Genomic DNA, 72,089 nt, shown 5'->3' with positions numbered 1-72,089 from the left:
ACTGGAGTTTTTCGTAACTGGTGTGGGGGATAAATTGCCCCCGCGTGCTATTCCTCGAATTTGGTACTGCATACCCGCGCATTCCCCCACCATCATACATCCCCGGATGCAAGTTAAGAGACATCATAGAAAATATATTACCAGCCATTTGTTTATTGTTACTGCAATTTTGGTATTTTAACCCCAACTTCCTCGTCCTTTTTGTGCGGAGGAGTATATCTTCCTTCCCTGGCAGATTCAGGAATCAATGCTTCTCCCAAGCAGCGATTTTCACCTACTTGAGAAATCTCCGATCCTTGGCCTTGATCTTTAAACAATTTGGTGTCAGCTTCTTTAAGTTTATCATTTTCTGGTGTAATAATCTCGCCTTTTGCAGACTTTCTCAATTCCATTTCTTCTGCACAAATTCCATCATGACAGTAGGGAAATATTTGGTCATTTCTTTGAGATCACTGCGGATATTTCTCTCCATGGTCAACATGAAGTTTGTTGAAGCCCCATCGCCACCAGAAACGGCAACTCCTTCCTTCATAGCCTCTTCTTCGAACTGGTGTATGAGTCTTTCAACTGTTTTTCCATCGGCATTAGTATCTTCTTCTTGTGAGTGATGACCTTTCCCCTGTGATGGAGGAATTCATTCATCCTTCTCAGTATGCTTTGGAGGCATTGGGTCTCACCGGGCGTGCCAATTTGTTTGTCACGAAAATTGCAGGGCATGCCAGGCACGTTTTCGTGTCAAATGTGAATGATCCGACTTCGTTTACCAAACGTTGCGAGTCCCGATTCAACCGTTAGGTATAGTTCCCTTGATATAGGTTCAAAGCTAAACGTATAAATTGAGGAAAATAAAGAAATTATAGAGAGAATCCATAAACAACATCAAACTTAAATATGCTATTATAAATTTTGATCGACATTCTACAATAAATTTGAAAGAACGAGAAAATAGACTGCTTGGAAATGGAAAATGAGCGAACAATTAATGATAGAATTCTGCAGAAGTTTGTTGTAGATTTTTTGTTGGATATGTTTGTTGCCCTATTCTGATTCTTCTTTCTGTTTTTGTTACACTCCGCGGAGCAGTTCCACCCATATTCTACGATCGTCCATGATGCGTCGTGGATCAACTCCTCCATCGTGGTCTTCAACTGACACTTTCTTGGGCTCGTCCATTGGACATCTCCCACATTCTACAGACTTCTTATAGTTATTGGGCTTTCAAGCTTTGGGCTAAACACATTATTTATATTTTCAATTTTAAAGAGATAAAATGTAAAACACATTTAGATAAAAGATTTATATAAAATGAACACTTGTTTTTATATGGGATTTGAAATAATTGATACTTCATATATGTGTACTATATGTTCAATGTTTTTACTTATTTTTCACATGGGAAAAGACATGCTCCAATGAGTGCAAATATATTTTTTAATTGATAAAGGAGCGAATGAAATTTTTATCTCAAGTGCGGAACTATAAATGCTTGCAACAAATAATTATAGAAAGGATTATTTGTCTTCCTATTATTCGACATAACAGGGATGGAGAAAATTCTCTTTGTTGTGTCGAAAGAGTAATGATTTTTGATCATATTTGTAAAAGTTTCTTATTCTTGGTGTCTGTATTCAGTTGTATCAAAACTTTTTATTTATTTATTACGGACGATAAAAATATAGTGGAAAATAAAAATTATTCAACGAACTTATAAAAATTGAAATCCTTATGATATAAGAAAATAAAATATAAACAATTTACCTTGTGACGTGTTGAGATTAAAAATTTAGACATCTGAGTTTAAATCATTTTTTTGTCAAAAATTTGTCGATTTATTGTGCAGGATTGTTGAAAAGTAATGAAAATTTTCTCATTATTAGTTTTGATTTATGTACTTCGTGCCGTGCTGTGTGTTTATTAGATTTTTACTAATAAATTCGATTGTGGCGGATGTTGTGATGTAATATTTCATTCCCAGAGAATATTTCACTCCCAATTTATCTTCTTGGTTTTCGTTCGGAGGTTTAATTAGGCTAGCTATGCAAATCTTCCACGGCTGTTTCGCTTTCATTTGGTGCACAAGAAAGCTAGCTCTGTTTAATCAAGCACGGCTTGACCTATCATACGGCACATCTCCGTACCGAATGTATGCACATTCTAAAACTCATTCCAACACAAAATATACAGCAAGAATAGCTACAACAGACTCCAATGAGGGATGAGCCCATATTAATTAGTGGTCATGAATCTTTTTCACCGGTCAAAACAGATAAGATTATGAGCATGCACGCTTGTTGCAAACAGTAACGTCATCTAAGACGAGAATGCGGTATCAATCACTTGAAATATCGGACCTGTATCAAACTGAAAGTTTCTGAAGCTTCTTCCAGGTCGTGAATCAGAAGGATTCATGTCTGCTACTGCTTTATTTGGCTGGTTCTCCACTGTAGAACTGCCTTTTGCTTTCCAAACCGTAATTCCTGCACCATGGAGATAAAATTGTCGCAGAACCAAGAAAAGGCTGTTTTAGTCATATCAGAGCTCCAAGGGACATTCAAGTAAGGACACAGTCAAAGGAGGGTAGGATTCTCTAAACAGTAGCACATTTGTTTCCCAGAATCTATTTAGAAGTTGCGGCCTCACAGATAATTAATATTACGAGAGAGAAATTGAATTGCAGAAGAGAGGACCTTTTATAGATCTATCTGATCTAGGTGCTATAGGAGGTGGATGCAAAGAGATCCATGACTTCAAAGATCTGCAAAATAATCGTACATTATTATAAAATTCACAATGTCATTGGATTGTTCAAATATTAATAGCGTATGCCAATGTACTTACGCCAAAAAAGGAGCAACCATGTATAGCTTCAGGCCGGTTATCCCACGAGATATGACATCTTCATTTGCTGGTTGAAGATCATCAAGCCGCTGCCATGCAATTTCCTGTAAAACATCATAAAAGGACATAACATGGCTAGCCTTGAACAGTTTTGTTGCACATTCAGAAACATGAGAATTCAAGAATATATAAGTGCAAAAAGGGCAACGGGCTTGCTCATAACATAGAATGTTGATTTTGCTGCCTGATGGAATTGAATTATCCTAAAAATTAAGGTCAGCGGAGCAATCATGAAGACAGCCAAAGAAAATAAATAATCTGTTCTAAAAACCACATTGACAATTCATATTCCCAAAATGATGACCGAATGCAAAAGTTTAGTTTCTCGAGTAGGGAGAATGACATACACTTATCTCTTTTTTAGTGAGAGGAGCGAAAGATGTATCATCTTTCACCCCAGTCACTATGTACAGCCGCACTCTTTGTTGTCCAAAGATCATTTCAATATAGTCGTCTTTGTTTAAAAGTTTGGAGACATCAAAACCTGTTTCCTCTAGGACCTGCATATCAGAAATGATAAAGTAAGATTTGAAATATTAAAATAACGATGATTCTTGACAATGCAAGGGGAAAAAATAGTGACACCATCACTTGCTCCTTCGCGACATTATATGCAATTGAACAGGGAAACATGGCGCTCTTAACCATAATGAGGATATTACATACATGCCTACAATGTAATCACAATTAAATTCCTAGAGCACTGGTGTAAAATATAACTATTACCAATAATCCAAGACCATATAATATACATGAGAAGATGAGCGTACTTCTCTAATGGCACAGTTGTGATCTTCTTCATCTTTGTTCTTTTTCCCACGGGGAAAGCTCCAACTAGTCCCTTTCCATCCTTTCACCAGTATGCACTGTGATATGAAAATATACCAAAAGCTAAAACAAGTTATACGCTGCGGGTGGGGGGATAACAAATAATACTATTAGAAGTATCCAATTGCCCAATTAGTAACACTGCAAAAATCTCGTTTTCAGTCCTTATACGAAGACTAGAAAATAGAATTCCAGGAATTAGTTCTTAATCGGCCACTTAATTCTTTAGGTTAACAGAGCAAATAAACGTAAATAAAGAAAATTTGAACAAAATGGTGAACGCATCACAATATGAACATTCAACTAAGAAAGATCGCAGCGAAAGAAGGGGAAACGATCGACATGAAAAAAGCTCAAACATATTCACCAAATTCACCTTCTCAAGGACTAAATAATGAATAGTAATTACGAGCAAAAGACCAAACCCTTTCATAAGTTTCATCCAGAATGATGGCTCCCGTTACTGGAACTCGAACTTTGTATGATGTGAAATCTTTAAATATGTCATCTATATGAACAACATATGGTTTCAGAACTTCACAATTGTTGAACACTGCAACTTATTAAGGAGCACGGAAATCATCAAATATAAACCATCTTCACATTACAACTGATCCTCCATTCAAGATGAAAAGATAAAAGCACAATCTAACAGAAGAACTCTCTATGATAACTATAAATATATCAAACACAGATCTGATTTTTTCAACTTTGCAGCAAAAATTACCCAACCAGAGGAAAGAATGAAAATGTCTAATAGCTCATGAACAGTTGAGCAAGATTAGGAGCTTAAATTTTTTAGGACTACGATTCTTGACACAATTTATATTCCAGGACTAAAAACAGGTAAAACAGGAAAAGTGAATTTGCAAAGTGATAACAACGCAATCCACTCACACGGATTAAACAAGAACACAAAAATGTTCAACTAAATAGACAAGGTTTAAGGATACACAAAGAAGTAAATTCCTTCAATGTTAAAGACTTCAAAGATGGATTATTTTCAACTGAGTTATCTTCATAGAACCAGTGAGCATACTCCACAAGAAACAGAATCCTCTCAAAAGACTGCTGGTCTTCCTTAGGGACGTTGAGAACAAAACGACTGCAAACAAATGGAAAATGTTTAAACATAAGAAAATACAAATTAAATATTCAAAAATTAGTACAAATTGGGCAAGGACAAAGTATAATGAATTATGAGATTGTTAAGTTGATCTTATAAGCTCCTAAAAATATCTGTGATCCATAGGAATAAAATACTGTTCAAATTGAGCCAATAATTTTCTGTATGCTCAAGAAAATGGAAGAGGGTTTTTGCAACAAGTTTCTTTTACCAGGATGATCGTTTGCCAAGAGAAAACTATAAGCTTTTTAATTTGCACAAACTATCCAATTTGGCAGCCAACAGCTTGAACATCCATCTACACAATTTCTTTTATCATTACCAACTATCAACGAAATTGTCCACGTGAAGAGGAAAAGGTAACACATTTCTTGTGGTTTCCAATCTTCTTGTGGTTTCCAATCCCCATTGGAAAACAAAAACTATAAAATCTTTCAACCTACTTTCCCAGATGATGATTCCCCAAAAAAGATCTTTGGCACTGTAGAAATATCGCCTAAAATTACAAAAAGTAAGCCAACAATTGTAACGAACCGAACAACCCACAAATACTTCAAGACAACAATTTTGCTTGAATTCTTTGAAGGTATCACTTTCTTCCTCGTTGACCCTCAATATTAAGAGCAATTACTTCTTTGAGAGAGAATGCAGAAAATCAACTGACCTAAAACTGTAAATTTGAACACGAACCAATTAAAGCCTCGGAGTACATTAACACATAAAAATAAATACCTGCAGAGATCGTCAAGAAGTTCTTGAGGAGGGAGAGCGTTCTTGTAAGGAGCGCTAGAAGATCGATTCAGCCCACCTGACATTCTTTGTTCATCAGTCTTGTCTTAACCCTTAAGCTCCCTCTCGGCTTGTTTCAGGTTAAATTTCTTTTATTTATATATATAATATTATATATTTTCTTTTAATCGTTAAATGTGATAATTTAATAAAATATATACAAATTATACATAACCAAAATCAAATAATGACGTCATATAAGCTTAATGATATTTCCACACTTAAATTAGATATATTGGTTAATTATAATCTATAATCTATAATAATATTTAAAATATTAATAAAACAAGAGGATAAAATACTAATTAATTTTGATGAAACCTTTTTTTTAATATCAAAATCGTCCATTTACATATTTAACGCTAATGCATATTTAAAATTTCATAATTTATAATCGTAAAAAAAAAATCAATTTACTAGATCATTTGATATTTAACTTTGTAAAATATCATAATTAAATCAAATATTTCAATTTAAAATTTTGTTAACTATGTGTGTGCATCTGGTCATTAATATACATTAGTTATTCTGCACACGAGATGTGTGTTTAGTCTTTTTTATAATTATCGAGATATTAAAATAAAATTTGACAAATTATCGACGACTAAAGTGATATTTGAATTGTTGAAATTAAAAATAAAAAATAAAAACAAAAATGTAATATTAATATCACATAAAATCAAAATTCGAAGAAAAAATCGGTGTCCATTTTTGTTTGTATTAGGCCTAACCTTATATATGGTATAGATTTATTATATTACATGTAGTTAACAAAAATTTTATCTTCACGCAACTTTCGACTTTGAATTTCACATTACTATATTCTGCTTTTGTCTCTTATGAGTGTAACGCAAATTTTTTTATTTAGTAAAATCGCAAAAGAAATACCGATACAAATCGAATTTTTTGAAATTAAATGAAGTTTTGTGTATACAATCTCTAAATGATCCCTTGATTATTCTCTTCAGTGACGATTTCTTGTAGAATTTGAATTTCTTGAGTATTTGATTTTCGTAGAAGATGGTTTGATTCTTCAATAACGTTAATTCAATGGGTCAAAACCTTGGTATTGAATTAACCTTCGAAATTTAAGAAGAAGGTGATGAGCGCCTTGAATCGTACCTTGAATTTGTTGATCTTCAATTTGATTAAGAACAAGATCCTTCTGAATCTGATGAATTTGAGTAAGAACACGATGAACGCCTTGAATCACGTCTTGAACTTTGCTGATCTTCTTAAGTTTGAAGAGCTTGAGTTGAGAGAATTTATGTTGAATTCTTCTCTACTTCTTTGCCTTCTGTGTTGTGTTTTTCTTGACCCTCCGCCTCTCTATTTATAGTCGAAGGATGCAAATTCTTTCCATTTTCATTTGATGAGGTGTCGTAATTTGATTGGCCCCTCATGATTGATTTAGTGATTTACTAAAATGATAGTATTCTCTTCTCTTTAGTACAAGATTTGCAACCTTGATTTAAAATCTTAATTTTCTCATAAAATATATTAAAATATCAATTAACTATTTATTTTTTTTAGGAATCTAATATCCCAATAAATAGATTTTTTTTATATTTAATATTATTTTGTACTTGCCATAATTTTATGATCAACAAATTTATATGTCTACAAATGCCCCTTCAGGACTTATTCACGAAATGATTTTTTTTTGAGTGAACAAGTCACGAGAATTTCTTTGTTGAAGTTGGATTTTTTTTTTTTTGCATAAGTTTGGATATCTGATATAAATATGACCACTTTTTCTTGCTTGACTTTATTTCCACAGTTCTCTTCCCCATCCTTTTTTTTTCTCGATTTCCTTCCTCCTTTCTTTTTTTGACTTGTGTTATTTTCTTCTTCCTTTCTTTTTTTTTTATTTCTATATTAGTAAATAAATTTCATCCTTCTTCGTACAAATTCTTATTCCAAATTTGCAACTTTTCCCATAATTTTTGTCACCTAGATTTTTTTTTCCTTACTCAAACAAGCGAACGATGGGAATTTTTTTTTTCCTATTTGCATGCACCATCTTCAACTATAAAAGATAGAAGCACTAATACATAAATCTCCTTCTCTCGATCAAAGCACAGGTACGTATGCTTTCTCAACCTTTTCGATTATTCATGCCTTCGATTTTTTTTTTTTTTGTTGCACTGCCGCTTCTTTTCTTTTCACGAATAGCATGGGTATTGCCTCTAGTTTGCAAGCCATCGGTTTTAAACAAAGTGCAGTGTTCAAATATTAAATAAGATGTGAACTGATTTTACACCGCACTTGACACGTACACCATGGTGGTGGAGGCTTACTTGGTCTCATGTATTTTGCCACATGCTTTTGTTTTTGAATGGCACGTAAGTTTACTTGCATGTAATCTTATTTCAAAAAAGTTGCCTTGCATTAACCTTTAATCATAGCTTGATTAACATAAGTATCCAGAAGATTTGGAAAACTAGGAGAAATATTTAATCGTGCTTATGAATGACAAGTAGTTGTTGTATAGGCACTTGGTTCTTTCATACCTCAAATCGTGAGTTCGGGTTTCGGCACATTAAAGGTTGGTGAAGAATGTAATTAACAACAATTGTTTACTCAGATTTTTCTTTCTTGTTCGAAAACATTTGTTGCATACCGTAAGAAATACATTGCATGAATTAGCATTTTTCTTGGTTTCTTGTTTCCGAACAGATTTCCTTGTCAGCATTTGATTTTTCTTTGATTGCTGGTTCTTCTTGTATTATGCAGCACAATGGTCTTCTTCAAAGATATATCATCTTCTTCCGACATTCAACGCTTGGTGATATTTGACGACGATAGTCAATCCGAAGAAAAGGGCACTATCTTGGTCGTTGATGAGCCCGTAGCCGGTCATTACACAAAGTCATGGCCACAGTTGACAAACCCATTTTACACCGATGAGTGATCCATCGAGACTCCCTTCAACAAAACTTCTAAAGTTTGGACTTTACGAGCAACTCACCATCAACAATCAAAAGAGCATATTTCTTTACCGTCATTGGGGCGTCGGATCATTGAAGGCAAGGCGACGTGGGATGATACACATCGATTCATTGGCGAGTTTTATTATATTAAAGGCGATTGGGAGTGGACTGAAGACGTTCTTAGTCGGTGTGATCACAGGCTTCGAGCGGCACAAATATATGATCCAGTGTATGCTTCATTGTTCACGTATGATCGAAACACAAATATCATGAAGGCATTTTGTGAGGCATGGTGTCCAGTAAACAACACTATGTTGACTTCACTTGGAGAGCTTTCTATATCTTTGTGGGATTTACATTCTTTATCGGGTCTCCCTATCACCGGGCATTTGTATGACGAAGTTGTTCCTAGTGCCAAAGAGCTTACCGGCGTTGATGAAGCGGGCAGTAGATTTTTTCCTCGTTATTGCAACTACTTGTTTCATGCTTATCACCTACTTCGCGGGAGTTCAAAAGGCGAACCGCATCCTTATGTGACCATCGACCAGTGGGTTAGATTTTGGTTCAAAAATTCTTTACGGTATCATTCTCCCCCTCCACGTAAAGATAAAAAGACAGTGCGCCCTAAGTCTACATATAACCCCCTTGGTGACCTCAATGTGCATGAAGGCTGGTCCATCACAGAGAAGGCTATATTTTCGAAGCTTGGTATCAAAGATAACTCAATAGATGAGACCTACTTGGTAGCATATTTATCTTGTTGGTTATGTGCATTCATTCTTCCCCTTGATGATGCTAACACAATCTGTCCGAGTACTTTCAAAATAGCAAGCATTATGGCCAATGGTCGTAAGCGAGCTTTTCTGGAGAATGGGGTGCAAAATACTATGATCCAAGTGAAGCTCGCAAGAAAATTCACAAAGGAGATTTTGTTTCTTGGACCTGCACCATGATCCCTAGAGGTAAAGACTTTTTGTATCTCGATAATGGAAACGCGGAGGAATTTGAGCAGATTTATTTTATTACTATCCGTTCCAGTTATCTGTCTTTGCGTCAAGGAGGTCATTTCAGTCGTCAGTTCGGATTTTATCAAACAATACCCGGGTTCTTACTCGAGATATTCGCAGAGCTTCTTTGGAGGATGGACTTCTTTATTGGCGTTTGTGTGTTTTATCCAACTCCATGTCTAAGGTGCGATTTCCTTCTATACCCCCAAATGCGAAGAAATTTTGCTCTGATGAGTACAAGAAATGGTGGGCTGCAGTCCATAGAAATTACTTGAAGAAAATATTATGTCTCTCACTGTGTCATCATATGAAAACTCGCAAGAAGGCAAAGCGTGTGATAATGGGGATGACTTTCTTGGGGAGGATCCTCTACATATGCCATCAAATACTTTTCTTAAAGAACACAATGTTCGTGCCATTGAGCTTCCTGCTTCTAACAAGAGAAAAAAATCTTGAAGACAGTGAGAGTAGCAATGCAGACTACCATTGGAAAAGAACCAAAAAGGACTCTGACCCCTCAAATCAAAAAGTCATTGATATTGACTGTGCAACTGGCGATCCGCAACACATGGGAAGCTTTGTGGGAGAGGTGGGCTCCATTTCTTATCTTATTTTAGCATAATAGTCTTCATAAAATATTTTCTAACTCCGCATTTTTTTCTTTTAGTTGGAGCACGAATTGTTGAACGATGATATTCGAGGTTCGCAAGATAGTCAAAGATCAGTTGCAATCCTTTCAGATGGTGACACAATATCAAAGAAGAGTTCTATTTCAACAATGCCCAACGTTGTTCCTAAACCTGTTGCACTTGCTGTGTTTGACGGAGGAAAATTTTTATTTGATCATCAAAAAGGACTTCCTTCAGAGATTGTGGATGGACCTTTGTGAGAAGATAACAAACACATCAATTGATTGCATTTCTTCTCTCAAAGATGATGTGTTCCTGGTGCTTGGTACAATGAAGAGCCTCAATGGTTTTGATTTTTCTGGTTTGGAAGAGTTGTTAGGATCCCTTTTTGACAAAGCTGCTGCTTTTGGTGAAGCTTGGTCGAGATCTTCCGAAGAGGCTGCTAAGGAGGCTCTTGCACAACAATTAAGTGAAGCAAAAGATCGTCTTGATAAAGCCAAGACAAAAGAGATCAAAGAGGCAAGCCAAGCCAAATCCACTCAGGAGGGTTTGGAGCACATTGTTAAGGAGCTTGGTGATTTAAAGAAGCGAAAAAAACTCTTATCTTCTTCCTTGAAGAGACAACAACGATTGTTTTCCAGTGCTCAAGAAGATGTTCATATGATTGAAGCAGAGATCATTGGGATTGGAGATATCTCTCCATTGGATGACGAAGCTATTGAGAATTTGAATGCGTCGAAGACCCGTCTAGAAGCTGCCAAAGAAGATTTGAAGAAGTTCAATCTTTTTGTTTAGCATTTGATTAGGACATTCTATTTTCTTGCTGCTTTATGTGATGAGCATTATTTTGAAAACACTTAGAAATTTATTTGTCTCTGTTTTTTTTGGTCGTGCTTACTTTTCACTGAATATATTAAATAAATTTGTTATTCCATGTGAAAAGAAAACAACAAATTAATGAGACTATACTTAGAAAATATCTAAGTTGTCTACGTACCCAACAGAGGGATCCAGTCATAACGTAGTTCGAAAAATATGGTAATTTGTTTTGAGGGGGGTGCCGTGCACAGTTTATACTCATGCGAGCCAGGAGTTGTTTTTTTGGTTTTTTTTTTTTGTTTTTTTTATGCATAGTAGCGCTTCAAGAATTTCCTGTTTATTGGACCGATTCTTAAACCATCTTCAGCCACTAGCTTGTATGCACCATTGGTATATATTTCTTTGACAACATACGGGCCATCTCATTTGGATATGAATTTGTTCCCAGTTCGATGGGTGGTGATGATAGGCCTTCTCATTGCGAGCACCAAATCACCAACTTGGAATGAGCGTGATCGTACCTTCTTGTTGAATGCCTGAGAAAGACGGGCTTGATAACACTCAAGTCTTTGTTGCGCTTCAAGTCTTTTCTCATCGAGAGCTTCCAATTCCTCAAGGCGCAAACGTGCATTCTCTTCCTCTGTCAAGCTTTCTTGCACGGCCATTCTCAGTGACGGAATTTGTTGTTCAAGGGGGACGACAGCTTCCACACCATACACTAATGCATAAGGCGTCGCTTGAGTAGGCATTATGTAAGTAGTCCTGTATGCCCATAAAGCCTCTCCAATTCTCTCATGTCAGGTCCTTTTTTGATTTAGAAGTTATCTTTTTCAACAGATTGCATAATGTCTTGTTGAAAGCTTCAGCTAGGCCATTAGCAGCAGCGTAATACATGGAAGACTTTCTTTGATTAAAACCGAACTTCTCACAGAGTTTGTCAATTAAACTATTGCAAAAGGGCTTTCCATTATCTGTAATCATATATCGAGGAATCCCGTAGCGGTAGATAATGTGGGTGCGGATAAAATTGGCTACGTTTTTTTTTCACTTCTTTGAGAGGCACTGCTTCCGCCCATTTGGAAAAGTAGTCTATTGTCGCTAAGATATACAAATGTCCATCAGATGACTTAGTCATGGGCCCTACTACGTCTAAGCCCCATGCATCAAACGGCCAAGAGGCTACTGTAGGATGTAGTGGCTCAGGCGGCTGGTGAATGAAATTTGCATGGTACTGACAGGCTTGGAATCTTTGTACATAATCCATGCAATCTCTCACCATTGTTGGCCAGTAGTAACCCACTTCTTTTTATCCAAAATGTAACTTTGGGCCTGACTGATGAGCACCGCAAATTCCGGAATGGAATTCCTCGACGGCTTGGGTGGCTTCTTCATCTCCTAAACAACGTAAGAATACTCCATCAAACGAACGTCTATACAAGGTACCCTTGAAGTAGATAAAACGAGCTGCACATCGTCGAATGTCTATCCTTTGACGTGGGTCTTTTGGTAGCTTTTCGTACTTCAGGTAATCAACAAACGTCTGACGCCAATCTTTATCCTCAATCTCGAGCACTTCGACAATATAACTATCACCTTCCATTTCTTCATCGCTTTCATCGTCAAATAATGGTGGTATGACCCAACTCTTACAAATTGGTACACAAGCCTCATCAATTGGCATGGCAAGTGTGGAAGCAAGTTTGGCAAGCACATCGGCTTGCTTATTATTATTTCTTGGAATGTGCTCGATTTCTACGTCACCAAGTCATCGCATAAGCTTCTTAGCATAATTGCAATATGGGAGTAATTCGGGCTTCTTGACTTCATATGATCCAAGTAATTGATTGACCATTAGCTGGGAATCTCCGTACACTTGAAGACGTAGTTGTTTCATGTTGACCGCATTTCAAGTCCAAGGATTAGAGCTTGATATTCAGCAACATTATTTGAGCAGTTTTGAGTCAAAGAAAATGAGTACGACAACACCTCCCCTTCAGATGTGACAAATACAATTCCAGCACCTGGCCCCTTCTTTATGCGCAGCTCCGTCAAAGTACATCTTCCAAGGGGGAGCAACTTCTATCACAAGAACATCTTCGTCTGGAAAGTCAATAGACAACTCCCAATTGGCAGGGATTGGTTGATCTGCTAGGAAGTCAGCTAAGGCTTGCCCCTTCACAACCTTCTGAGGAATATATATAATTTCGAATTGCTGCAATTGAAGATACCACCTTGCGAGCCTGTCAGAAAGAACTGGTCTTGACATAACATATTTTAATGGGTTCGCTTTTGAGACAAGACGAACAATGTGGGCTTGAAAGTAGTGTTTTAGCTTTTGAATGACGAATATAGGGGCTAAGCATAACTTTTCTATTGGCGAGTAGTTCAATTCATTTGACGTCATCATTCTACTCAAATAATATAATACACTTTCCTTCCCGTCGTCATTATCTTGGGCCATTAAAGTTCCAACAGAACATTTCTGAGCAGTGATATAGAGAGTTAATGGACGTCCGGGAATTGGAGCAGCCAGCACAAGAGGTTTCATCAAGTAAGACTTGATGTTTTCGAAAGCACTTTTGCAAGATTCATCCCACTTGAATGGAACTCCCTTTTTCATGAGGTGACTAAATGGTTGACATTGACCGGCCAGATTTGATATGAACCTCCGGATATACGCTAATTTCCCTTGTAAGCTTTTTAGCTCGTGGATATTTCGGGGTTCAGGCATTTTTAAGATCGCATGAATTTTGCCTTGCTCAATTTCGATCCCTCGCTGTCAAACAATAAATCCTAGGAATTTTCCTGATGTGACACCGAATGCACATTTCAGTGGGTTCATCTTAAGTTGGTACTTCCTCATACGCTCAAAAATTTCCTTTAAGTCTTTGAGATGTCTTTTCCTATTTATTGACTTGACAACCACATCATCAACATAACATTCAACGCTTTTGTGGAGCATGTCATCAAAAATCCTTTGCATTGCTCTTTGATAAGTAGCACCGGCATTCTATAATCCAAATGGCATCACTTTGTAACAGTATATACCTTTCGGAGTGCGAAATGCAATTAGCTCTTCATCTTCCGGCGCCATGCAAATTTGATTATATACGGATGATCCGTCCATGAAAGACAGTGCTTCGTGACCCATGGTAGCGTCAATCATGAGTTCGGTTATGGGCAATGGGAAGTCATCTTTAGGGCATGCTTCATTGAGATCTCTAAATTCAACACAAATTCGGAGTTGTCCATTCTTTTTCCTTACAGGGACTATGCTAGATATCCACGTGGGGTATTTGACTTCACTGATGAATCCAACTTCGATGAGCTTGTTGACATCATTTTCAATAACTGGGATTAACTCAGGACGAAACCTCCGTTGTGCCTGTTTAATAGGTCGAGTTCCTCACTTGATAGCAAAATGATGGACCACCATCTTCGGATCTAGTCCGGGAATTTCTTTATATGACCATGCAAATATGTCCTCATATTCGTGTAGTAGCTTGACATATGCTTCTTTTTCATCAATAGACAATGAGGCGCTGAGGTAGATTGGTCGAGGGCCATCAAGACTACCCAAGTTGATTTCTTTTAACTCGTCTATTGTGGCTTTAACTCCTCTTTCAAGCTCAGGAAGGGCGGTTTCAGCATCTTCCTCCAATGGAGCCTCTCCTTCCTTTGAGGTGATATGGCATGTTGTCGCCAAGTCTTCGTATAAGTGCTCAATATTCATAAGAGTTTCATATTTCTTCATCACATTTTCCACATTGTTGATTTGTGCAATATCGAGCATTATTCTGAGTGTTTGTTTGAGTGGTTGAACTTCGATCTTTTGGGAGATGTCATGGTGAATGTTGCAGTCCATGTTAATACATGAAGCTACACTCTGTATATCATCTTCGTTTTTTCGGACTCGTGTGTAAACCACGGTCTTTATCTTAGCCTTCAGAAATTTATCGCGTGATATAATCGAGGTGGTGTGTCGCTTCATACGGGATGGAATCAGACTCCGCAATCTTCCTAGGTCTTGTTGTTTATTTGCTTCCCTCAAATGATTAGATGTGTTTAATTTTTTATGATTGTTGCTCTTACCTTTCCACCTTTTACATCGGCCTAGCCTATCGAAGACAGACACCCGTTGTTTTTCGTAACAGGCATTGTTCGTTGAAGAGAATCCATCTTCGGCAGTATAGTTTATACCGACTCTTTTTATGGCGATGCGAACAGGGCTTGGTGGGACGAACCCAAGGCCTGTTCGGTTTTTTTGAACGAGATATCCATTTTCTTTCAGCATCTTCGGGGTAGTAGTCAGTCCATGCCTCTGTTTGTCAGAAACTACCGAGGGAAGTTTACCCAATGCAAGATTCTCCTTTGGATTATAGCCAGCCTTAACGAGAAGTTTGTAAGCTTTTGGATCAAAACCCTTGACACTTTGTAGTTCTGAGTAGTCCCCATGTTCTACTTCGATACCTTGGGTTGGGCAAATGAAGCTGTCAAGCTTTGTAAGGGGGAGGATTAAGGGATCCATCTTTTGGAGGGGTAATTCGCATTTTGACTGGCTTTTAGGGACCACCGAAGTTTCATCTTCCTGTTTTTTGGGTTCTTGACTTGGTACATCTTCTTCGATTTTTGTCTTTTTGATTTCAAAGTAATATTTGGCATCAGCAAAATGTGATTCAGCTTCAGTAAATGGTCTCTCATCTCCAAGAACCTTCTTCACCACTCCGTCTCGGGAGTATTTAAAACATTGATGCCATGTAGATGGAACAACCCCATTTTCATGAAGCCATGGTCTACCGAGAAGCATGGACGTTTTGGCATCTATGACATGAAATAATGCACTTGAGGTCATATTGTCCATTACTAATTCTAGTCTTATAGCCCCAAAAGCCCTTTGCCCCCCCTTGATTGAATCCTTGAATCATAAGACGATTGTTTGCAAGTTCTTCCATGGAAATGTTCAATTCTTTCATCGTGCGCAAAGGCATAATGTTGACTGCTGAACCTCCATCAATCAATATTCTATTCACTTTTTTCTCACGACTATAGCATGTGATGAATAGTGGCAGATTGTGAAATCCAAAACCGAATGATAGATCTTCGTCAGTAAATGCCAAGGTTGTCACACAATCCTTTTCTGTTTCAGACTGACAAACTTCATCGAAGGAACTCCCTTGTAAATTTGTCATGTAGCAAGACACATCATCATGGTTATGTACTTCATCGTTATTCCATTGGATTTTGACTCTATTCGCGGTTGCATTATCTTATTCAAGTGTGATTTTCCCTTGGCGAGCCAACTGCATGACTTTATCCTTGAATATAAAGCAATCATGAATAGGATGTCCGACCAATTGGTGGTATTTGCAGTATTTTGGGTCATGCACTTGCTCAGATTCTCAGGACGCTTCATTTCTAGGCAAGTCGATCAAGTTTGCTTTAACCAAATCATCGAATATTCCAGAAACATCAGAATCAAGAAAAGGATATTGCTTTGCTTGCATCTCTTTTAAAGTCAATCTTTTCCACTCAATTTCTTGCGAGATTTCTTTCTTTGGGTTGTTCTTGTCACTTGTGCTTCCTTTTACCTTGACCGGGGTTGCATTAACTGGCATAGATTCTTTGATCGGGGTCCTAGCGAAAGACTTGCCTCCTTCCTTGGAACGTTCTTTTTCTTTAGTTTTATGATGTTCTTGAGTCGGAGGCCCATCTGTCCCACTTGCACTCATGCTTAGCTCCATATCATGAGCTCTTGTAGCCAATTCTTCAAATGTCTTTGGTTGGATTCCTTGAAGAATATATCGAAGTCCCCAGTGCATGCCTTGGATGCACATTTCGATGGCAGAGGATTCAGACAATCGGTCTTTGCAGTTAAGGCTCAAGTTTCTCCAACGATTAATATAGTCAATGACAGGTTCTTCTTTCCATTGTCGTGAGTTTGTTAGCTCAATCATACTGACTACTCGTCGGGTGCTGTAGAAACGATTGAGAAATTCTTGTTCTAATTGGTTCCAACTATCAATCGAGTATGGCTCCAAATCAGTGTACCAATCAAATGTGTTTCCCTTTAGTGAACAGACAAATTGCTTTACCAGATGGTCTCCATACGTGCCAGCTTTATTACATGTTTCAATAAAGTGAGCTACGTGTTGCTTCGGGTTCCCTTTACCGTAATTTTGCTGAAATTTTGGAGGTTGATAGCCCATCGGCATTCTTAGATTATCAATTCTTTGCGAATATGGTTTGGCATAAGCTAGGGAAGACTTTGAGCATCCATCAAATTTATCCTTGATAGTCCCCATAATGAACTCTTTTAGCTGGTCGATGGGGATTGTTCCATTGGATGAGACATGAAATTTATTTGCTGGAACCTTTTCTCTTTCTTCTGATGATGATTCAATGTCATCGTTAGTTTCATGATGTTTTCCTTTCATGTTGCTTCTGTCGGCATGATCTATCTTGTTCATCAATTTTGTAATTTGAGAGTCTTGTTCTTGAACATGTCTCACGAGTCCTTCGATGGCTTTCGTCAGATACGCTACTTGATCTTCCAAAGTTGTGGCACTCGTCACCATCACGGGTGCCATATGTGAGGTGCACAAGAAGTTTGATGATGATCGAGGAATGGATTATGAATATTCACCTTCATCCATTTTTAAGGTTCCATTGAAGTGAGCTACTCCAGAGGATACTTGCATCCTTTTGGACATACTCCTTGTGACGACTCCAAGGCTTCCTATTGACTTTTGGAAATGTTGTCTCTGATGTTTTTTTTTGCTGAAGAGAAGAGATGAAGGGTAGAGATGTCCCACTGGGCGTGCCAGAAATTTGTAACGCAAATTTCTTTATTTAGTAAAATCGCTAAAGAAATAACGATACAAATCGAATTTTTTGAAATTAAATGAAGTTTTGTGGATACAATCTCTAAATGATCCCTTGATTATTCTCTTCAGTGACGATTTCTTGTAGAATTTGAATTTATTGAGTATTTGATTTTCGTGGAAGATGGTTTGATTCTTCAATAACATTAATTTAATGGGTCAAAACCTTGGTATTGAATTAACATTCGAAATTTGAGAAAAAGGTGATGAGTGCCTTAAATCGTGCCTTGAATTTGTTGATCTTCAATTTGATGAAGAACAAGATCCTTCTGAATTTGGATGAATTTGAGGAAGAACACGATGAACGCCTTGAATCACGCCTTGAACTTCGCTGATCTTCTTAAGTTTGAAGAGCTTGAGTTGAGAGAATTTATGTTGAAATTCTTCTGAATTCTTCTCTACTTCTTTGCCTTCTGTGTTGTGTTTTTCTTGACCCTCCACCTCTCTATTTATAGTCGAAGGATGCAAATTCGTTCCATTTTCATTTGATGAGGTGTCGTAATTTGATTGGCCTCTCATGATTGATTTGGTGATTTCTTTCCATTAACCATAATATTTGATTTCAAATACTAAAAATATTAGTATTCTTTTCCATCTTATGCAAGATTGGATTTTAATACTAAAATGATAGTATTCTCTTCTCTTTAGTACAAGATTTGCAACCTTGATTTAAAATCTTAATTTGCTCACAAAATACTATTAAAATATCAATTAACTATTTATTTTTTTTAAGAAGTCTAATATCCCAATAAATAGAATTTTTTTATTTAATATTATTTTGTATTTGCCATAATTTTATGGTCAACAAATTTAATTGTCTACAATGAGCTATGTCTATTGGAAGTGAGCTAATTTCCAAAATCCTGCTACACAATAATTGTAGCGATTTTCCAACTATCTCTCTTCCCACTCTGAATATCATCCACTTACCTCAATTGTTTCAAATTATTTGTTCAGATTTGTAATTTAATTGTTTTAGGTGGTGAGATTTGTGCAGAGATGAAGAAAACTCCTATTTATGAGAAATGCTCGAGGTAAAATTTTAGATGCTAATTTGGAAGATGGCAAAGATTAAATTTTGTTGCGCGTGAACTTAACGAGTAGAGTTTTGAATTTTTGGCTTTGATTTTCAATATACATTCAGAAATTGAGTTGCCTTTCAGTTTGTTGAGAATAAGTTGTATGTATGATGGTCAATATTTATTTGGAATGTTGAGATGTACAGCAGCATTCAAAAATTGACATATAATGTACCTTAGTTTTGTTGGTATAAAATTTTGGATTACGGATATTCAAAGAATGCAATGAACAACAATAAAATGTTGAAGTTATTGTTGAAAGAGAGTGTCAAGAATTTGTCCCGTTCTTGGTGTTTCGGTAGTTGACAATCTTCTCCCAAGATATAATAGCTTTATTTGTGATATCAACATAGAAAATCGCAAGTTCTATAACCAGAAAATTGTATAAACTCTCTTTATTTATGATAGAAGAAGTGCAGACAAAATGAATTCAAATATGTATTCATAAAAATTCATAAGAAACATTTTCAGAATGATATTTTAACATCTATTTAATGTTATTAACATGTAGGAACATATTGTTTCATCATTTTGGTGTCTTTTGGTCAAAAAGTCAGATGAAAAACATTAAAACACACAATTTGAAATACATTGATCCATGAAAACTCGCATCAGTTGCTAAACAGCACTTCAGGCACTTAAGCGCCACTTTTTGGGCGCATAGGCTCCTCTCTTTTCTGTCATGAATAATTCCTTGAAGCCTTCCCAAGTCAGGATCTGCAGATTGACCGACACAGATGCTCCTTCCCACCATAATCGAGTATCATCCTTCAGCAAGTAAGTAGTGCACCTAACTCTGTCAGTATCATGCAGTTCCATAAAGGTAAAGATTACCTCTATGGATTTAATCCATCCCCCTCAGCCATAGGATCATATCTACCCCCAAAATCCTTAGGGTCCATCTTATGGAATCACTTATACACTGCCTCAAGCCTCGTCCTCCTATCCACCTCAGCATTTTTCCTTGCAATATGCACAAATAAGTCATGCCCGCAAGCATCTGAACCTGAAGGTCTGGTGCTAGACGTGGAGGGGAAGCTCTCTGCTCATCACAAGCCTCATTGCCCTCAAGGTCAATCACACGTCTATGAGGCATACTGTACCACAATTTAACCTAACAAGTAACCAACATGCATAACCAAATTATTCATATAACATGCTAAAAAAACATTTCAAATCTTAAACATGCAGTTAAAGAAATTCTTACTTAACTCTTAATGCATTTAAAACAGCAAAAACTTACAGACTTGATGCGTGACTTCCTGAACTTCTCGCAACTAGTTGTAGGCACAACCTTATATCAGGAAACCTTGAGCTCTGATACCAACTGTGATGAACATTGCCTTAAAATACTACTACTTTAATATTTGTGAAAAAAATTAAAATTTTCTTATTAAATAATTTGTTATAAACATAACTTCATAAAATAAATCACGGTCATCACTCGTACTAAAAATAAAGTTAATATTAAACCTCCATTGTTTGAAAACCACAACCAAAAATCCAAGTTAAAAACATCCATCATAATTTAAAAAATCCAACATAATATAAATAGTCTCACTTACTAGTCACAAATACTAAGTCATAAAATTAGATAATATAGATTTAAACGTGTATAATAAAAACTCTCGTGAACTACAAGGTCTTCGGGTTTACACTGCCACTGGCCCGAGTCTCCTCAAATACATCATCTATATCGATCAAGTCTAATAAATTTAACGACTCAGCATGCATAAACCGTGGATAACAATAAATACGTAATAAAAATTCATGCAATTTTAACATAGCTCGTACATATCATAATAGAAGTATAAATACGTATAACGCGACTTTCCTACATAAATATTTTAATAAAATCATAATTTCATACTCGTCATAGTAATCGTAATCGTAAATCATTTTGCGTAGAGTTCTGTTCAATGCAAGTAGCCCAAATCGTTTGATTAAACTAAACCATAGTACTGGGCCTATAGGGATCACCATATCCCTTGGACTGGATTTCGGCTCCCTAACATAACATAATTCCTTTGAAGAAGTTGGAGAGGTCCCAGGACACGTTCTCCGGCTTCTAAACCCGTAACATAAATTGGCCATAAGAAAAATCACATACCTCAAAAATTATTATTTTGCACGTCATACATACTTACGAACGTCGTGAACCTCATTGGATCATCATTGGACATGCTGCCCTAATATACTAAAATTTATACCTAAAACAGCCTGTAAGGTGCATTTTGATACATACTAATCTCGAATTAAACAGAACCACTTAGGACGTATCAATCGACTCGGGACTCGACCCATACGTAAAATACATCCTAACTTACTGTCCAAGGCCCTAAGCCAGCTCCGAACCATAACCTAACCCCGTACCATTCTCAATGAACAATATAGACACAAGCTGCCCAAAGAGTGACGCTATGGCACCTATGCGTTCCATACAACTTCCTATCGATTCTAACTCAAACCAAGTCCTAGACTCGACCCTTAGACATGACTTAAGCCTCTGGTCCAGCCTGTTCAAGCCCATAATGCACCACAACCCCTTGAACAACCCAAAGTCGTGGCCCTCCTCATGAACACCCTCAAGCACGCCCACTTGCAACTCACGGCTCCAACCTATGCTGCCCAACCAGACCCTAACCGAGCATTACCAGACCAACCTTAGGACCCTAAGACCTTGGCTAGAAACTTGACATGAGCTCTGGTCCAGCCCTATACTGAACCCGACGACCCACAGCCGAGATCTCCCCATATGCACGACCATACACACTATTCGTTCTCTGCTGTACCAGCAGCCCTTTGCCCCTTCATGGTCAACCTAATGGCATCTAAACACACCATAAAACATAAACATATGTAGCAGCAAGGCATAAGATCGGTCCAGCGAAGAAGGCGATTACAAACACGAGAAAACAAAGAAATAAAATTGCATAATAAAATAATTTAACACATAGCATGCATTACTTAGATTACTAACTAAATAAATTAATTAATTCAATCGTGCATGGGGTTTACGTGTACTCGTTTTTTGGACACTACACCTGTCACCTATAATTATAATGCATTCAGACGTATCTTTGACAATACAGAGATGCTTACTAAACTCAACTGAATATTTATGATCACACAATTGATTTATGTTGATCAAATTATATTTAAAATTTTCAACAAGTAATATTGTTTCAATGATAATATTACCATGGATAAGATTAATCTTACACATAGTTCTATATTGAGAAGCATATCCAAATGTGATCTTGGCTCTAGTAAACTGAATCAGTTTTGATAGCAGTTTAGCTTCACAGATCATGTGCCTTGATTATCCACTGTCCAAGTACTAAACTGACTCATTGATTTGTTCAATTATTGTGTCTTTTAATCACAAATTACAAATAACTCTTTGTACACATACTTACTTGGGTCTAAACAGGATTAGTCCTTTTGGAATCCAACTCGGATTAGTTTAACCGATCGACCACTTGATGTGTTCCAAATAGGTAGTGCGTGTGCATGTGTGTGGTGTGTTCTGTGTGCAGTAGAAACCATATGTTGTTTACCCTTTCCAACTTCATTGATAAGCCTATATCGTTGCTGAACAGGATTACTGTTAAAATATCGATTAGACTTGTCTTTCATCGAGTTATGCCTAGCTAGACTGGTTTGAATAGGCTTCCAGTTTGGTTTAACATTAAAACTCTCAGGCAAATAACCAACACCAAACTTTCTACCTTTGCTCATATCTTTAGTAGGCTTGAAAACTGTGATGGATATGTTCTTGAAAATCATGTACCATAATGGATCTTACAAAGTGAATATATTTCCCTTTGCATATATTCAGTTTTGGTTGAATACTTGTCTCGGGAATGCTTTCTTTGTTGCTGAAACCAAGACCAGTTTTGTCCCCAACAGGTGTTTTGTAACTCTTGCATTTCACTTAAGGTAAGTGAAGAATTATTAAAGGATGAAACTAGTTCAGTTAGCTTTATATTCTCATATTTAACTTTTTAGTTTTCATCATGTATTCTCTCATTCTCAATTTTCAGCTTATCAATCTTTGCTTTCAAACTTAACATTTCACTAGACTGTTCTCAATGAGTTTTAGTTCGATTGTCTGGCATGTCACTTTTCTTAGTTCTAATTTTCTCAAATGATTGAGAAAGTCTTTGGTACTCGTTAAACATGTCATGAAGTACGTTGACAATGTCCTCTCGTGTAAAGTCAGTTGATCTAAAGTCAAATACCTACTTACTGGTAGATTCCATCTCAGCATCATTGGTTATTAAACACTACACTTCATCATCATCATTGGAGCTACTTGAGTCTTCTGATTCCGATGACCTAGAATCTAAATAGGCCTACTTTGACTTGCTTTCCTCGGCCACGATAGCTTTTGGTCATGCTTCTTCTTAGAAAATTTTTTCTCATCCTTGGATCTCCTTTTGTCAAAGGATCTCTTGCCCTTCTCAGATGACCTCATGTATCTCTTCTAGGTTTAGCGCAGTCTGCAATGAAATAGTCAGTTTTTCCACAATTAAAATAGGCATTGGAGTCATTAGTTGACTCTTTATTCTGGTAGAATATTTTATTGGAGTCTTGAAAATTGCCTTGATTCTTTTTTACAAATTTGTCAAATTTTTCACAAATAGTGACATGGCAGTTTTGCTCAATTGTGCAGCTGATTTTTCATTGAAACTGAAACGTCCACTACTTTTTAACTTTAAAATGCTACAATTTTTTTTATGCTTCTTTATAAAATTCGAAACCTTCAATTTCACAACTTTTCAAAATCGTAAGGCACAAAAAAAATTCTATAAATCGTCAACCGTAAAAATCATACGTCATCATTTAAAAATAATCCAAAATTGAAATTCAAAATAAAACATAAATCTCTAAATAAAAAATTCTCAAAATATTTTCGTAAAATTTTTAAATACTAAAAAGTGCTGAAAAGAAATGTACCTCGGGAATGTACTGCCAGGACTCGATCTACTCAAGCGTCAGCGCATGCCTTAATAACATAATCACCTGCAATATTCAAACCTGGTGAGTCTAATGACTCGGCACGTTCTAAACATGAGTAGCAAATAATATATATAAGCACATGCATTAACATCATACTTTTATTTAAAATAAGCTTTTAATAATACATATATCGTAAAATCGTGAAATCGTAAAGTTATCAATCGTTTATCATTTTGGGTGAAGTTTGTTACTTGAAAGTGACTAGCATTTTATCATGTGATCAACTGATCGGTCTTAGCTCACCATTGCACATAGGGACGAGCACTAGGCACCGACGTAGAAATAGAAATACGATCGTCGAGCTCCCTCTGGGGTCTTTACCCGTAAACGAGCTCTCTCTGGGGCATTTTCCCTCACGATATACCCAAAAATCATATATCATATCCTCTTTCTCACAGTCAATTCACATCCTTCAAAACATTTTTCTTTTTTCTTTTTATCATAAAATATTGTATCATTTCCGCATTTGAAAATTACCATTTTAGCTGTAAAAATTTCACAACTCTACCATAAACCATAAAATCTCGTATTTTCATCATAAACATTTTAAAATATCGTTAAGCATGCATTATGATTCCTCGGGACATTGCCAAGCCTTTCGTACTATCCGGGACGTAAAATGATTATTTTGCCATTGGGCCCTAAAATTCATGATTTTGACATTTTCTTACTTTTATTGACTCGAGTCTATCCCAAATAATTGTATAAGCTCAAAATTTGACTTCTAATATTTTTATTTAACGTAAACTCGAGCTTTTCGATTTATTTCCTTAATTACTAAATCGTAAGTCGTTTTATTCCCAAATTAATTCAAAACTTAATATTTTTTTCCCAAACTTTAAACATAGATTTTTTGTTCCTAAACTACCCACGTGAGAAACGAGCCAACCCCCGTGAACCCATGGTCGATCACTGTTCACACCCTATGACATAACCGAACCATCTCCCCACTTTCAAGCCATACACCTATTTCCATCGAGGTGCCCTCGAGCCCCCTTGGACCAGACCCCTTCAAGACCACGACCCATCCTTCTTGGACCCTCACTGGCCCATCTAACCTAGCCCAGAGCCCTGCGCACGTAGCCCCAAGCAACCTACGCAACTTCTCCTCCATGGATGTGCCTCTCATGCTATACCCCTAGCAATCCTGCGGCTTCCACCCCTGGCCACCTTCCCGGCCTCCTGACCACCTTCCTAGAACTACATGAACCCATCTGGACCAGCCCGAAACGCCCAACCTTCCCCTCAACAAAACCGAGCTGTGCGCAGATCACAATCATCACCATGTGTAGCCTGGTGTCTTTCTCCCTCGGACCAGCGGACCACCAACCCTTAGCCACTCAGACCCTCACCATTCACCCGCCTCTCATACCGTTATGAGCCTTTTGGTCTGAACCCAGGTACTGTACTCAGCCCCTAGCCTCATACAGTCATACACGACCGCGCATGTAACACCCTTGCATGGCCACAATTCCTCCAAACTACTTGCTTTCGTTCATGTCCATGCATACTCTTTAAACCTCGACCCATCCATTGACTCGTGCTTAAATGACTCTTTTCTTGCCCCTAAAATACCTCCTATTGGCAGCGATGTCCTTAGGAATCATAATGTGTCGCAAAGGGCCGTAAAAACGTCAAAACATTAAAATAAATGTTCAAACGATAAATAAATTGTCCCATATAATTTCATGCTTAAAGAAACATAAAACACACATATTATAATTTGAATGGTGCAAAAAGAAGGGTTTAAAACGTGCCTTTGCGTTAAAAACACTCGAATAGTCGATAATCGTTGTGGGGAAGTTGATAGGCTATCGTAGCGAACGTTTCGATTGTTTTTTTTGCATAAAAGTGGCGTGAATTGATAGTGCTACGTATGATGAAGGATCGATGATGGTTGGATCGAAGGAAACAAGCCAAAAATCGAAATCCAAGGCCTAGAAAACTTCTCGGCTGCTTGTGTGTGTGACGCAAGATGTGACAGTGTGTGTTGCTTCTTCATGGCTTGTTACTATTTCCTATGCGTGCATTTAGAGTTTAGGTGGGTTAAAAATACTAATAAATAACTTAAACAAAGTTTATGTTTAATAAAACACTAAATAAATAATTAAGTATCTTTTTGATAGATAAATTAAACTTTATCCCAATTTTGAAAATAGATAACTAAATACATAAAACTTCTAATTCAACTTAAATATTTAAATGCTAAATAAATTAAATATGACATAAATTCCTTATAAAAATATTTTGCATCACATTTAAGGATTAAATTCCCAAATTTTCAAAATTAACATTTTAAAACGCTTTAAATCTTATAAATCGTCTGATAATTAAATTAGACATTAAAATACTAAAATTCGTAAATCATTTAAATAACTAATTTTTTTGGCTTAAAATAAATATAACATCCAATTTTAGCATCATGATCGTCTCTGATCTCCGTTCCCCGTCCTAACTTCGAATATTCGAACAGAAAATCTTTAATTTCATGAATTCATGTAAAATAATGCAATTAATCATTATTATTAATCATATTAAAATGTACCATTTATGGATTTAAAACTATTTAACTAAAATAAATAAACAATTTAAATGATTCTCATTCATGCAATTTACGTGGACTGATTTTCCGAACATTACAGAAACCGATGGTTTCAGTTTCACTGTAGTTTGAGCCTTAGTCATCTGAGAGGTAGACTAATCATCGTCTCTGATTTGCAATTCAAATTCATAAGCTTTTAAGTATACAAACAAATCATATAGCTCTATCTTGCTCAAATCCTTGGACTCACGCATTTCTATAGTCTTGACATCATATTCTTTTGGAAGTCATCTCATCAGCTTCTGAATCACTTTTCGGTTGATGTACACTTTTCGAAATGCACTGAGTTCTATTATGATTCCACTGACTCTTTCATCAAAATCAGACATAGATTCTACATGCTTCATATTGGTATTGTTAAACTTTTGTATGGCCATGCAGAGCATTTTTTCTTTTGTCTGCTTATTTACTTCACATAGCTGAATCAATTTTCTCATATTTCTTTTGCAGTTTCCACACTTTGATTTTGCTGAATATGTTTTAGTTAAGAGTTTTGTATAGAATATCTTTAGCCACATTGTTAAGACTTGCTTTCTTTTATCATCATTCGTTTATTCGCTCATTGGTTTTTCCAGCATTTGAGGAGCACCTTCAGTTATGGATATAGTAGTATTTGCTTTCAGTATCTTCATTGGTCCATCCATGATGACGGACCATATATCGTCGTCTTGAGCATTAACTGAACATGCATCCTAATCTTCCAACCATCAAAATCTTCTTTAGAGAACATTGTAATTTTACTGAATGATGCAATAAATGATATTTTGTTCAAGGAAAAGAATGAACCGCTCTGATGCCACTTTTTAAGATCAAAGCTAAAATTTACAGGGGGTAAATAAATTTAGCCAAAAATATTTCGTTTGGGATAACAACAATGAAATTTGATTCTTGTCAATAAGTTTTTCAGCAAGTCAATCAGTTGATCTTTGCGGAAGTAAGCTTGCTGAAAATGGTTGCACAAATGACTCAATAAAACTGGGTGCAGTAGATTGAATGTGAAATTGTTTCTGGATGTTCGGAGATTTCAATACTTCTACGTCACCCTTCTTCCTCACGGAAGGCTTGCACTAAAAAACTTCAGTAATTACAAGCACTGATCCAAAGAATTTTGAGAAGAAAGACTTTTTACTTTCAATTGCAAATAGTATTGAAAACTTTTAAACACGAATGTGATCCTCGATCTGATCTGATCTGATAATGAATTATCTGACTATGCTGATTTTCGGTTTGGCTTTAAATCTTTATCAATAGATTATCAGTTTTCTTTGTATGATTGAAATTCAGAACTATGTCTTGATTCAAGTCAACTGATCTATTTATACCTTCAACTAACAACAGTAACATGTTCCAAATATATCCGTTCATGATTGTGGATGTCATTATTTTCAGGTCGTTGTCCTTTCTGATATATGCAAAATTATGAACGAAGCTCTGATCCTTAATCACTAATCGATGAAAAGAGAAAGCTTTTATCAGTTGACACCGATCCTTAATCACTTATCGGACTGATTTACCAGAAAATGAAATATTTTATCCTGAATGATAGATTTTCGGTGAATTTAAATCAGCCAACATTTTAGCTCACGATATTCTTCATACTGATACCCTGTTCGTCTTAATGGCAAGACATATTAAATTTGACATTATTTTTTTCCCACCTCTACCAGAGGCGAGGCAGCTGGGAGTAAATTTTTACAAATCCCACGTTCAAAAATACTTACAAGAACGCAGTTCATTTGTTTTGAAAAACTAAAACAACAGGTTTTTTTAGTTAAATAATACAACTTGAAAAATTAAACGACCCTGGCTCCTTCGTTTAAAAATTTTATTGTTTTTTCTAAATTTTCTGAACTATTCATTTTTATTATTAAAACCATCATCATTTTTTATTATTTAAAATAGATATTATTAAAATTTCATATATTTTATTATAATTTTAAAAATATAATTTAAAAGGAACCTCACTTAATTTTCAAATGGCCGGCGCTTTATTAATTTGTTTTTAATTTTTTTTTATATTTTAGTAGTTTTTAATATTATTTAATAAAAAAATCCTAAAAATTTGACAATGTATTTAGAAGGCAAACCCACGTGCAATTTATGTTTGCCTTTTCACCGCTTTCTTTCGTGGTTGGATCCAGTCGCTTCACTTCGTCAACCCAACCAGCCTCTGCAAAGTGAAGATCTTCTCTCATAGTTTCAGTAATCAAGAAATTCAGTTCCACCAATGGCGGTTCTTAGCCGCCTGATTCTGGGGTGCAGAAGAAGCGGATCACTTCCGAATTTCTGCACGAAATCTACCGAAACTGAGCTCCACAGGGTATCATCAGCTCTTTCTTCGGCATTACCGAATGAAAATTCCAAAGGAAAGAACAGAAATGTGCAGTGGGTATTCCTTGGATGCCCCGGTGTGGGCAAGGGGACCTACGCTACCCGCCTGTCGAGCCTCCTAGGGGTGCCCCACATCTCCACAGGCGATCTTGTCCGCCACCAGCTTTCTTCTCATGGGCCTCTCTCTGCGCAGGTCGCTTTTTTAAATTTTCGCTTCCCTAAACTTAGTTGATGTTGGTGGTAATTTTATGTGTATGTTAAACGGGATATTTAGAAAATTGGAACGGTCAACCATTTCTTTTGAAACTGCATAAGGTCATATTTTAAAAAAAAACGGTTGATCGATTAGGGTTAGATAAAAATAATAATTCATGTTAAACCTCTTTCTTGATTTATTAGTTTTGTTTATTTTGTACTGATTTAGGAATTGGGATTAGATTTTCCGTGTCTGAATGAGTGGCGTGAAGTTGTGATTGTGCGAGTGGTGTTTTGTAGTGTGCCATGTTTCATCCCACAATTGTGAAAAGCCTACCTTGTGAATTTATATCCTCTTGGACACCCGACTCTCAATAATTAGCTTTTGTGAGCTCTAACATTGGTATCAGAGCTACCTGCATATGTGTGAGGTACACGAATTCACCATGAGAAGGCTGCTACCCGCATGCATGTGGGGTACGCGAAGTCACTGTTAGAGGATCATTTTCTCGCACCCAAGACGTAGTGTAAGTTTTAAAATTTTGTTTCGACTTTCGAAACATTCCTTGAGCGTCGTATGAATTAAAACATCTATAGAGTGTTTAGAATTGTTTACATTTGCTTATGTAATGCTGGTTTCGATTATTCCGGTTTTTAAACGGATACAACACTTCTTGTAAATCCTTTCGAACGGATTTCTCTCATTTGATCGTCTAATCAGGTCCACGATCGGAGACTGAATTCCTCGTGTAGACTGCAATAGAAATTTTACATGAATTTTCGTTGGGACTAGTTCCAGAATTTCAGAGATCTCACTGTGTAAGGGGGAGGGGCACTCGAATTTTTTTTTTTGTGAAAAACCAAGTGGCCGAAACTTTGAGATTGGGAGAGAAGGAGAAAATTCTGGTCGTCAAAATTTGTGTGTAAAAAACAGTCTTTTTTCTTATTATCCTCAATGAAATATTTATAGATTTTGATTCCCTGATCACATCAAGAGTCTTTTTCCTATTAGGATTCATGATCCTACTCTATTTTCATTAATTAATTAAAATTCTCATGTTTTATATATCATGCAAAGTCAACTCTTGATAATGCATTATATATATATATATTAATAAATCTATGCATAGATATCCGCATATGTACATGTATAGACATATATGTAAACTTAAATAACCATTATTTAATTTCTTAATTAATCGTTAATCAATTCATCAATTCTAGACGCTTCTAGAATATTTCATGAGAATCATGTATATATAGTAGATTTTAAATTTATTAAATAAATAATTTTTAACTCGTTATAACCCTGATTGACGATCAGACAGTACCGATGTACCGATGGTACAAATCTTGTTCATGCAGTGAAAATTGAAAATTTCGAAGATCAAAATTTTCACTGATCCAATTTCGGCCATTGCCAGTTTTGTGAACTTTTTCACCAAACCAGGCGGTTCCACTCTCCTCACTTAATTAGCAGTTAAGCTAATTTTCACAACTTCCGATACATGAAATTCACTTATAAACTTCTTTATAAGCAGTCTGTTTGATTTCTGTCAAAATACAATCACCAAATTCAAGTCTTTGAACTTGAATATCTCAACGGGAACACAAAATTCGATACTTGTGCGACCCTTAATGGTTCAGGGATACAACTAGCCGTGTGTTCACAAATTCTTGTGATTCAGAATAACATTTGTTCTTATTATGTCTTATCCTAATTAGCCTCATTCTTTTCATAAACCCCTTGATCAAGAATGTCAGAAGTCGAGTCTGATTGCACCTATCGGATCATGGTAAGAACGTCTAGTAGCATCGCCACATGATCCCTTAGATATTTTTGATAGTGTCTGCAAGAACCTTAAGTTATAGTTAACATACAATATGTTCCCTTTATCTGATATATTCCAATCAAAAATCTGCAACCATTGGTATATCGAGAGTTGCATATAAACCAGATAACGATGTGATATATCTTTGAGTAATAAAAACGACATGGTATGTGCAATTGAGGAAATACCTTTCCAATATGCACATGTCTTACTCTGGTCAGAGATTCATTAAATTATTAACTCATTAGATCACATTGGATATCTTCGCCGGTAGGCAAACGATGAATCTCGAATACAATGCATTTGCACCTACTTATTTCAAAACTACACTCAACCTTGCCACCTGATGACCCTCAATGGAGACGGTAAACGTATCAGAGTGCATGCTAGTACGTAGAGCCTCTACGTTGTCTCAGGTCAAAGGACTAATGGTGTACAACCATAACCACGAACTATTCCATTCGATAAGTGATAACTACTTGGACAGTTCGAGGGAGGGTTGTTCAGTGAATAATCAAATGATCACCCATCAGTATGAATGGACATCTCAATACCCTTGCCAATGAAACATGACATTTACATCACATATGTTATTCTTAAGCTCAAGTGACCTTTATCCTTATTTTAGGTGGCAGATTCGACTAGGAACCTGTTTAGAATATATGGTACACTTCCTAATGAGTTTCATGATCTTACGTTGAGAGGCAGCAGACCTCATGACACTTCTTGCATATTCAAGGACTTTAAATGTCATAATTGGATAAAACCGTAAAATATTATGAAAATAAAAATTGTTTTTACATCATAGTTAATAAAGCCCAAACCACAAGTTGGTTTGGGGCTCTTACTCGAACAGTCACCACAGTTGTGGACGTCGGTTTTGAAAGGGGATGTATTGTAATATGTGTTCGTTCCACGATGCTTGTCAAAAGCCTGCTATGTGGGTTTACAACCTCTTGGGCACTCACCTCTCAATAACTAGCTTTTGAGGGTTTATGAGACTGAAATGTAAAATGGTATAGCTATTTGGTAGATTTGTCAATCAGTTTGTAGAGGAACCTATTTTGTGAAGTACTGTTTGTGCCGGCTTGAGGATATTTGGAATTTTCGGTTTGTCCTTCACGCCAATTTAATATGGGACTGATTGGTTATTTTCTGATTAAAGGATTAAACTCATGTAAAACGCTGCTATGCGTAACGAAAGATCATTCATACTTGTGGGGTTATTTTGTTGCGCAAGCAAAATGATTTCTTGTCGAGAAGAAAATTTTACTATCCTGTTTACCCTTCATAGCCTAAATCACATGTCATGCCCATGTGCCCATGCAAACGACAATATGTATAGTGGGCTCCATTAACAACTAATTCACATCAATTGTTGTCTTTCGGAGGTAACCAACCAAGTTGCAAGAAGAGTCGTATATGTTTTCTTATATGACTCTTCAAACCTCTCCCACAAGCCATTATATAAAATCGTATTATGGCCCGAAGTTGGAATCTGTACAAGACTTAAGCATACACCTGAGACCCTTGATGTCATAGATCGCTCTCTTTGTACTTCCTGACCTGAAGATCTTTGGGTTCATTTCATGAGGATCAATCGCGGGTAGGACCTATTGGTTTCCAAGTGTAGGCTAACCCTTCTCATGGATACATAAGCATCATCACAACATTATGTCAGTGACAGTTCCTAATATGTCTACATTTCTCATGAGATATTTTATAAATTCTTTCAAAACTGAGTGAAAATTAACATCAAATTGCATGCATGCTCTAATCTTAGTTCCATAGTATATGTGGAATAGTGATATGTCGACATGGAATAGTGAAAGTGACATGTAGTACAAATCACTTGCTTTAGATAACTTTTTTGTACTTTTCTTGGAAAGATGAACTATATCTAGAACCAGGATTAAAATCCATGTAGCATGAAGAACTTGGAGATATAATAGCATTAAGAACTCTCTGAGATTTGAATATCAAAGTTTAAGAAGATTAATTCATGCATCAGTAGTTGACTTCTTGCATGTTTAACACAAACAATTCTCTTATTTTTGCAAAAACTGATACTGCAATTTGGAACAAAGACTTTTAAGTAGAGTTTGTAGGCGTATTACAGGGGTTAGCTATGAATATTTCATGAACGGTGTTTAGTTGTCAAAGGATTACGTAACTCTGATAAATCACCGGAGCTTCCCATTTGCTTGGTCATTGTTTTGCTTTAAGCTGTGTGTTTGTGTTGGGAGTTACTTAAGAAACTTAGCCGGAAACATGCTTCTTTAATGGTCATAGAAAGTTTGTATCACGATGCAGTACTTTATCGCAATATTTGGATTGCTAATGGTTTTTTGGCTTAAGAGATTGTATACACAACACACCCAGCCCTGACTCTAGTTATTATTTTAGGTTTTATACATTGAAGCCCTCTTCATTTTGTTCTTTCATATTCTTATTTGGCCATTTCTTTGTTTACTCTCTTAATTTGAGCAGCTGGCTGCGATTGTTAACCGAGGAAAGTTACTTTCGGATGAAATAATTATTGATATGCTTTCCAAACGTCTTGAAGATGCTCAGACTAAAGGTGAAACAGGATTTATTCTTGATGGTTTCCCACGAACTCTAAGACAGGCGGTGAGCAATCGCTTCTAAACTAGCAAATAACATTCTATCGGATGCATGCTGCTTGTTGTTCGGGGTATTTAGAACACACTATCCTCTTGTTGTTATCCTTCCCTGTTGCCCCATAAATGATAACAAACATCACCATCATCATATTTCAATTCTCATTCTGAAAATATTTTCCCCTCCGTTTCACATCATTAGCATAATTATTACTTATGACTTGAGCTATTAATATTTTTTATGCTTTTCTATGGTTAATAAGATCATGCGATCATTGGTCTAAACATGTGAGGTCTATGTTTGACTCACATAAGAAAACTTTGAGACAATAATGACCATTACGTTTACACTGAGGGCAATACCTAGGGTAGGTTGAACTCGATCATTTTCTATACATCTACATCCTATTATATTGCTGATGGAAAGCCTATTATTTCTACTATCTTTGGAACTTTAAGTGAGCTGACAAAAATATCTCCACTCTCATTTTCAACAAAAAACTAAGGAAAAAAAGACCTGTAAATGTATTTTATTTATTTAATAATATAAGGACGCCATACTTCATTTATTTTATGTAATGAATCTCACATAATTTATTCCTGGATATCTCTTTCTCGCTTACTTCAATATCATCTATGATTTCGTTTAGATTCAAATTTTTTTTATAACTAAACTAAGTTAATTATATAACTAAGTATTGATTATATTTATAATCCATAATATATATTTGTACATGTGATGAGTGTTATTGAAATCCTAAAATATATATTTTTCTTCAAGACAATAACAAAGTACATCATATTTGTCCAAAATTATATCCCTAGAACGGAGAATGTGAGCCCCCACAAACCCTGTGTATTTGCAAACATCAGCTGGCTTAGTTTTGTGCGTTTTAGAATTTGTGTGGATCATTTGTTAATTGGAAACACAGAGTTACAGCCATTACTTAATGATGTTTCATTCCCTGTTATGCAGGAAATCCTGGATAAGGTGACGGATATTGACTTGGTAATCAATCTGAAACTGCGGGAAGAAGCTCTAATAGCAAAATGCCTCGGACGACGAATTTGCAGTGAGTGTGGGAGGAACTACAACGTTGCTTGTATCGATATCAAGGACAAAGATGGAAGTAATAGAATGTACATGCCTCCCCTTCTACCTCCTTCACAATGTGAATCGAAACTAATTACACGGTCTGATGACACTGAAGAAGTTGTTAAAGAACGTATACGGGTTTACGATGAAATGGTAATCCATCATCTTATTAAAATTTTATCAATCAACTTCCTCGTGGATTGTTTTTTCTGTCAATAATTTCATAAATTTTTCATTATTTGAAGTTCTTTAGTTTCATAGTAGTGTTTGTTTGTTTGTTTGCCCCGAAAAAAAAAAAAAGAAAAAACACCTGCTCAATGAGAGAGATGGCAGTCTCATAAATATTTAGTTAAAAACCTAAGAAGCCTAAACTTTGTAGCTAAGAGCCTGAGAAGACTAGGCTTCCGTTGTGTGTTATACATAATCATGAACTTGGAATTTCAGTTGCATAACATATGGCTTGGCTTGGAAACATCCAAATTTGCAGAGTCGACCTGTTGAGGAATTCTACCGCAATTGTGGGAAGTTGTTGGAGTTTGATCTTCCTGGAGGAATTCCTGAATCCTGGCCGAAATTGCTTCATGCACTAAATCTTGATGATCATGAAGACAAAAAATCCGCAGCTGCTTGAGTATATCTATCTATGAGCTCTCATATATATCTATATATTGGGTAAATAAATCATTCTTTGCTTGTGAATTCGACATTATTCTATTAATGTTTCGGAGAAATTATTTGATAAATGTAATGAGTATGGTGAAAATAACGTTCTGTATTCTTTCTTGGGGGCACCCGCGTCTTCAAGTTTATTAATAGTTAATTGTCTGTTATACAGATGTAATTTATTAGGCTTTTGATAAGTGCAATTTATTGCATTTTTATTACTTGTATTTAACTTGGAATTTTATGATTCTTGAGCAGGTTTTATGCGATTTGTTGTTTTTGTTGTTGTAGTTTGGAAGCTTAGGATGAGAGTTTGGAGTATTGAAATGTTGAATTGAAAAGTGCAAAAGATGCAAATATACAGAAGCTACAGCACACCCGCGTTGATATTTACACCGCACCCGCTGTGAAGCACCGCACTCGCGCTGGAAAACATACCGCACCTGCGCTCACATACCAGTAGCTACATCGCACCCGCGATGACTGATTTTAAATACTGAAAAGGGCAGAAATTGGACATTACCGAAAAACACTTCTCCCCACCTTCTCCTTCACTTTGAAATCCTCTCTCACAAAACACATTCCACACTCAAATTTTCTATCCAAGCACACATTTCCTACTCCCCACATACATACCTTCACTCATTTCATCCAATATCCATCTTCATTCCACAAAATCAACACCAATACTACCTAGGGTTTGAAAAAGGGCTCGAAAATTTTACACCAAGGATTGATTGGAGCTTCGATTTTGTTCTTGCAAGACACATTTCAACATTCAAGGTGAGCAAATTTATACTACATTTGCTTTAAAATTCAAAATTATTGGTGATGTTGGCTATGGAAGAAAAGTGAGATTAATATTCAATTTTAGTGGAATACATTCTTGACATTGTTGATTGGATTGGTGTGTATATTGTTGAGGTGTAGTAATTGTGATTAATAAGTTTGGGGGAGTGAAAGAATCATCATGTTTATTGAATTGGATTGAAATGGAAGTTGGTGCTTTGAAAGTGTGACAAAATGCCTCCACGAAAAAAACAATCAAAAGGTGCATCCTCATCTGCGAATTATGATGCACACAAGTTCTAGGACGACAAGGCGGATGAAAATTATGGTAAAATGTTGAACGAGATCATTGAGAAAGAGAGGGGATTTGACATGAGCTTCCCCCGAACCGAGATCGGATTAATGCTTACCGCTAGGCATTGGGAGGATTTTGGCAAGCAACCACAGGATGAGATCATTGCTTTGGTACGAGAATTTTATGCAAACATTAAGGTTAAGCATGATCATTTGAAAGTTTTAGTGAGAGGAAAGATGATAGCTTTTAATGCTCATACCATCAACACGATGTATGGTATCCCTCCAGTTATGCATGATGAATACGAAGAATATAGGACCGAGGACGTTGATTATAGTAATAATCTTCAGACTATATACATTGAGGGAGCGGAATAGCGAATGAGAGAAGATGTGCATTTAAGTCTAGCCAAATCAGATCTGACAAATGTTGCCAAAGATTGGTATTCCTTCATTTCGGCTAGGATTAAGCCTACTGACTATACTACCAACGTCATCAAGGAGAGGGCAATCCTGACTTTTTGCATCATGACGGGAAAGACAATTGACTTGGGTCAATTGCTTCAGAGCTCGATGTTAGATTATGCAAAAGGCAACACTCCTAATAGACTCCTCCACCCCTCTCTTATCACCGATCTATGCCAGAATGTGGGAGTGACTTGGGCAGCAAATGAAGAGTTGTTAAAACCAAAGTCTGCCATTGTGGTAATTCAACCACATAGGTCATTGTCAGCTGAACAACATGATGCACGTCGAGCTCAGAGAGAATACAACAGAAGAGCTACAGAAAGACGTGGCCATGCTCCGGCCCCACAACCACAACCGCAACCAAGAAATGTGCGAGATCGATTAACCCATTTGGAAGAAGAGATGCGCCATCAACGCCAAGACATGGACGAGTTTCGGTTTAGGGCCGATACGTTCATGGGCTATATGATGGATTTCACGTCCGTCTTGGCTCAACAATTTCCATCAGCTTCCGCATCTGGTAATCCATTTCCACAACCTCAACAGTTGGCGCCCGCATACTACCCGCCGGAGTTCCACCCACCACCAGAAGACGCAGACGATGAGGATGGCAATGACCACTGACGGTTGTTGCTCGAGGTATGTGTATTCCTCTGTCTTTCATGCATATACTAAAATATGTGCATCGTCCTCGATGTCTTTCACGCATACTAAAATATGTGCATCGTCCTCGATGTCTTTCACGCATACTAAAATATGTGCATCGTCCTCGATGTAATTGATCATGAAAGACAGAGGAATACACATACCTCGGGCAACGACCGTCAGTGGTCATTGCCATCCTCATCATCTGCGACTTCTGGTGGTGGGTGGAACTCCGGCGGGTAGTTTGCGGGCGGCCACTGTGGAGGTTGTGGAAATGGATTACCAGATGCGGAAGCTGATGGAATTGTTGAGCCAAGATGGACGTGAAATCCATCATATAGCCCATGAACATATCGGTCCTAAACCGAAACTCGTCCATGTCTTGGCGTTGATGGCGCTTCTCTTCTTCCAAATGGGTTAATCGATCTCGCACATTTCTTGGTTGCGGTTGTGGTTGTGGGGCCGGAGCATGGCCACGTCTTTCTGCCGCTCTTCTGTTGTATTCTCTCTGAGCTCGACGTGCATCATGTTGTTCAGCTGACAATGACCTATGTGGTTGAATTACCACAATGGCAGACTTTGGTTTTAACAACTCTTCATTTGCTGCCCAAGTCACTCCCACATTCTGGCATAGATCGGTGATAAGAGAGGGGTGGAGGAGTCTATTAGGAGTGTTGCCTTTTGCATAATCTAACATCGAGCTCTGAAGCAATTGACCCAAGTCAATTGTCTTTCCCGTCATGATGCAAAAAGTCAGGATTGCCCTCTCCTTGATGACGGTTGTAGTATAGTCAGTAGGCTTAATCCTAGCCGAAATGAAGGAATACCAATCTTTGGCAACATTTGTCAGATCTGATTTGGCTAGACTTAAATGCACATCTTCTCTCATTCGCTATTCCGCTCCCTCAATGTATATAGTCTGAAGATTATTACTATAATCAACGTCCTCGGTCTTATATTCTTCGTATTCATCATGCATGACTGGAGGGATACCATACATCGTGTTGATGGTATGAGCATCAAAAGCTATCATCTTTCCTCTCACCAAAACTTTCAAATGATCATGCTTAACCTTAATGTTTGCATAAAATTCTCGTACCAAAGCAATGATCTCATCCTGTGGTTGCTTGCCAAAATCCTCCCAATGCCTAGCGGTAAGCATTAATCCGATCTCGGTTCGGGGGAAGCTCATGCCAAATCCCCTCTCTTTCTCAATGATCTCGTTCAACATTTTACCATAATTTTCCTCCGCCTTGTCGTCCTAGAACTTGTGTGCATCATAATTCGCAGATGAGGATGCACTTTTTGATTGTTTTTTTCGTGGAGGCATTTGTCACACTTTCAAAGCACCAACTTCCTTTTCAATCCAATTCAATAAACATGATGATTCTTTCACTCCCCCAAACTTATTAATCACAATAACTACACCTCAACAATATACACACCAATCCAATCAACAATGTCAAGAATGTATTCCACTAAAATTGAATATTAATCTCACTTTTCTTCCATAGCCAACACCACCAATAATCTCGAATTTCAAAGCAAATGTAGTATGGATTTGCTCACCTTGAGTGTTGAAATGTGTCTTGCAAGAACAAAATCGAAGCTCCAACAATCTTTGGTGTAAAATTTTCGAACCCCTTTTCAAACCCTAGGTAGTATTAGTGTTGATTTTGTAGAATGAAGATGTATATTGGATGAAATGAGTGAAGGTATGTATGTGGGGAGTAAGAAATGTGTGCTTGGATAGAAAATTTGAGTGTGGAATGTGTTGAGAAATGATTTCGAAGTGAAGGAGAAGGTGGGGAGAAGTGTTTTTCGGTAATGTCCAATTTCTGCCCCTTTCGGTATTTAAAATCATCGAACGCGGGTGCGGTGCAGCTACTGGTGTGTGAGCACGGGTGCGGTATGTTTTCCAGCGTGGGTGCGGTGCTTCATCGCGGATGCAGTGTAAATATAAGCGCGGGTGTGCTGTAGCTTCTATATTTTTGCACTTTCCAATTCAACATTTTAATACTCTAAACTCTCATAATAAGCTTTCAAACAAAACAACAAATCGCATAAAACCTGCTCAATAATCACAAAATTTCAAGTTAAATATAAATAATAAAAGTGCAATAAATTGTACTTATCAGCTTTCTTTTATAATCCGAAATTTTGTTATATTTTTTAACGTAGATTTTATAAAAAAAAGATGTGAAATTGTCGCATCAAATTAATGTTGGATCTCGGTTTTCTACACGTCCAAACGCAGCAGAAGTTTAAAAATTTTTAGATCATGAAATTCAAGATGTGTTTTGCTTTGGGCGCTCGTATGATTTTAACAAAAACATTCATAGGATGTTTAGTAATTATATCTTTGTGAATTAATCACGTGGCTCAAACTAATCCGGTATAAACGGATTAGCTCTTGGTGAATCCTTACGAACTTTCTTCAAGAGACTCCTTTCTTTTCTTCTAATCAGGTCCACGACTAGATGATCTGTTTCTCTTCCAATTTGCACTAGAAAATTGGGAGAAGTTTTGCGTTGGAGATCAAGGTTTGAGAGACGGCTCAAACTATTCCCCAAAAGGGAGTGGCCGAAATTTAGAGAGGAGAGGAAGAGAGCTTTTCGAAATTATGGTGTGTTATGGAAGCTAGGGTTTAAGTCTCCTATTTAAATAAAGCCTCCATGACCTAATTACCATAAAATAATACATGGGCATGTTAAATAACATTAATGGGCTTGATTAATTAAATGGACTAGTCTAACTAGTTTAATTAATCAAAGTTCATTAAAACTTTAATTATTTAGTATGTTGGACTTGTACTCCTACAAGCCCATTAAACACACTTCTCATTATATTTAATTTATTATTTAATAACTCAACTATTGAGCTTAATAAATTAAATCCATATAAATTCAACATTTGAATTTATTATTAAAATTATAAATTCAACTCCTTGAATTTTATCACCTCCAAAATTTAATATTTAATAAACCCAACTTTTGAATTTAATAAATTAAATTTTCAAATTTTATAAATTCAACCATTTGAATTTATTCTCTCCAAATTTCATAAATTCAACTTCTTGAATTTACTATATCATAAATTCAACTCCTTGAATTTACTATATCATAATATAAATTCAACTCCTTGAATTTATTCTCTCAACGGAAACAAACGATCCAGTGCTTGTGTGACCCTCATAGGTTCAGGGATACAGCTAGCCGTGGGTTCACAACTCTTTGTGATTCAGAATAATATTTATTCTTATTCAGGCTTACCCTAGTTAGCCTCATTCTTTTCATCAACACCTTGATTAAGAATGTCAGAACTCATTTCTGATTGTACCCATCGGATCATGGTAAGAGCGTCTAGTAGCATCGCCCCATGATCCCCTAGGTATCACTGATAGTGCCTGCATAAACCAGTCGATTATGATTAACGTACAGTACGGTCTCTTCATCTAATATATCCCGATCGAATCTGCAAACATTGGTTCATCGAGGGTTGCATAATAATTCGATAACTATGTGACACATATAATAGTGGCATCGCGTGTACTATTTGAAAACTCCTTCTCCAACGTACATCTCATACTCTGGCCAGAGATTTCATGCACTATTATTACATCAGATCACATAGGATATCTACACCCATAGGTGAGCGGTGAATCCCCGACTACAATGCACTGGCTCCTATATGTGTCGCAACTGTACCCAACCTCGCCACCTGATGACTCTCCTGAGCCGGTAAACGAGTCAAAGCACAGTCCTAGCATATAGAGCCTCAGTGTTGTCCCGGGTCGTAGGGACTAATGGTGTACAATCATAACCACGGACTTATCCTCTCGATGAATGATAACCACTTGGAAAGTTCGAGAGAGGGTTGTTCGGTATAATCATCATATGACTACCCATCTGCATGTTTGGACATCTCCATGCCCTTACCAAGAAACGCAGTACACAACATCACAGATGCTAGTCTCGAGCTCAAGCGACCTTTATCCCTGTTTTAGGCGGCTGAATCGACTAGGAACGAATTTAGAATATGCAGTGTTTACAAATGAGTTTCAACATCGAATTACGATTCATTTGTATTAAAGCATAATCAAGGATTTTATCTATGCTGTTTGCATGGGTATACAGATAAAGTATAACAAAACCATAAAAAGTTAAATTATATTAAAATAAAGATTGTTTATTTCACTTGAGTCAATAAATTCCCTAGCAACCGTTGACTTGCAGGGCATCTACTTTAACAATCTCCCACTTGCCCTAGAGCCAACTACCCATAACTATAATCTCATTGCTTCGCGATGCTTCTCAAACAATGGTCCTGACAAGGGCTTTGTAAGTGGATCAGCAACTTTATCTGCAGAGGAGACTCTTTCGACTGATATGTCTCCTCTTCCCACAATCTCCCGTATGATGTGGAACTTCCTCAGTACATGTTTGGATCGCTGATGAGACCTTGGTTCCTTTGCTTTTGCAATGACACCATTGTTGTCCCGGTACAACGAGACTGGATCAACTCCATTAGGAATAACGCCCAACACTAGGACAAAATTCCTCATCCAAACTGCTTCTTTGGCTGCATCAGATGCAACAATGTATTCAGCTTCAGTGGTGGAATCTGCAACGGTGTCTTGCTTGGAACCTTTCCAAGAGACAGCCGCACCATATAGCATGAATACAAAACCAGAGGTCGATTTCGAATCATCTACGTCACTTTGGAAGCTAGAATCAGTGTAGCCTTCTAATTTTAATTCTCCACCCCCATAGACCATGAATAAGTTCTTAGTCCTTCTGAAGTACTTAAGAATGTCTTTCACGGCCTTCCAATGCATTGGACCAAGGGTTCGCCTGATATCTTCTTGTAACACTCAAAGCATAAGCAATGTCAGGACGTGTCGATATCATACCATACATGATACTACCAATAGCTGACGCATATGGAATGCGTGTCATCATCTCTATCTCTTCATCAGTTTTGGGACACATAGCTTTAGATAGAGTAATATCATGACACATTGGTAAGTATCCTCTCTTGGACTCTTTCATAGAGAATCGTTTTATAATGGTATCGATATAGGTGGCTTGAGTGAGTTCGAGCATCCTCTTTGATCTATCTCTATAGATTTGTATTCCCAATACGTAGGGTGCTTCACCCATGTCTTTCATGGAGAATTTACTTGCTAAACATACTTTAGTTGATTGCAATAATCCTACATCATTCCCAATGAACATGATATCATCAATATAAAGTACCAGGAATGTCACTGCACTCCTACTAACTTTCTTGTACACGCATGGTTCCTCAGGATTCTTAGCAAAACCAAACTCTTTGATAGTGCTATCAAATCTGAGGTTCCAACTCCTTGACATCCGCTTGAGACCATATATTGATCTCTGAAGTTTGCATATCTTATGCTCACTTCCCACTGATGTGTATCCCTCAGGTCGAGACATATCATTTTCCTTTTGATGTCTCCATTGAGGAATGTAGTCTTTACATCCATTTCCATATCTGATAGTCATACTATGCTGTTATGGCTAGTAGTATTATAATGGACTTAAATATAGCAACTGGTGAAAAAGTTTTCTCATAGACAACTCCTTGCCTTTGAGTATAACCTTTTCCAAGCAGTCTTACTTTGAAGGTCACTATCTTCCCATCCGCCCTAAGCTTTCTTTTGTAGATCCATTTGCATCCTATGGGAACGATTCCCTCAGGTGGATCCACTAATGTCCAGACTTTGTTTGAATACATAGAGTCCATTTCTGACTGTATGGCTTCAAGTCATTTGGTTGAATCAGTATCAGATATTACTTCTTTAAAGTTCATTGGATCACATCCAACACAAGGCTCATCATGACCTTGTTCATGAAGAAGTGTATATCTTGCAGGTGGTCTAATAACCCTATCAGACCTCCTAGGAGCTTGTACTTCAACTACTGGTTCTTGGGAAATGGTTTCAACTTCTATAGTTGAGGGAGTATCTTGAATTTTTTCAAGTTCTATCATCTTGTCTTTTTTATCTAATAGAAATTCATTTTTCAAAAAGGTGGCATTTCTTGAAACAAACACGTTTTCTTCATTGGGATGATAGAAATAATATCCCACAGAATTCTTTGGATATCCTATAAAGTAGCATAAAGTGGATCCACTATCCAATTTGTCTTCCACTGTCTGCTTCACGTAAGCAGAACATCCTCATATTCTCTCGTAAGAATATTTGGGAGTTTTTCTCATCCATATCTCATATGGTGTTTTATCCACTGCTTTAGTATGGATATTATTCAACAACATTGCCGCAGTCGCAAAGCCCCAAAACGATGTAGGCAATTCAGTGAATCCCATCATGGTTCGAACCATGTCCATCAAGGTTCGATTTCGACGTTCAGAAACACCATTCAATTGTGGTGTTGCTGGTGGAGTCCACTGTGAGAGAATCTCATTCTCTTTTAGATAACCCAAAAATTCAGCACTTAAGTATTATCTACCTCGATCAGATCGAAGTGCCTTAATACTTCTTTCCAGCTGATTTTGTACTTCAGATCTAAACTCTTTGAACTTTTCAAATGCTTCAGATTTGTGTTTCATCAAATGAACGTACTCATACCTCGAATGGTCATCAGCAAAGATAATGAAGTAGGATTGCCCAAATTTTGTGCTAACACTTAGCGAGCCACAAACGTCCGTGTGGATCAAATCCAGTAGACCATGTGCACGTTCCACGTTTCCATTGAATGGAGTCTTAGTCATTTTTCCTTTTAGACAGAACTCACAAGTTGGTAGAGAATTTATGTCTGACAAGTCAAACATGCCTTCTCCCACTAGCTTGTGCATCTTTTTTTGGGAAATATGACCTAGTCTAGCGTGCCATATTTGTGCGGGATTCGGGTTTTCTATTTTTCTTTTGTTTGTTGTTGAAATTATGTTTACTTGGACATTCACTTATCATTTCCAGAACATTTCTGGCACATATAATTTCTTATGTCCGGACTTCTTGCAGTGAAATAAATATGTTCTAACTTACCGGGCTTTGCAGGCCTTTTAAGTGTCTTTCAGAGTTTGCCTCTTATTGATTTGTTTTTCTTGTGAGGGGCAGAACATTTCTTTCCTTTACCTAGTGGGCCATTTTTCGTCTGACGAGAGGCCCATTAGAAAAACAACAATTCCCTGATTTTTGGTGCTCTCATAAGTTATAAGCGTATTGACTAGCTTTTCAAGGCTATCATCTGTCTTACTCAAATTGAAGTTCACCATAACCCCGTCAAATGAGGAAGAGAAAGACAACAAATTGATGTTATCTAGTAACTTGTTAGGAATCACATATTCTAGGCCCACCACATTCTCAATAAGCCCAATCATACGTACACCATGCTCATGGGCCATAGCCCCATCTTGCATGCATGTAGTCATGAGCTTTTAAAAATGGTGTGCATCAATGTACGGGTTCCATGTACCATGCAACTCTTGCATGTGTATTCGAATGTCAGCAGCATTCAACATTTCCTCAAACTGTCCCTACAGTTCTTTTGACATAGAAGCGAGCATGTTACACTTTAGCTTGCATACTATGATCCTACCATCTTGCATGCTTTGTCAGTTCAGCAGGACTGACATTAGTGTGTATGTCATTTTCTCCGGATTCAGAACAATTTCCCAACCAGTCTTGAAAATTAGATTCGGTTAGCTTGTTAATAACAGAAATGTATTACGTGACGAAATCGAAAATATACTGATACGGAAACAGAATAATGGCTGCTGATTATTTTAAAATAATTTTAAGATATAAAATATGGATTTTATTTTAAAAATCTCTCTCCCACTATTTTGACATTTTCACCACCCTCTGATGAAAAAGGGAAATCGTATTTCCTTAGTGGGCACGTAGAGTCCAATTAGCCAATTATAATCCCGAATAATATCAGCCAATTATAATTTCTAAAAGGTAGAATCCAATTGCATCCCTATGCAACATCCGCGTGTTTTGCCTCACGTTTAATAAGGACCCAATAATATGACGCCGTTTATTTTCGCGTGTCAAACCGACCCATCAATATTGAATTGTAGTAGATGGTCGCCATGAGTTTCCCCAATAATATGAGCCGAAGTCATGGGAGTTCTACTCAATTCACATCATATGTCCGGTGGAAGTCACAGCTTTCCGGCGTCCAGGCCTCCCCAATAATATAAGCCAGACACTGTCCGCGGGTAGCGATCAACATGCAACCACGGTTGATGGAAGGCAAGAAAAAATTAAACTCTTTTAATTTTTACTTTTTCCGGTTTGATATAAATTTTGAATCATATTCAAAATGTGGGATTTTAATTTCAAAATTGTCTCATCATTTTAATTTAAAAATCGCGTGCCACGAGTTTGTATGTTTGCCGGATTCATGCAACTATATTATCTAATAATATACATACATGCATACTACTATATATCGCATATATCATAATATGACATTCAACAATAAATAAGGATGTTCGATCGCCAACACTATTAGATCCATGTGAGCCAAACATGGATCTAGGTCCAAAACCTAGGTGAATGCAGGGATGCAAATGCAACTATTACAAGAGCTTCCAATATTTTACATGTCTTCATCTCGTTCATCGGGCCCACCATCTTCTAGTCTTGATCTCCCACTATTTCTATTAATTACATTTAAATAGCCATGATACATAAGGGATACATCTCATGGGGGTGGAACGGGCCATAAACCAGGCCCATTTAATAATATCAAATATTAAAAACGAATAAAACAGTAAAATATCCTAACATACACCTAACACATTGGTCAAGGCTCTCCATCATCCTTCATGCATTTAATATCAAATATTAAAATCAATTTAATTTTACAATTTAATTAATTGATAAATCATATATCTAATAATTTTATCACTAACCACCACAATTATTAAAGAATTTAATAAATTAAATAAACTCCTTTATTTAATTTCCAATTGAATCAATAATAATTGATTTCTTGTAAAACTCATTTTACCATAAATAATTAAAATCACATTCTAATTATTTATTTTACAAGAAAATTATTAATTTTCTAAAAATCAATTTTCCACAATAAAAATTGAACCAATTTTCAAAAATATCAATTTTGCCCAAAATTTAAAAATCAGAAAATTACACCCTGGGGTCAAACAATTCAAGCCCGCCATTCAGAACGCTTCCTGAGACGATCCCGGGCAGCTGCCCGCCCGCTGCCCGAACGCTTCGGGCAGTGGCGGCGCGCACAGGTGCGCGCGGCGCACGCAGGAACAGTTCCGGGCAGATTAAAATTTTTTTTTTTGTTTTCTGAAAAAAAAATATTTTTATGGTGCTACAATTTTCTGAAAAATTTTCTTGCGTGATTAGAAACAAATTATTCAATACAATTTAAAATCATACGATTCAGAAAGCCTGGGGTTTTCTACACGCCCAAACGCAGCGGAAGTTTAAAAATTTTTAGATCTTGACATTCAAGATGTGTTTTGCTTTGGGCGCTCGTATGATTTTAACAAAAACATTCATAGGATGTTTAGTAATTATATCTTTGTGAATTAATCACGTGGCTCCAACTAATTCGGTATAAACGGATTAGCTTTTGGTGAATCCCTACAAACTTTCTTCAAGAGACTCTTTTCTTTTCTTCTAATCAGTTCCACGACTAGATGATTTGTTTCTCTTCCAATTTGCACTAGAAAATTGGGAGAAGTTTTGCGTTGGAGATCAAGGTTTGAGAGACGGCTCAAACTATTCCCCAAAAGGGAGTGGTCGAAATTTAGAGAGGAGAGGAAGAGAGCTTTTCGAAATTATGGTGTGTTATGGAAGCTAGGGTTTAAGTCTCCTATTTAAATAAAGCCTCCATGACCTAATTACCATAAAATAATACATGGGCATGTTAAATAACATTAATGGGCTTGATTAATTAAATGGACTAGTCTAACTAGTTTAATTAATCAAAGTTCATTAAAACTTTAATTATTTAGTATGTTGGACTTGTACTCCTACAAGCTCATTAAACACAATTTCCATTATATTTAATTTATTATTTAATAACTCAACTATTGAGCTTAATAAATTAAATCCTTTATAAATTCAACATTTGAATTTATTATTAAAATTATAAATTCAACTCCTTGAATTTTATTACCTTTAAAATTTAATATTTAATAAACCCAACTTTTGAGTTTAATAAATTAAATTTTCAAATTTTATAAATTCAACCATTTGAATTTATTATCTCCAAATTTCATAAATTCAACTTCTTGAATTTACTATATCATAAATTCAACATCTTGAATTTATTTTCTCAAAATTTAATTATTATAAATTCAACTCCTTGAATTTACTATATCATAATATAAATTCAACTCCTTGAATTTATTTTCTCAAAATTTAATTATTATAAATTCAACTCCTTGAATTTACTATATCATAATATAAATTCAACTCCTTGAATTTATTCTCTCAACGGAAACAAACGATCCAGTGCTTGTGTGACCCTCAATGGTTCAGGGATACAGCTAGCCGTGGATTCACAACTTTTTGTGATTCAGAATAATATTTATTCTTATTCAGGCTTACCCTAGTTAGCCTCATTCTTTTCATCAACACCTTGATTAAGAATGTCAGAACTCATTTCTGATTGCACCCATCGGATCATGGTAAGAGCGTCTAGTAGCATCGCCCCATGATCCCCTAGGTATCACTGATAGTGCCTGCAAAAACCAGTCGATTATGATTAACGTACAGTACGGTCCCTTCATCTCATATATCCTGATCGAATCTGCAACCATTGGTTCATCGAGGGTTGCATAATAATTCGATAACTATGTGACACATATAATAGTGGCATCGCGTGTACTATTGGAGAACTCTTTTTCCAACGTACATCTCATACTCTGGCCAGAGATTCCATGCACTATTATTACATAAGATCACATAGGATATCCACACCCGTAGGTGAGCGGTGAATCCCCGACTACAATGCACTGGCTCCTATATGTGTCGCAACTGTACCCAACCTCGCCACCTGATGATTCTCCTGGAGCCGGTAAATGAGTCAAAGCACAGCCCTAGCATATAGAGCCTCAGTGTTGTCCCGGGTCGTAAGGACTAATGATGTATAATCATAACCACAGACTTATCCTCTCGATGAATGATAACCACTTGGAAAGTTCGAGAGAGGGTTGTTCGGTATAATCATCATATGACTACCCATCTGCATGCTTGGACATCTCCATGCCCTTACCAAGAAACGCAGTACACAACATCACAGATGCTAGTCTCGAACTCAAGCGACCTTTATCTCTGTTTTAGGCGGCTGAATCGACCAGGAACGAATTTAGAATATGCAGTGTTTACAAATGAGTTTCAACATCGAATTACGATTCATTTGTATTAAAGCATAATCAAGGACTTTATCTATGCTATTTGCATGGGTATACAGATAAAGTATAACAAAACCATAAAATGTTAAATTATATTAAAATAAAGATTGTTTATTTCACTTGAGTCAATAAATTCCCTAGCCAACCGTTGGCTTGCAGGGCATCTACTCTAACAATTAATTGCAACTATATATTGTGAATAAAAACTATTTTAAAATCATTAAAAACACATGCATGTTTAGGATGAATACAAGTCGAGTTTGGAACAGATTTGGCCAAATCTGACCCACCAACCATCGGATCATCCTCGTTTGTAGCCGTGAATTCGGTGTGTCCAATCTGACTTAGACTGATAGACCCGTCAAATTTATTTTTTTTGTACATTTTTTTTTTCAAATACAAAATAAAAAAATTAAAAATTAATTAATCATTAAAGTTATTTTCAAAATTTATATTAAATGTATTTAGGAACAAAAAATATTATAACAAGTTAAAATTTTCATTTTTAATTAATGAAATATTTATTATTAAAATTTATATATATATATATATATACGAGTTCGACTAAATTCGGGACTTGCCCTGGACTTGTTTGGGAGTCGTTTAGGCGAGTCTAAACCAATCTCATCAGGACGAGTTTAATATAGGGTCCAGTTGACTCGTTGCCATTCATACACATTGTCTTGTCATCTATAGCGGGCGACCTCCTTACTGCAAGGAACAGATGCCTGATTGTAGAAAGTCAATCAACAGTCCACCAAAACAAACATAGAAAATCAACCTATCGATGAACTTGTCACATGCATAGTTTGTCCTTTATGATTTATTTACTTAACAAGATTTATATGATATTGTATTAATCCAGAGATTTACTTAGTACGTACCAAAAAATAGTGTTTTTAGATTCCCACGACATAGAAAGACACAGAAATCAACACAATATAACACATAAATTTATTGATTTTATAATCTATAATTGCACATAAAGAATTTTGACTAAAAAAATCCACATATATAACCGTGTAACTTTTAAATTTTAAGCCGTGCATATGTATTTTATAAAGGCAAAAACTTGTGTGAGACGGTCTCACAGGTCGTATTTTGTGAGACAGATATCTTATTTGGGTCATCCATGAAAAAGTACAATTTTTTTGCTAAGAGTATTACTTTTTATTGTGAATATCGGTAAGATTGATCCATCTCACAGATAAAGATTCGTGAGACCGTCTCACAAGAGACATACTCTTTTATAAATCATTATATTGATTTTTTGAATATTTTTTATTTTACGATTAGTTACAAACATTATATATATCGGCAAAAACTTGTGTGAGACGGTCTCATAGATCGTATTTTGTGAGACAAGTCTCTTATTTGAGTCATCCATGAAAAAGTACTACTTTTTATGCTAAGAATATTACTTTTTGTTGTGAATATAGGTAGAGTTGATCCGTCTCACAGATAAAGATTCGTGAGACAGTGTCACAACAGGCCTACTCAAAATCCTCTTCAATTATTATTTTATGAGAAGTTTACAAATTTCCTAGATTCTCTCAGCCGCTTACAGGAGACCATAAAACTGTGGATTTTGTTTTGTTTTGTTTTTTTTTTTTTTTTGCTCTTTTGTATAAATAAAGTAGTGACTATTTACGTTAATGGTATTCTTGCTCAAAATAATAATCGTAAAAATAAATATAAAAATAAATACTTCATTCTTAACAAAATAATAATACAACTAACGAATTTAAATGTAATTTTTAATAAATGAATTGACTTGTTTAATATTTTTTCAATGTTATCAGAATCTAAAATCGTCAAAGTTTTGAAATAAAATAAAAAAAACTGTATAGAGAACTAAACTTTTTGACATTATATCTAAATTATAATAATAAGACATTTAAATGGGACATGGGTGTACTAAACATGGGCTAATAAAAAGAACACAAAAACTAATGTGAAACCGTTTCACAGGTTAATTTTGTAAGACTGATATCCAATTCGAGCCAAATTAAATAAATAATATTATTTTTTAATTTCAAAGATATTTCTTTTCATGAAAAATATAGATTACATCCATCTGTCTCACGAATACAGATTAGTGAATCATATGATAGAAAAGTTACCTGAAAGTAATATCAAAAAAATATTAATATAATTTAATGCTAAATAATTATATTATTATTATACAAAAGTTATTGAATCACCATTTTGGCATTATTAAAGTAAATTAATTAAATAAAAGCTAGCAACCTAGAGCCATCTTGAGAGAGAAATATCATTCTTTCCTGGAATTTAGGCAGGTGTATTCAATATTGAAATTTAATTATTTTCATTGACTTTTGTAGAGTTTAAAAGTCTAGGGGTATTGAACATGGACTTTTATAAACTAGATAAAAGTTTAGTTGTATTCAAATTAGATTTTTCTAGAATCTTAAAAAGTCTAGTGGTATTCAAACTTGACTTTTTAAAAATCTATAAAAATCTATAGGTATCCAATATTTCCATAGATTTACAATGATTCTAATATAATTCTTTATGTACAAATCTTAAAACTCTAGGTACATCTATAGAAACTAAAAAATTCTCTTCTACTCACCCTATAGATTTTGGTAGACTTTTAATTGAATAAAATATATTTATCACCCATATATCTCTCTTCCTTATTCAAAAACGACACTTTTCTCCTCTCTAAAGACAAGTCTGAGGGTTCCTCGAATTTCAGATGTATAATTCATTTATTGAATCATTATTGATTTTATAAAAAAAACATATTATGATTTTTATGTATCTCTTTCTGTGTTCCATTCGTTGTTTGTTTCTGTCTGTTTATGCGTGTGCTCCAAATTTTTGCATATAATGTGATATGGGGAAGTTTGTACATCTGGCTTTCAGGTGTTTATCGTTTGCATCAAACGGTGTGTGATAGATAAATAAATTTTTTACAAGATTGTTCTTATCTTTTTGTTCTATATGCTACTTATTTTCAAATTTTGTAATTTTTCAAGATTATATATGTTATCCATTGGTTACTTGATTCTACAAATACTGTTCGATAGGATAATTTTTTTTAGTTGATTGTGGATATGCAAATCGACGTCAATTCTTGGTTCCTTTTAGAGGTGTTCGTTATCATCTCCAAGAATTCACTGGTCAAGGTCGTCACCCTGAAGATGCAAAAGAGTTGTTCAATCTTCGTCATGCCTATTTGAGGTGTATCTCTATATATATTTTCATCTTTACTTTTCAAAATTTTTATTTTTGGCTGATTGTTCATTTAATAATTTTTTATTTTAATATCATAGGAAATTTTGAATTCTAGAATTGATTTTGTGATTTTTAATTTATAATTTATACAAATTAAGGTAATATTCAATAATAATAAAAGATGAATCAAAAAAATGTCGCTTAATTCTTAATAATTGAATAGCCTCGCAACAACCACGATTTTTAAAATTCTTGTTAGCATTTTCAATTAATATGTAGGCTATGATATTTTTATACAAAATTATATCCACATAATGCTAAATAATATTCTTTTCATGTGTATATTATCAATTAAAAAACAAGGTTACAGATTAATCAATTGATGTATTTTAAAAAATTTACAAACATGCATACAAACCCACAAATATATACATGTAAGGATTAAATGATTTAATTTTTAAATTAGTAAATTAATTTATTAATATAAATATTGAAAAACTATTTCAAACTGAATATGTTATATATGTTAATTAATTATTTGTTCAAAGAAATTAATAAAAAATAATATGTTATAATTAAACTCAAAATTTATATAAAAAAATTCACAGAAGTCTATAAAAATCATGTCAAAAGTCTACATAAATCCACATAAATCTGATTATAAATTTGTGAGATTCTGTAAAAGTCAATAAAAATCTATCAAATCCATAAAAGTCTATCATTTGAAAAAGTCATTAAAAATCATCAAAACTCTGAATTGAATACACCCCACTTAGTTATGATGGAGACAAGGAACCTAAGAGGGCAAATTCATCTCTTCACGTCAAACGTATAATTACTTTGTATCTGATATTCGGGCAACTTTGGATTCAGTCCCCATTCCCTTCCAACTTCGCTTCTACTCCCCCATTTCCCAAAATACCCCTCAACCCCATTTTCTAATTATTGATTTTTCTTTTAAATTTAAAGGCCACCGTATTTTACGAACTGCTCCTCACAGTCCAACCACACGATCGCAATCGATGGTTACTGACGCATATTCCTTCAGCAGCACTTGGCACAACCCTAATTCGTTTCCTACCTTATGGTGTACAATAAAAAATAAAAATTTGAAAATAATACATGAGAGAGGCTAAGAGCAAAGATCTCTTTATTCAAACACAAATATTTATTATTACATTGAAACCTCCTGTAGAGGAAGAGAGATTTGTTTAGTTACTTATAGTAGCCGAACTTAAAAACTCATAAACTAGAAAGATAAATATTACAATTTATTTGTTGAAATAAATGAGGAAAATGTTCGATGTTCTTCACTTCTTTCTTCCTGTCTTATTTATAGAAGGCTTCTTCGGATTTGAAATTCGGATTCCAAATCTTGATAAGCCTTTACAGCTTGTACATGGACCATGTAGTGGTTGAGTGGTCCCTTGAGATGGTCCTTCCATTTTCTTGAAATGTCTTTTTCTAGATCATCAATCTAGAAATTAACTTTTCTTCCTTTTTTATCTCTCCGCATATCCAGTAGAGATGAGCTTGTAAGATATCTGCTGTAATCTCTTCTCCTTTTTCTTTAAAATGTTGAATTAGCCATCGAAGAGCTTCCAGATTATCTCTATGTTTCTTGATCCTTCTTTTCGAAACTTTCAGATATGTAAAATACATATTTTCCTTAAGTTTTGTTCTGCTGTGATTTTCTGATTCCCATTTCCATTTCTTTTATATATATGAATTTTGTGACCAGTTGTCTTGTTTTATTCATTGGATTCCTTTAGTCTTTAAAGATATAATATCCAATGTTCTTTTGTCATTTACCACCGATTATTGGTGGTCCTGTTTTTCCACTCACATGGTGGGTTTTCTTTTGGTTAGTGGGTTGATCACATGTCCACTTTTAACTTTGCCGAGGAATCTTTGGCTTTTCGTATCATCGAGAAAAATGTGATTGTGGTCCTTCCCTACTTGTCCTTGTTTCGGTAAAATGTTTACGATCAGATCTCGGTTTGAATCTTTTACCGAACTCTGGTTCTTTCTGATTCTGGCATTCAGGGCAGATGTTTTCTGACCATCTTCCTACATGTGCCATATTACAGAATTTTCGGCGAGTTTCTTTACTTGTCGGCAGCTTTCTGTTCCACAGAAGATTTCTTTTCTTTTCAAATATTTCTTCTGCAAAACTTGTGGTTTTTCCTGTCATTGTATTTAACAGGAACGGTCCGTTTAAAGAATTTTTATAAAACTTAAATGGAAACTTGACTTTGTCCATCTCAGTAAGACATACCCATAAACCCCATGCTCTTCTGGTTGAAATATAGTCTTCAGTTATTGAAGCAACCAGGGGTGTTTCTTCTGTCGGAGGGTCCTTGATAAATTTCTGAATATTTGTATCTGGCCTCCTTAACTTGATGAAATAAAAGGCTTCATGTGAGCCTTTCCCTGCTGGTTCTGGTGCTGCACTGAAAAAGTATAGCTCCAAAATATCTCATCTGGATAAATGATCGTTATTTGCCCAAGTTTCATGAACAACTTCTTGAATCCATTTAGGTAGTCCTGAAATTTTTGGAAAGCTGGGTGATTTAGTATAAACTGAGGCAAGAGCCTCGAATTCATACCAAGCTTTGACCTCCTTGGGATATGAATTAGGTTTCATCCATACCCTAGGATATTTCCCTGAAACATCAATCTTATTGGTAGCTTGTTTAATGCCAACTCTTGTTTTTAATTTCTTCCAGTTCTGTTGGTAAACCTGAAATGGAGAAATTGCAATTTCATTAGTACCAACCTTAGATTTGCCTTTGTCAGTACGAGGCCTAAGGTTGATCTCTCCCTCTTCAATCCCCGAGTTGGAGGGTTGACTTGAGGACTCAAGATAAGGATCAGGAGTCTCAATTTTTGTTTCAGCCGACTCATCTGGAGATGATCCCGACTTAACACTTGTGCTAGGGGTATTTGAATTCCCTACTCCAGGTATAGAGTCCTGTACTCGAAAACTCTCCATTTGGGAAACCAATGGCTTCTCAATGCCTTGGAGGATAGGCCTTTGTATTACAGACCATAACTGAGTATATGTCTGTAAACATCCTGTAATTCGGTCAGAGACAATTCTCTTATCCGCTTGTTGAAGCCTTCCCGCAATTTCTGTGTTCAGTGCTAACTTGTTGAACTCGGTTTGATGTATTTCAAGGTGTTCCCTCAAATGCCTCTGCATCTTGATGATAGCATCAATGTCAATGATGTCCATCTCTTGTTAAAAAATCTGCAAGAATATTTTCATGAGATTTAATTATAATTATATCAAAAATATAATTCTGACTATAAAGATTGCCATCTTAATAATCTTGTCTTCTCAGGTTTAGATTATATTCTATTCCTTAAGAAAGTTTTTACCTGTGTGTTATCAATTTTCAAAGTGAATTTCTTTGCAAGTAAAAATAATGGTCATTTTTCAAAAGTCCTTTTTACTGCATAGAATTCTTTCACGTTGATATGCCATCTAATGGCTTCTGCATCTGAGAATAAACCACTACAGTATCTGCATGGTTGTTCTCCTTCGGGTGTGAGCTTTGTTAAAACTGCAGCCCACCAATGATCACTGGCATCGGTATACAATACTAGATCATCTTCATCTTGAGGAATAGCCATTTTTGGAAGATTCTTACAAATTTCCTTTAAATAGACAAGTTCTTCTGTGTGTTCTTTTGTCCATATAAATCTTGAATTTTTTTCAATAATGGACTGAACACTTTCCTGTATTTTGTTATGTCTTTAATAAACATCCCAGCAAAATTAACAACTCCCAGAAAACTTTGAAGTTGTTTCTTTTCTTTTAACTCGTTTGGAAAATTTTGCACTTTTTCTAAAATATGATCTTGCAAAATTATTCCAAACTCATTGATTTCTATTCCTAGAAATTCAATCTTTCTTGTGGCAATGACTGCTTTTTTTTCAGATAAAACCAGTCCTTCTTTTTTGCAAACATTAGAGAAAATTTCTAAATGTTTGACATGTTCTTCCATATTTTTAGATGTTATTAAAACATCATCAATATAGACAAACATAAATTTAAAATAATCTTTAAAAAAATTATCCATCTTTCTTTGAAATATCTGAGGTGAATTAGTCAATCTCATTGGTAATACCTCTCAAATATAATGTCCTTGAGGTGTGGAGAAAGCTGTGAATTTCTTGCTTTCTTCCTGCATCCAAATTTGATAAAATCCAGATTTACATTCGAACTTAGAGAATATATTGGCATTGCGTATGCAACTAATCAGATGTTCTCTGCTAAGTATAAAATACCCATCAAACTCCAGAATTTTATTAATTTCTTGATAATTAATAACCAATCTGGGTTTTACTCGTTTTATCTCACCATGATTTCTTACCAGGAAACCTGGACTGCTATATGGTGACATTCCTGCTTTGATTAACCCAAGGTCCAAATGTTTCTTGATTATAATCTGCATATCCCTTTGATCAATTATATTCATTGGGATAGGCTTGCAACGGACAAATTCATACTCTTTTCCCTCCTTAATTTTAAGGCAAGCTTTGAGTTGATTTCTGTCTCACCATGCCAAGGGATCTTCATTGTAATTTTCTTTGATCCTCTTCTTGACATCTTCCAATGATACCTTAGATTCAAACTCTACTTCATTCTTATGTAGAGTTATCTTAAGGCATTCTATATCTTCTGGTTGGAGTTCTTGATATGCTCTTAACTGAAGCATTGTTTTTCCAAACCGTCATTGAATCTTTCATTTTTGGGTTCAGAAGTTTTCCTTCATCACCACGCTTGCTGCAAAACTGGATCGACAATTTTCTGTAAAATGCCTCTCGTAGTTTCTGGACTATGATTTTGTGATCACAGGGTATTGTGAACACTAACCGTCTAGTCTCATTTTCTTGAGTATATGACTTGAACATTTGTAGGAAATTATTTCCTAACAATATGTCAGATTCGGTATCATGAAAATAAATTGGTGGTGTTTTTATCTTGTACCAAGGTGTTTGTCCAGCACCGCCAATCATGATTTCCGTCATCTTATTCCTTTACATAAGATTAAGATTTTTCTGGAAAAATCTCTTCCAACAATCTTCGATAATTTTTCTTCTAAATTATTTGGAAAAAACTCCTCGTTTAGCTGTACATATTCCAGCATCTGAATCAATATAAGCAGCAAAATATTATGCCTTATATTGTTCATACAACATTCCTACTGGAATGTATATGGAGAATGGTCTTGTGATCATTGAGTTTTCCACATTCTATCATCTGCCATAAACTTTATTCCATACTCTAGACGTTTCCAAGGTTTGTGTTCCTCGAGAAACTCTAGTCCAAGAATCAGTCGATCTGATTCTTTCCCTGGAATTCCTTGAATATGAACTTCCAATTCTCCGATATTAATCAGTCCTTGGTAAGTTCCTATCATAGGTTGTTCCAAATAGTATATGGTATTACAAGAAAATGGATTCCTTTGTTTTGTAATATCAAATACTATCTCTACTTTCTTCCACCCTTCTGGGCATCTGAGGCTTTCCCATGGTTGAAAAGTTTTTCGGCTCCTGTTGGGTTTCTTGGATAGGTGTTTTTTCCCACCTGTAACTAGTAATTCTATCTCCCTGGAAAGATAGTCTTCTTGATTCCAATCTAAGACTTTGATTCCTTTGTAGAATCGGTTTGTCTTGTATTTGGATATCTGTTTCATGTATTAAAGGAAACTAAACTCTTTCTGGATAAATTGCCTGGACAACTTTTTCAAATATCTCAGGTATTTCAATGAAATCATTTCTAATAAATAACTAGAAATGATGTGTATTAGATAGAGCATATGAAATCTGATAAGTAATAGAATATGGTCTATTACTTTCTTTCATCGGCTTTTTTTCCTTGAAATTTTTGTGCAATGTCAAGGCTCGGCTAAAATCTCGATCTGCCAGGTTGTAGGCTATCCTTGGATATATTATTCCTACAATCTTTCCTGCACAAAGATTTTCTGAGATTGTTCCTAGTACTGAATCTTGTAGATTCCCCATTCTTTTATCGCATATAGCAATATCAATAGGCGAATCTATCCCTTCTTTGAAAGTAGCCTTTATCATAATCTGGATTTCTCCGATATAAATCCAGGACATAGTCCTTGCTACTTCTATCTTGAGTTTTTGTAATTCCTTCTTAATTTCTTCAGAAGGAATTAACTGCATCTCCATTCTATTTCCCATAAGTTCTATAGGGATTGCCATTTCCCTTCTAGAAACTTTATAGATTAGATGATGCTTTCTGTTTTTTAGGCCAAGACTTCTTAAGAACTTTTCTACCTGTCATGTAGAGAATCCTTGATATCTCTGTAGACTAGGATTTTCTCTCATGATCCTTTGGACCATGTTATGAGATATTGTTGTCTGGCTGAAAAACCCAGACAAATCTTCATGTGTTTCGTGTCGAAACACCACGTCCTCAGTCAGATTCCGATTCTGTTCTGATGACTTAAGACTTCTTCTTCTTCATATATACTTTCATTTGAGGCAATGTCCTCAAATTGGTATATCTGAATAAGATCTTGGTACTAAACTGCTTCTTCAATATCCGGAATTGGATCGAAGCGTTTAATACCTCTTTTTTCATTCTCTGAATAGTTGGTCGAGATATGACCCCTTGCTCCACATGTCCAGCAATTATAATCCTTGAAACTTTCATTAGCTCGAGTATGAGCTCTTCTGAAAGTTTTCTTAGTAGGTGTTCTTCATATGCTTCGAGATGTGCTTGATGCTTGGGATGATATCCTATTCCTTGATGATCCACTTCTTTGTCCAGATTTGTAAGATCTGGCCTTCTGTCTAGACCAAACAGTTCTTGGCTTCCAAGAACTTCTTCCACTTCGAGCATAAGGATGAGTCCTAAAACTTTTCCTCTTATGCTTCTGTGGTTTTTGGAAGATCATTTTATTTACAACACAAAGGAGTTCTTTTGTTGATACCCCTTAATCGTTTGTAATTCTTTTGTAATGCTGCCATATGACACCATTCTGCCAATTTTCCTTTCAGAAAAGAGGCTCTTCGTGCCAACGTATCTGGATTTCCAGGTACGTATTCCCTTATGAGCATTTCTTTCCAGGGACTTGACATTTTTGCGAAGAAAAGCTGCATAGCTATATCTTCTTCGACTCCTGAATTCCATCTATATTTAGTGAATAACATAATGTATTCATCCACTAAACATATATCATGTAATTCAAGACTATACAGAGCTTGAGTGTATTTCTTCCTCTTCTCTGTATCTTGACTGTTAAAATAGTCTACACCTATAAATTGTGCTTTAAATAGGGTAGTCATTTTTCCAGCGATCTCACTAATAGATTCACCAGCTAGGACTGATTCATTCATTTCTAATGAAGTCATGTCCCAAGCAATTTTTACTGATCCCAATTTCTAAAAGTTTAATGAATCATTCTTTGTTGAGATCAAGTGTTCCTGCTGCGATTCTCATAGCAGATGTCCAATCATCTATGAGATCTTCTCTGTTTTTGAAGTCTAATACATCAAGGTTAAGCATAACCCCGTAAGGCTGTATTGGATCTAAAACAGTTTTCCCATAGGGTGTTTGGTGCAAGATAATTTGACTTCTCCTTGTCCTTGTTCCCGTTGGGTGTGATCCTCCACCAGTATGGAAATCAGATTGAGATTCTATCATATTTACATTTTGAGATCCCACACTTTTTCTTGGTGGTTCCTGAGAAGATAACCAGGTTATAGCAGGTGTTTCACCTCCTGTTGTGTTCATCTTCATATCTACAACTTTGAGATTCGCGAAAGATTCCGCAAGCTCTTGTAGATCCTCCAGATCAATCCTTTCTAAAGTTGTCATCAGATTAATTTCTTTTCTGAGACAGATTTAATTAGATTGATCATCTTTTCTTCTTTAGTCAATGGTTTTGACACCACTCTGACCTTTTCCTTGTTGATGTAACAAGGGTTCAGTACCAAGTGATGGTGGTAACCATCCTCCTGAAGTTCTTTTACTAGAACTTGGTTGTTGTTCTAGTTTCTGAATTCTTGTTTGAATATCTTTTAATATTCAAAGAATTTCTTCCTGGTTTTCAAGGATTTTTTCAACTTGTTGGGGTACAAAGTATAGCTTATTGCCATAATTTTGTACCGTTTTCTGAATTTCCCTAAGATCCGAAGAGATCTTAGAGGAATCTGGTACTATCTCTAGAAACTTATTTGCTTGAATCAGAAGTTTACCTGAGGGTGCTGTAGCTTCCCTTTCTGTTCTTGATATCTAACCAAGGTTAGATGAACTTGTATATATTCCAAAATATTGGAATAGATCTTGTAAATTATTTTTCTCGAACCTAAGTTCGGATTCATAATTTTTTCGAAATTATCCTCCTCAAACATTTTGTTTCTTTATAAAAATAAATTATGTGTTTGAAGTAAATCAACCTTAAGCTTTGATACCATTTTCGGATGCGCGGAGATCAATTAAAATCAAATATGGAATAAAGGTATTTGTATCATTATTCAAGATTCTTTCTCTAACCAGGGAATTGGAAACAATTCATGTTTAGTTTGGGTACTGAACGGGAATTTACCCATAGCTCTTGCAGTATTTTTAACAGCACAAGCCTTACCATTAAAATAAATGAGGTTGGCTCTCAACGATCTTTATTATGAAATTTGTGAAAGTTTCGATTCAATTATTTAGAAATCTTTCAAGACAATTCGGATTTATAGCTAATAAAAAAAGAATAAGTCTTTTGTGAGACGGTTTCACGAATCTTTATCTGTTCGACGATCAACCCTACCGATATTCACAATAAAAAGTAATACTCTTAGCATAAAAAGTAATATTTTTTCATGGATGACCCAAATAAGATATCCGTCTCACAAAATACGACCCTTGAGACCGTCTCATACAAGTTTTTGTCATAAAAAAATGTGGTAGTTTGGTTCCGAAATACTGCTCTGGCTTTTATTTTTTTTACGTATTTTAAAGAGATATTTTGTTATCTAACATTAATCAACTATTATTTTTAAAAATTGATTATATTTCAAATACATTTTAAAATAATTGACCATGTTCATTTTCCTAAATTTCTCGTAATTATCATAATTTTCGGAACACATTCCGAAAATATATTTGTATATATAAATAAATGACTTCATAATCACCGGATTCAGTAATAATAAATTGTGAAGCTGGAAAGACTAACAAATGGGCAAATGAAGGGGTCTGGTAAATTATCAAATTTAACACAACTCTTCCCTCCGTCTCTCACTCTCTCCGTCTCTCACTCTCTCTTCCACTTTCCTTTCTCTTGTGTCATTACACACAGTAGTAACAAAGAGTGGGTGGGAAGATACTGAAGAAATGGGTTGGTTCCTCTGTACGGGGAAATCATGGAAGAAAGGGAAGAAGCCAGTGGAAATCAAGGAAGAAGATCAGATCCCATCAAATTTAGGTGATTAGGAAGTACAAAAGACGAATTTAAGAATTTTCATTTATGGGTTTTATCCTTTATTTTTCTGAGTGCCACTTTGACTTTGTTTCGCTTATCTTTTTAAATATTTGTGTGTTTTTTTTTTTGTTTGGGCGTTATGGTGCTTTAGTTCTGCATTTTTATGTGTAATTTATATGTTGAGCAGAGAATATCTGGGTCTCATAAGCGTGCGGATAATCGACCTTGTGTTGTTCTACTGATCTGGGTTAATTTTTTGATGTAAATGCTTTGAAACGATCTGAATTCTTGGGTATGTGGCAAACATTAATCTTTGAAGATTACATGGATTTTTTTCTAGGTGGCACTTTGCATAGGAAGATACAAGGGATATCATTGACTAGTTTAGATTGGGGTAATTTGTATTTCCCTCCCCTACACTTAAATGTATTTCAGGTGACAACGGTCAATTCAGATTACCAGTGGCGGGCATGGTATTTTGAGGAGGTTTTTAATTGCATCAGAGTTTATGTTTTATAAGCTATTTACTTCCTTGATCTTGTTTGGTTTTCTAATCAGAAAGTTTGAAGAGCTTAAGAAGGTGAAATTCCACGGAATTATTGCTCCTCGTGATTTTTATCATTTGATGTCAACAAAATGTACCATTTATTGATGTTTAATTGATGCTTAAATTGTAAAATATGCATTTTGTTCTATGATTTTTTGGAAGTCTTTGTTAGTTAATGGTAGAAGAATGAAGTTCCATTTAGTCTCCGTGATTATTCATATTTCAGATGGCTTTGAATATAGCTTTTATCTCCTCATTGCAGAAAAACTGAAATCAAATCCTGCTGAGGCTCCTAAAGATGGAGGATCTAGTCACATTGCTGCACATACATTTACATTTCGGGAGTTAGCGACCGCAACCAAGAATTTTAGGGCAGATTGTCTGTTGGGGGAAGGTGGATTTGGAAGAGTGTATAAGGGAGGACTGGAGAGCACTAATCAGGTTTGTCCTCTCAATTATGAAAGCTGAGGTGTTGTATGGTCCTGCTTTCAACTCCATAGTGCTTGATAGTATTGTTTGAAATGTTATTTGTGTATAACTTTTGGAACGTTATATTGTTCGTGATGTGTGAAGAAGGTGAAAAAAATAATTTTTTGGTTTGCAAAAAGAAGAGAGAAAGTGTTTATTTTATAAAAATTATTTTTGAATAGTTGATTTTGAAGTGCCTCCACAATCTTTTACTCCCACTCCACTCCACTCCACTCCATAAATTTTATTTCCTTAATTGATGATGATATCCTTCACAAATATTATAGGTGTTGAAGGGGATAATTATTTGCACAACAAAAATTGTTTTTCTCGTGCCATTTGGACTACACATTTGTTATTCTCACTTGGCTCAACCTAGTAATCATGGATTGACTAGAACAAAATATAGGATTTCAATTAAAAATTTAAAGTGAAACACTACATTTTAAAACAAAAGTTATCTTGTATTTTATACAATATGATATAATCTCACCAAATTCTGAATGTATGCTACTTCCATAGCTGCCCTGAACCATGTAGGAAGGCCTCGTGTTTAGACTTGTTCTAAGAAGTCTTGATTTTGACTCCTTGAAATTGTTTCCCACTATGTGACACTAGTTTTCACAGGACGCTAGAACTGACAAATGATGTTCTTCGATAAAATTTTCAACTTCTTGTTTTTGGTAGTTTTGGCCAAGGGTCCAATCTCAATCCATTTAGAGAACTATTCCCTTCTAACTCTAGTTTCCTTCAGAAGGCAAGCCGGCAGCATTGTTCTTCCATAAAAATTTAAACATCTCGATTATTTTATCAATGATTGACAAGTATATCCATAGTCATTTTCTGAAGCTTATCTTGGCCTACACTGACAATTCAGCCAAATACTTCTTCAATTTTCTGGACGCTTGGTTGCACCACTTTTGAAGGATCCAAAAGAAAGGGAGACTTTGTGCGAAGATCGAGAAATAAATATGGCTAATGGTGATATTCTCACAGCGAACATTTTAACTTTCTAAATATTCCATGGAGGGGCCATGCTGTATATGTACTTAACTTTCTCGGGAGTAGCTTCAATCCTCTTTCTATACCATATAAACCCAAGAACTTTCCACTTCTCTCCCTGAATAGACATATACCAGGGTTAAACTTCAACCTATACATGTAACTTCTCAGCCTAAATACACCTTTCTATGCCATATAACTTTGTCCCAGTTCTCACGCCATTTATTGCCGGCCGGTTGAAGGAGTGATTGTGATTAGGAGGCATATATGGCATAGCTTGCACTGCCGCTGTCCATAACAGCATCATCCTTTTCTATTGTCTATTTTTCTTATATCATGCAATTTGCAAATACTAATTTTGCTCATTCATCAACTTTCGGACTTTCAGTTCCTTTTTCATCAATCAAACATAACTAAAAGAAAAATTATTCGGACTTTAATAATGTATTACTAAAGCTATCAAATCAATTAATAAATGTTATGTTATCATTAAATTTGTTATTTTTTTTACTCATGCAGACACATAAACAGTTAATCAAAATCATTTATTTGTAACTAGAGAAAGTGTGTACATTGTACTGAGGAAAAAACTTGAATAAAAGTTTACGTTTATAATAATATATAGCATGTATAGAAATGATTATAGCCAGAAAAATGAATAATAAAAGAATGAGACGAGTAGGCTCATGAATTGTATAAAGAAATAGAAAGGAGAACAGTTGTATGGAAGTGTAATTGTTTAAGAAATTAATATACTTGCAGGGTTTCATTGTCAATTTTAGAAACAAAAAAGTATGATGCAGCAGGAGTAATAATATGTGGAGTGCAAAAAACTTTTCATGGTTGATTTGAAACACAAGGTAATGATTTGATTGGGAATTTTGAAAAAAATAAATGAGAATATTTTTAATATATTGATAAAATTTAGAATTAAATTGAGTGAGAGTTTGGGAGCCCAGCTTCAAGATTTCCGAATTCTGGTTTTATCCAATATGAATCCTATTTTGTGTTCATGCAGACTTGTGGCGATAAAGCAACTTGATAGGAATGGTTTGCAAGGGAACCGTGAATTTCTTGTAGAAGTTTTGATGTTAAGTCTACTTCATCATTCGAACTTGGTAAACTTGATCGGATATTGTGCTGATGGTGATCAAAGGCTTTTGGTGTATGAATACATGCCATTAGGATCATTGGAAGATCATCTACACGGTAATCTCTTTTGGATTCCAGATTGTTTACTTTTTTAGTATCGAAGGATTGAAAAACAGTTATTATTATCTTATTTGTTTTTTGCTTGTTTTTGCTACTGTTCTATTTAATCTAAATGATATTGATAAATAAATTATCTATGTTTTGTTCAAATAGTTTATGTTTGGATATTCCTCAGACCTTCCACCCGATAAAAAGCGTCTCGACTGGAATACAAGAATGAAAATAGCTGCTGGTGCGGCAAAAGGGTTGGAATATTTGCATGATAAAGCAAATCCACCTGTTATATATCGAGATTTAAAGTGCTCAAACATTTTACTTGACGAATGCTATCACCCCAAGCTATCTGATTTTGGTTTGGCCAAATTGGGACCTGTTGGCGATAAGACCCATGTATCTACTAGAGTAATGGGAACTTATGGATATTGTGCACCCGAATATGCCATGACAGGACAGCTTACACTGAAATCTGATGTTTATAGTTTTGGTGTTGTCCTTCTAGAGATCATCACAGGAAGAAAGGCTATTGACAATTCAAGAGCTGCTGGTGAGCACAATTTGGTCGCTTGGGTAAGAGGTTCTTCTACTCGTTTTCATAAAATAATTTCTTGTATGTCTGGTCTATGGTTTTGGTTGATTTATTTTCATATGTGTGATAGAAATTTAACTTAATATGATGCTATTAAGCATGACTTGGGAGATTTAGTATTAACTAACATTTTGAAACTGTGATGGGGATGAGAGATTTGTTTATGTTTCTCATGCTTCTCACTACTTTTACTCTGATGTTAAGGTGCAATCCATGAAGAAATTATCGGTAAGTAGAGAGTAGAAAATAGGTTGATACATTATAACGCAGAAGCAAACTTTTACTTGTTGACTAATAATCAATTACTATATATTGAATTAGAGGATCCTAGATTATATTGCATATATACTGGTACGGGTATCATAACGAATACGATACGGATACAACGATACGACAAATTTGAAAATATAAGACACAAAACGGCTGACTAGGATACGACAATTATGAAAAATTATATAAATATTATATATATATATTTATATAATTTTAGTATTAAAAATTAAAAATTATAGAGATATATATATATATATATATTTATATAAATATATTGTGTATATATATATATATTACAACTTCAAAGGATTGATTTAAAAAGAATTTTTTGCTGAAACGTATCTTCGTTGTGTCTATGGCGTATCCTAGTCGATTCCAAGACATATCCGACCGGTCAAACTTACAAAAAGTCAACGACATAGATTTTGCCGTATCCGACACGCGTCGACATATTGTATTCGTATCGGTGTCCGATACTTCAGAAAAAAATTAGGAGTATCCGTGCTACATAGATCTTAGAGAAACTAATTGGGATTTTATTTGTGTTTTTTTCAACTTCACCTTTTCTCGTCTTAAGAATTAAGTAGTTGAGAGTTTTTCCACTGATGTCATCGTACAAGATATTTGCCAATAGTTGATAATTTGTAATCCATGTAACATTAACATAGGACTTTATATATTATATTTATTCTAACTGATATTTTACGACGTTAAAACACATTCATTTTGCACATGATATTTATGTTCCATAATTGCTAAACTTATTGATGCCTATAGCAGTGTATAATTGTTTTATTCAGTTTAAATATGCCCATATCATGTACTGCTCCTTTAGGTTTAGCGGTGTTACACCATTAATTCTAACTTTTACTTGTGTAAATTTGGATTGAATGATTTGATTTGGATGACGAATTTGAAGGAATGCATTTTAAATGAGTCCATCAACTAATAAGTTGAAATCCATTGTTGTGAATGAAAAAACAACTAAAAAAGCATTAAAGAATTTCATATCCATGGATTTAAAAATCATCCAAACACATTGATTTGTATTTGAATTAAGGATATAATTTCTGTATTTACCCAATCCTAAATCCAAACGTGCCCTTAGAGATTTTTATAGTTTTCCTTAGCAATGTAGCACTTAGAGCTCCCAATTTCCTGTGATTTTAGAATACGTACACAATCACATGCTTCCTTTGTAATTCACTATATTTGTCATTTTGAACTAGTTTATTGTTGGAGGCAAAAATAGAGAAGGTGAAATTTTTAATATGCATTTGACATCTGTTGTAGTTATGCGGGGATGATATTTTAGTGTATTAAACATAATCTAAATGGTGCAGCAAAATTATGTGTTCATGCACCACCAAGTTGAATATTTGATTTCTCTTTTTAGACCTACTTTAATAACTTATATTTTATATTTAAATGTGACGAACTAGTTTATTGTTGGAGGCAAAAATAGAGAAGGTGAAATTTTTAATATGCATTTGACATCTGTTGTAGTTATGCGGGGATGATATTTTAGTGTATTAAACATAATCTAAATGGTGCAGCAAAATTATGTGTTCATGCACCACCAAGTTGAATATTTGATTTCTCTTTTTAGACCTACTTTAATAACTTATATTTTATATTTAAATGTGACGAACAAGTTAGCAACCGTTAAATACAATTGCTACAATCATAGAGTTAGATTGAAATTCTAATTTGAAATTAATTTTTGAATTTCCTTTTAGTCGAGACTCAAAGAACCTGTTAAACTTCTGATACATAAGTCTATGCACATAGCAACAACTACAGTATTAGATTCTAGATTATTGTGTCTATAATTGTAAATAGACATGTCTTGAGTCATTTATATTTGGAGCGGATGCTTCACACTTAGTCCACACAGTGATTGGAATGATAGAAATATTGCATGCTTAATTTGTAATAACATTCGAGAACTATATCACATTTTATATGTTGGAAGATTTCCTACGATAATTTATGTTTATGTACATATTCTTTTAGAGGGATTTTAGGAGTTCATTTGTTAGTTTCCTTATTAGGAAGATTTGTTTCTGTTTTTGTTTAAAAGTAGAGTCTATATATTAATGTACAGCCACTGTGCCTATAATATGCAAGAATTATTTCCCAATACTTTGATTGTTTTATGTCAATTTGGTATCAAAGCAAAATCTAAGATCCCAGGGATTAAATTCGCTTCCGAAAATTGTCTAAGGCCAAGAGTTCCATGCCTTCTTCACCCGAGACTCAACTTGTTCAAAACCCATCTGAAAATCATCCCATTCAGATCACTAAAATCCGACTCAATGGTGACAATTTCCTTCGATGGTCTCAAGTAGTTAGAATGTACATCAGGGGGAGAGACAAGATCGACTATATTACAGGTGAAACAACAAAGGCCGATGAAAAAAACCCAACCTATGCCACTTGGGATGCTGAAAACTCAATGGTAATGACTTGGTTGGTCAACTCCGTGGCCGAAGAGATAAATGCGAATTATCTTTGCTATTTAACATTAAGGAGTTGTGGGAAAATGTTTCGCAGATGTACTCAGATTTAGGGAATCAATCCCAAGTGTACAAACTAACCCTACGACTTGGGGAAATTCGCCAAGGTGAGAATTCCGTGACCACATATTTCAATTCCCTTAAGAGAATGGCAAGATCTGGACCTATTCAATGATTACAAATGGAAATCACCCGTTGACTGCATACACTATAAAAAGATGGTCGATGTTGGTCGCGTCTTTAAGTTTCTTGCATGATTAAACATTGAATACGATGAAGCCCGTGGCCGAATTGTTGGGACAAAACCCTATTCCATCCATTGGAGAAGTTTTTGCAGAGGTGCGGCGAGAAGAGAGCCGTAGACAGGTTATGCTCGGAAAAAAAACTGCTGGTAAAATGGAATCTGTCGAAGGATCGGCGTGGCCATTCCTGAAGCTCATAGCTAGCCGTAAATCCTTCCAGAACCATCGTGTAGGAGACAAAACTGGCCGCAATTGTGAATATTGTGGACAGTCTGACCATACACAAAAAACTTGCTAGAAGCTGCATGGAAACCGCAAAATGGCAGGCTGAAGAAATCGAGTACTTCCACAACAAATGAGGCCGAGGCACCCTCATTCAGCAAAGAGCAATTAAATCATCTTCTAAAATTGCTAAAATCTTATTCAGCACCTAATGTTCCTGTTGGTTCGATTGCACAAACAGGTAGTAATCTGTTGGCACTTTCCGTCCTTCAAAATATCAGCCCTTGGATCATAGATTCAGGGGCTTCAGACCATATGACAATCAGTTCTCACTTATTTGACTCCTACATTCCATGTTCTGGAGTTGAAAAGATTAGTATAGCTGATGGCAGTTTTTCGTCCATTGCTGGCAAAGGACACATTAAAATTTCAGAACATATTACACTGAAATATGTTTTACATGTGCCGAAACTTGCCTATAATCTCCGTCGTTTCAGTAAAATATCTAAGGATTCTAATTGTTCAGCTTTCTTTCTTCCATCCATTTGTGTTTTTCAGGACCAGAACTTGGGGAAGATGGTTGGAACTGCTAGAGAAATGAACGGGCTGTACTACTTCGATGAACTGCTTGCTGGAAAACTAAGGCTCATGCATTAGGTAGCTTTAGTTACGCTTTTGTTAATGATCAAGTGATGCTATGGCATAGACGATTACGACATCCTAGTTATCTGTACCTTAAAACACTTATTTCCTGCATTATTTAAAGAAATTAATTATTCAACACTTTATTGTGAAGCTCATCATTTTGCTAAAATCATCGTGTTTCCTTTCAAGTAAAACCCTATTTTGTCTGGAAACCATTTTACTTGATTCATAGTGATGTTTGGGGACCATCAAAGGTTAAAACACTCTTGGGAAAAAATGGTTTATGACCTTTAGTGATGACCACACAAGAATATTCTTGATTTATTTACTGGAAAAAAGTCTGAGGTTGAGCAAATGTTTAAAGATTTCCTTGTCATGATTGAAAATCAATTTCAAACTAAGATTGACATTTTAAGATCTGATAATGGCACTGAATATTTCAATCAACATTTGGAACCTTTCTTCTGGAAAAAAGGAATCATCCATCAATCAACTTATCGAGATACACCACAACAAAATGACATTGCTAAAAGAAAAAATACACATTTACTTGAGGTTGCTTGAGCCATTATGTTTTCATTGTATGTTCCAAAATATCTTTGGGGGGATGCTCTTTTAGCTGCATGTTACTTGATAAATCGAATGCCATCTCGAATTTTGAAATTTGATACACATTTGCAAACCTTAAAAAGTTATTTCCTACCTCACGCATCACTACAAACCTTCCTCTAAAATTTTTGGTTATACCTAATTTTTACCGGTCCAAATTTGATTCAAAATCTGAAAAATGTGTTTCCTCGGCTATGCTTCTAACAAGAAAGGGTATAAATGTTTTAACCCTGTCACAAATTTTTTTTGGAGAGCATGGATGTCAGATTTGTGGAGGATGAGTCATTTTTTCCGACAAATTATCTTCACGGGGAGAAAGTAATGGTCCTGTTCCAAAAATTATACCAAAGGCTTATTATCCCGTAATTGATTCGGATAAACACTATGTGGAAAAAACTATTGGCAGTACGGAAACCAGACGCAATATCACGTATTTGCCAGACATTACTTTATCTGAGACAGGGGGAGAAAGCCTCAACAGGAACTTCAACTCTACACCAGAAGGCAGTTCCTCAAAAATGCTACTGCCATATTTATTTCTCAAGAAAATGATCAGTCCAACTTGCCGAGTGATGGTTCTACAAGTCAGGGTAATATTCCCTTCCACTCCATCATTTGATATATATCTCTCTCTCTGATCTTTGATATTCCTATTGCACTTAGGAAAGAAACTCGAGCATGCACTAACCATCCCATTGCCAAGTTTCTATCTTATGAAAAATAATCAAACACTCATAAAGCCTTTGTGTCATAAGATTTCTGACATGTTTGTTCCAAGAACCGTCTAGGAAAGCATTAGGTGATCCGAAACTGGAAATTAGCAGGGATGGAAAAAATGAATGCTCTTGGGAGAAACTACACTTGGACTGTGTTTGACCTACCGAAAGACTAAAAGATAGTTGGGTGCAAATGGGTGTTTACGGTAAAGTGTAAATCTGATGCAAGTGTTGAGAGATACAAGGCTTACTGACTTGTACCTAAAGGATTTACTCAAACTCATGGTATATAATACCAATAGACTTTTTCCCGTCGCTGAGATTAACTCTATCAGAATACTTTTGTCTCTTGCAATTATCTTCAACTGGCCACTTCATCAGTTTAATGTCAAAACGTGTTCCTAAATAGAGATTTACAAGAAGAAGTATATAAGGACTTACCTACGGGTTTTGAAGAAAGGTTTGAAAAAATAAAGCGTGCAAGTTGAAGAAAGCCCTGTATGGGCTAAAGCAGTCCCCTAGAGCTTGGTTCGAGCGATTTGGGAATGCAGTGATCACACTTTATTTTTCAACATTCGACCAAAGCCTAATTGTCTACGTTGATGACTTTATAATGAGTGGAGAGTATTATCTTGAGATAAACAGCTTGAAGAAACAACTTGTAGTTGAAATCGATATCAAGGACCATGGAAAACTGAAATATTTTCTTGGGATTGAATTCGCCAGATCGAAGAAGAAGGGGATTTTCATCATCCAACGTAAGTATGTTCTTCACTTACTCAAAGAAACAAGGATGACTGGGTTGTAAGGCAGCAAATACTCCCAACATAACCTAATGTCAAGTTGAAAGTTGCTTCGCCTAATGAAGTGGTGGACTGAGAACGTTATCAAAGATTAGTTTGAAGGTTAATCTATTTGGCACATACCAGACCCGACATAGCTTTTGTAGTAATTGTTGTGAGTCGGTTCATGCATTCACCTGGACATACTCATTTCGAAGCTGTATTCACATTGAGATATCTCAAAGAGACACCTGGGAAATGACTTGTTCGAAAATAGAGGCCACCTTCAAGTGGAGGCCTATACAGATGCAGATTGGGCATGCAGTGTAAATGATAGAAGAACTACCTCAGGATATTGCACCTTTGTTGGAGGTAATCTGGTTACTTGGAGAAGCAACAAACAGAATGTTGTTGCAAGGAGTAGTGCTGAAGCAGAATTTCGGTCTGTTGCACATGGTTTTTGCGAAATGTTGTGGATAAAGAGGTTTTTGGAATATTTGAACGTTCCATGCCCTCACCAATTAAAGTCTATTGTGACAAAAAACGGCTATTTCTATAGCTCATAATCCAGTTCTACATGACAGAACAAAACATGTAGAAGTGGATAGGCATTTTATCAAGGAAAAAATTGATAGTGGTTTATTATGCATGCCTTGT

General features: G+C 35.6%; 6 protein-coding genes across 8 annotated transcripts in view; 3 read left to right on the top strand and 3 right to left on the bottom strand.

Moving 5' to 3' along the window:
* Positions 1 to 2,135: 2,135 nt before the first annotated feature.
* LOC142525288 (mRNA-decapping enzyme subunit 2-like) lies at positions 2,136 to 5,733 on the bottom strand. Its single transcript, XM_075629531.1, has 8 exons — positions 5,585 to 5,733; positions 4,680 to 4,831; positions 4,152 to 4,279; positions 3,669 to 3,764; positions 3,246 to 3,398; positions 2,839 to 2,942; positions 2,688 to 2,755; positions 2,136 to 2,477 (listed from the first exon to the last, which is right to left on the bottom strand). Exons 1-8 carry the CDS (start codon positions 5,665 to 5,667, stop codon positions 2,311 to 2,313), a joined length of 951 nt encoding a protein of 316 aa, XP_075485646.1. The 5' UTR covers positions 5,668 to 5,733; the 3' UTR covers positions 2,136 to 2,310.
* A 3,946-nt stretch (positions 5,734 to 9,679) lies between these two features.
* LOC142525138 (uncharacterized) lies at positions 9,680 to 11,236 on the top strand. The gene is made up of 2 exons (XM_075629310.1): positions 9,680 to 10,170; positions 10,249 to 11,236. Exon 2 carries the CDS (start codon positions 10,271 to 10,273, stop codon positions 11,003 to 11,005), a length of 735 nt encoding a protein of 244 aa, XP_075485425.1. The 5' UTR covers positions 9,680 to 10,170; positions 10,249 to 10,270; the 3' UTR covers positions 11,006 to 11,236.
* A 215-nt stretch (positions 11,237 to 11,451) lies between these two features.
* On the bottom strand, positions 11,452 to 11,778 carry LOC142523895 (uncharacterized). Its single transcript, XM_075627629.1, has one exon. The coding sequence runs from the start codon at positions 11,776 to 11,778 to the stop codon at positions 11,452 to 11,454; it is 327 nt and encodes a 108-aa protein (XP_075483744.1).
* Positions 11,779 to 13,808: 2,030 nt separating this feature from the next.
* LOC142523894 (uncharacterized) lies at positions 13,809 to 15,890 on the bottom strand. Its single transcript, XM_075627628.1, has 3 exons — positions 14,463 to 15,890; positions 14,142 to 14,414; positions 13,809 to 14,039 (listed from the first exon to the last, which is right to left on the bottom strand). Exons 1-3 carry the CDS (start codon positions 15,888 to 15,890, stop codon positions 13,809 to 13,811), a joined length of 1,932 nt encoding a protein of 643 aa, XP_075483743.1.
* A 12,819-nt stretch (positions 15,891 to 28,709) lies between these two features.
* On the top strand, positions 28,710 to 35,521 carry LOC142525111 (putative adenylate kinase 6, chloroplastic). Of its 3 annotated transcripts, none has more exons than XM_075629279.1 (4): positions 28,712 to 29,140; positions 33,465 to 33,605; positions 34,572 to 34,844; positions 35,136 to 35,521. In XM_075629279.1, the coding sequence occupies exons 1-4, from the start codon at positions 28,844 to 28,846 to the stop codon at positions 35,190 to 35,192; spliced, it is 768 nt and encodes a 255-aa protein (XP_075485394.1). In that variant the 5' UTR covers positions 28,712 to 28,843; the 3' UTR covers positions 35,193 to 35,521. The 3 variants fall into 3 exon arrangements, with proteins under 3 accessions (XP_075485395.1, XP_075485394.1, XP_075485393.1); XM_075629278.1 differs by having other exon boundaries at positions 28,715 to 29,140; positions 35,179 to 35,521; XM_075629280.1 differs by lacking the exon at positions 33,465 to 33,605 and having other exon boundaries at positions 28,710 to 29,140; positions 35,179 to 35,521.
* Positions 35,522 to 61,368: 25,847 nt separating this feature from the next.
* Positions 61,369 to 72,089, top strand: part of LOC142524115 (putative serine/threonine-protein kinase PBL7) — a 14,263-nt gene continuing 3,542 nt past the window's right edge. Inside the window, exons 1-4 of the mRNA XM_075627877.1 lie at positions 61,369 to 61,612; positions 62,419 to 62,600; positions 64,649 to 64,835; positions 65,014 to 65,405. Coding sequence (XP_075483992.1) covers positions 61,522 to 61,612; positions 62,419 to 62,600; positions 64,649 to 64,835; positions 65,014 to 65,405 — 852 coding nt within the window. The 5' untranslated portion in view covers positions 61,369 to 61,521. The remainder of the gene's footprint in view (positions 61,613 to 62,418; positions 62,601 to 64,648; positions 64,836 to 65,013; positions 65,406 to 72,089) is intronic.

The sequence above is a fragment of the Primulina tabacum genome, chromosome 14, assembly GCF_025594145.1.
Source record: "Primulina tabacum isolate GXHZ01 chromosome 14, ASM2559414v2, whole genome shotgun sequence".
NCBI lineage: Eukaryota > Viridiplantae > Streptophyta > Magnoliopsida > Lamiales > Gesneriaceae > Primulina > Primulina tabacum.
Note: the sequence above shows the minus strand (reverse complement) of the source record. Positions and strands in the feature narration are given on the sequence as shown.

What these genes read in the sequence shown, in the direction of transcription:
- LOC142525288 (XM_075629531.1), bottom strand. Translation starts at nt 5,667, where the DNA reads ATGTCAGGTGGGCTGAATCGATCTTCTAGCGCTCCTTACAAGAACGCT. An exon ending in GAAGGAATTTACTTCTTTGT is followed by an intron (nt 4,280 to 4,679) that starts GTATCCTTAAAC and finishes AATAAGTTGCAG; the next exon opens with TGTTCAACAATTGTGAAGTT. An exon ending in TGGATGAAACTTATGAAAGG is followed by an intron (nt 3,765 to 4,151) that starts GTTTGGTCTTTT and finishes TTCATATCACAG; the next exon opens with TGCATACTGGTGAAAGGATG.
- LOC142525138 (XM_075629310.1), top strand. Translation starts at nt 10,271, where the DNA reads ATGATATTCGAGGTTCGCAAGATAGTCAAAGATCAGTTGCAATCCTTT.
- LOC142523895 (XM_075627629.1), bottom strand. Translation starts at nt 11,778, where the DNA reads ATGCCTACTCAAGCGACGCCTTATGCATTAGTGTATGGTGTGGAAGCT.
- LOC142523894 (XM_075627628.1), bottom strand. Translation starts at nt 15,890, where the DNA reads ATGGACAATATGACCTCAAGTGCATTATTTCATGTCATAGATGCCAAA. An exon ending in CCGGACTAGATCCGAAGATG is followed by an intron (nt 14,415 to 14,462) that starts GTGGTCCATCAT and finishes CCTATTAAACAG; the next exon opens with GCACAACGGAGGTTTCGTCC. An exon ending in CTTTCATGGACGGATCATCC is followed by an intron (nt 14,040 to 14,141) that starts GTATATAATCAA and finishes TTTGGATTATAG; the next exon opens with AATGCCGGTGCTACTTATCA.
- LOC142525111 (XM_075629278.1), top strand. Translation starts at nt 28,844, where the DNA reads ATGGCGGTTCTTAGCCGCCTGATTCTGGGGTGCAGAAGAAGCGGATCA. An exon ending in ATGGGCCTCTCTCTGCGCAG is followed by an intron (nt 29,141 to 33,464) that starts GTCGCTTTTTTA and finishes TAATTTGAGCAG; the next exon opens with CTGGCTGCGATTGTTAACCG. An exon ending in TACGGGTTTACGATGAAATG is followed by an intron (nt 34,845 to 35,178) that starts GTAATCCATCAT and finishes CCAAATTTGCAG; the next exon opens with AGTCGACCTGTTGAGGAATT.